At 35.2% G+C, this 72,089-nt stretch overlaps 5 protein-coding genes across 7 annotated transcripts; 2 read left to right on the plus strand and 3 right to left on the minus strand.

Annotated features, from left to right (window-relative positions):
* Window positions 1-8,249: 8,249 nt before the first annotated feature.
* On the plus strand, window positions 8,250-26,193 carry LOC121988676 (vacuolar cation/proton exchanger 3-like). The gene is made up of 12 exons (XM_042542228.1): window positions 8,250-8,502; window positions 9,532-9,792; window positions 10,176-10,243; window positions 10,307-10,335; window positions 10,466-10,662; window positions 10,756-10,968; window positions 17,740-17,871; window positions 23,896-24,012; window positions 24,096-24,149; window positions 24,743-24,859; window positions 25,169-25,262; window positions 25,910-26,193. The coding sequence occupies exons 1-12, from the start codon at window positions 8,500-8,502 to the stop codon at window positions 25,915-25,917; spliced, it is 1,293 nt and encodes a 430-aa protein (XP_042398162.1). The 5' UTR covers window positions 8,250-8,499; the 3' UTR covers window positions 25,918-26,193.
* LOC121988678 (pollen receptor-like kinase 3) lies at window positions 25,948-29,425 on the plus strand. Its single transcript, XM_042542230.1, has 3 exons — window positions 25,948-26,083; window positions 26,813-28,300; window positions 28,481-29,425. The coding sequence occupies exons 2-3, from the start codon at window positions 26,989-26,991 to the stop codon at window positions 29,116-29,118; spliced, it is 1,950 nt and encodes a 649-aa protein (XP_042398164.1). The 5' UTR covers window positions 25,948-26,083; window positions 26,813-26,988; the 3' UTR covers window positions 29,119-29,425.
* Window positions 29,426-30,337: 912 nt separating this feature from the next.
* LOC121988677 lies at window positions 30,338-31,195 on the minus strand. Its single transcript, XM_042542229.1, has 2 exons — window positions 31,040-31,195; window positions 30,338-30,923 (listed from the first exon to the last, which is right to left on the minus strand). The coding sequence occupies exon 2, from the start codon at window positions 30,906-30,908 to the stop codon at window positions 30,483-30,485; it is 426 nt and encodes a 141-aa protein (XP_042398163.1). The 5' UTR covers window positions 30,909-30,923; window positions 31,040-31,195; the 3' UTR covers window positions 30,338-30,482.
* Window positions 31,196-35,036: 3,841 nt separating this feature from the next.
* Window positions 35,037-43,503, minus strand: LOC121988679 (aldehyde dehydrogenase family 7 member A1-like). The gene is made up of 15 exons (XM_042542231.1): window positions 43,259-43,503; window positions 43,080-43,166; window positions 42,213-42,344; window positions 41,656-41,728; window positions 40,895-40,917; window positions 40,735-40,798; window positions 40,192-40,237; window positions 38,697-38,877; window positions 38,109-38,285; window positions 37,845-38,009; window positions 37,030-37,170; window positions 36,789-36,886; window positions 36,031-36,180; window positions 35,229-35,291; window positions 35,037-35,135 (listed from the first exon to the last, which is right to left on the minus strand). The coding sequence occupies exons 1-14, from the start codon at window positions 43,394-43,396 to the stop codon at window positions 35,237-35,239; spliced, it is 1,530 nt and encodes a 509-aa protein (XP_042398165.1). The 5' UTR covers window positions 43,397-43,503; the 3' UTR covers window positions 35,037-35,135; window positions 35,229-35,236.
* A 1,377-nt stretch (window positions 43,504-44,880) lies between these two features.
* LOC121988680 (protein SEMI-ROLLED LEAF 2-like) lies at window positions 44,881-57,204 on the minus strand. Of its 3 annotated transcripts, none has more exons than XM_042542232.1 (20): window positions 56,984-57,204; window positions 56,418-56,610; window positions 55,337-55,411; window positions 54,762-54,877; window positions 52,987-53,101; window positions 52,775-52,903; window positions 51,464-51,511; window positions 50,913-51,112; window positions 50,629-50,825; window positions 50,211-50,500; window positions 49,523-49,672; window positions 49,011-49,436; window positions 48,760-48,909; window positions 47,998-48,079; window positions 47,358-47,485; window positions 46,758-46,958; window positions 46,505-46,636; window positions 46,303-46,425; window positions 45,542-45,757; window positions 44,881-45,181 (listed from the first exon to the last, which is right to left on the minus strand). In XM_042542232.1, the coding sequence occupies exons 2-20, from the start codon at window positions 56,550-56,552 to the stop codon at window positions 45,026-45,028; spliced, it is 3,069 nt and encodes a 1,022-aa protein (XP_042398166.1). In that variant the 5' UTR covers window positions 56,553-56,610; window positions 56,984-57,204; the 3' UTR covers window positions 44,881-45,025. The 3 variants fall into 3 exon arrangements, with proteins under 3 accessions (XP_042398166.1, XP_042398167.1, XP_042398168.1); XM_042542233.1 differs by having other exon boundaries at window positions 57,117-57,194; XM_042542234.1 differs by lacking the exons at window positions 54,762-54,877; window positions 55,337-55,411; window positions 56,418-56,610; window positions 56,984-57,204 and having other exon boundaries at window positions 52,775-52,899.
* Window positions 57,205-72,089: the final 14,885 nt, after the last annotated feature.

Consider the following 72,089-nt stretch of genomic DNA (forward strand, 5'->3'; position numbering starts at 1 on the left):
AAATGAAGTTTGGGATTTAGTGCCACCACCTAAAAATAAAAAGATAATAGAAACAAAATGAGTGTTTAGAAATAAGTTAAGCGAAACTAGGGAAATTACTAGAAACAAAGTCATGCTAGTCGCTAAAGGGTTTAATCAAGTAAAGGGACTTGACTATGATGAAACTTACACCCCAGTAGCAAGATTAGAGTCCATTAGAATGCTACTCAGTTATGCAACCCATAAAGGATTCAGACTTTATCAAATGGATGTCAAATCCATCTTTCTCAATGGACTAATAAAAGAAGAAGTCTATGTAGGACAACCACTTGAATTTGAAAGTTTAGAACACCCCGACTACGTTTTTAAACTAAAAAAGGTGTTATAGGGGCTTAAGCAAACACCCAGGGCATGGTATAAAAGGTTAACCTCTTACCTAATATCCAAAGGGTTCAACCAAGGTCAAATTGACCCAACCTTATTCGTTAAATTAATAAAAGAAGATATCTTCATAGCCCAAATCTATGTAGACGATATAATTTTTGATTCAACTAACTCAGAATTGTTAGAGGAATTTACTAATCTAATGGAACAAGAGTTTGAAATGAGTCTAGTTGGAAAATTAACCTACTTTTTAGGTTTACAAATCAAACAAATAAATGAGGGAAATTATATTTATCAACAAAAAATACACCAAAGAATTCCTTAAAAAATTTGGGATGGAAAACACTAAGGAAATAAAAACATCTATGGCAGTTAACACAATTTTAGATGACGACCCCAATGGAAAACCATGAGTGCTTAGGCCCAAAATGGACAATATCATACAATTGTGGAGATATCTAAACTCTTTTCGATCCAACAATTGATACCATTGTGGGAAACCAGTTGACTTAAAATACTATAGGAGTGTCATAGGTAGCCTACTATACTTAACTACAAGTCGACCCGATATTTTATTTGCAGTTAGTATGTGTGTTATATACCAAACTTGTGCTAAAGAATCTCATTTGACTCAAGTCAAAAGAATCTTTAGATACCTTAAAGGAACGTCAAATGTAGGAATTTGGTATTCTAGAACTAATAATTTTGAGTTAATAGGCTATTCTGACTCAGATTACGCTGGGTGTAAGTTAGACCACAAAAGCACAAGTGGTATCAGAGTGGGTACCGCTCTGAATTGGTGCAATCACCAATCAAGCAAGGGGGGTTCTTTTTAAAGAAAAATAGATATCATTTGTGTTTAAAATAAATCCTTATGCTTTCATTTTTCCCCTCCAAAATCATTTTCGAAAAAGACATTTTCATCTTTTCACCATTCATCAATATTAGCAAAATAAAATAGTGTATTTTTTAAAATTTACAATAATATTTTTTTATTAATATTTTATTTAAAATTTTTTAATTTTTTTTCACATATTTCGTTATCTCCCACATTGCTTACCCCAAGACAAAGTCTTGGAAATTATCTCTTGTCTATTTTTTTTCATATACCAATGTCTATTCAAGAAGGACAGAGCATCTACGAACCACCACCATACGATCAAGAAGATTTCAACTACTGGAGGCGAAGAATGAAATGTTTCTTAGGAAGCCAAGATTTTGATTATTGGTTGATATTGAGAAAACCTTCTTGGGACTTAGAACTAAACAAAAATGTAAGTAAAATTATTTGTAATATTTTATCTAACAATGTTTTATGCAGAGTAGAAAAGTACAAGAATGCACATGAGCTTTGGACCCAGTTGATCAAGCTTCACGAGGAGCTGATGAAACTAGAAGATCAAGTCAAAATCAAATCTGGACTCGAATCAAATCCAATCGAAAAACTTACTGAATTAGGGGTTGCGCTCAAGGTTAGTAATATTTATCAAAATACCCTTGCTAGTAGTAGTTCAAAAAATATGCATAATAATATTTCTGAAAATATACGTGAAAATAGTATATTTGATAATACATGCAAAAATACCCCTAGGATATTATCTGATAAAACAAATCTAATTAGTTTAGAAAATTCAAAAAATCTGAAAATAATTAATAACCCTAAAAATTCAAATGATAACCAAATCAATTTGAATGACTCTACCTCTAAGAAAAATTCAACTAATAATATTAAAAATATTATTGTACACAAAAATTTAAATAAATTAATAAATTCAGAAAAGTTAAATATTAAAAATTCAAATTTAAACTTAAATAAATCTGAAAATTATGATAATGATGACAAGGTCAATATTGATCTAGATAAAATTAATAAATTTCTTAATAAATTATTTAATAATCTAGACAATATAAAAAAATCTTATCCAAACCCAAGATAATTTAATTAACAGGAAATTAAATTTTAAAGACAAGACTAATCTAATAAATTCAACTAACCATATTAACTTAAAAGGTAAAGAAAATATAAGGATAAAATCAAATACCTTGATAAAATCAAAACTAAATCTAACAAACTTAAAATTAAATGTTAAAGATAACATGTTAAACAAAGATAATCTAGAAAATTAAAAATTAAAAATTAATAAAAACTTAAACATTAAATACACTCTTTTAAAGAAGGATAATTTTACCAATTCAATTAATTCAAAATTAAAAACTTAAATTTAAAGTTACAAATTAAACATTAAATTTTAACCAAAACTAAAATCTAAATCAGATTAATAATTCAGGGGAAGCTCCAGAATAGCTGGCACCACCAAAACTAACTTACCCGATAAGGTAACCAAAAACTAACCTACCTAGCAGGGTAATTAGGACTAGTTTAAAGGACAATAGTTTAACTTAACCAACGGTACTGGTGAAGTTTTGGATGATAGTATGTTAGGAAAACATTATCTATGCATGTTTAGGAAGATATGACTTCGACCTGGTGCATTTGGCTTAGTGGAACTAACCGAACCTACCCTTTACGGATCCTAACCAGTTAAACCAAAGTTTTGTATTATGTTTAGTGGATAGAACTATTTGGGAAATCTCAAAGACTTGGTTACTCTAATAGTGTCCAAGTGACTCACCATAACTCAGAAGTTTATCCAAAAAATACCTATTTGTTGAGCTCAAAGCTAAACCTGAATCTAACACAAAGTTAAATCAAACACTAAAACAGAACCTAATTCATCTCACAAAATTATATGATTTCTAATTGAAAATTTACATCGGGTGAGAAGACTAAGGACTTAAATTAAATTAAATTAAAATAAAACTAAAATTAAAATAAAATTAAAATTAAAATTAAAATAAATTAAAATAAATTAAAATTAAAATTAAAATTAAAATTAAAACTAAAATTAAAATTAAAACTAAATTAAAATAAAATTAAAATAAAATTAAAATAAAATTAAATTAAGTTAATTCAAATTAAATTAAATTATTTTATCAAAAAAAATTAACTTAAATTTATTTTAAAAATCTTTTAACTTTAAAAACTATTTTAAAAATTATTTTAAAATATTATTTCAAAAAAAATTATCATAAAAAATATTTAAAAATTATTTTGAAAACTATTTTAAAAATTATTTCAAAAACTATCTTAAAAATTATTTTAAAATATTTTTAAAAATTATTTTAAAATACTTCTAAAAATTCTTTAAAAATTTAATTTAAATTATTTCAAAAATTCTTTTAAAAATGATTTAAAAGTCATTTTAAATCCTTTTAAAAAAAAATTTTAAATTTGTTTTAGATAATTCTTTTAAAAAATAGTTTTTTTTTAAAAAAATATTTTAACTTAAAAATCATTTCAAGTAAACTTAAAGTTAAACTAAATCTAAATCCTAATGAAATTATTAACATTTGGTTAACTTAAAATAAAACTTAAAACTTGAATTAACTTAAAAATGAAACTTAAAACTTAAATTTGAATCTAAAATTAAAGCTTAATTTACAATTTAAAATTGAACTTTAAACTTGAACTTAAGCTTGAAATTTAAAACTCCATTTAAAATTAAACTAGATTAAACTAATTTAAAACTTAAATTTTAACAAACAATTAAAATTTGATTAAATAATTAATAAGTAAATAATTAAAGTAAAAAATTTAAATCATTAACTGTACTCTAATGTACTTAATTAGCCTTACATTAAAATGCTAATTAAAACTTAATTTAACTCAATCTTAATTTCAACATTAATCAAAATCTTAACTTTACTCTAATTAAATCATAATTTATCATAATTAAAGATTGACTCCAATTGAACCTTAGCATTATTTAACTTTGTTTAATAACTCTAACAAATTAAAATTAATTCTAAACTTATCTAATCCTAATTCAACGTAACTTAAGTAAAAAAAAATTGTAACTAATATTTTCAATCAATTAATATAAAATAAATTAATACTAAATAAGTCAAGTAAAATAAAAGTTAATCAATAAACCATTGAAAAATATTAACTATTATTGAGTTAGTATCAAATTACTTACTTAGAATAATTAATTATTGATTAATTTCAATAATCTTATTTTAATCAAACAATTATACCAAGTATATAGAAATACTTATGTTAAAAAAATTATACTTTATAAATATAAGTGTTACTAACTCTAAATCCCCTAAATACTTAGGTAGAAAAATATGTTAAAGTCTTGAACGTTAACATACCCAAATCTTAGTGTTAACTTAAGGGGGGAGAGATAAATTAAGGCAGAGTAATAGATTAAGGGAGTATCAAATTCAGGAGAGGATCAAATTTACTTAAAATATTATTTCCTTAAGTTTTTTATTTAAAAATTTTATGGATTTTTTAAAAAATTCTTTAGAAAATCCTACCTCAACTTTTTAAAAATATATATATATATATACTTTGAAAATCTTACTTTAAATATTTTTAGCAAATATTTTTAAAAGCTTTATTTTAAAATAATGTCAGGTTCAGGGAGGATTAATTCAAATTATTTTAACAAAATTATTTTCTAAAATATTTTGTAAAATTATTTTTTTAAAATGTTTCCTTCAAAATATTTTAAAATTGTTTCTTTTACTTATCTTTGAACATATGATGTTATAAACTTATTTTTGCAAATCTAATTTCATAAACCTATTTTTTAAAACTAACTTTTATAAAAATTAACTTTTTAAATTTGGATATTAAAAAGTTTACTTTTATAAAATTAGATTTTACAAACTTAATTTTAAAAATTGAGCTTATCCACATAGTGTTGAAATTTGAATTCACTTTTGTAAATTTGTATACTTGCAAATTAGCTTTTATAAACCTTACTTTAAAATTAAATTAATTTTACAAAAATTGTCTTTGAAAATTACTCTAATTTTGTAAACTCATTAATAAGTTATCTTTCTAAATTAGCTATTTTTCAAAATTTAACTATTTTACAAAGGTTAAAAGATAATGTTTAAAGCAAAATTTTTAAAATGTTTTCTATGTTTAAACTCCCCCAAGTCACTTTAATTCAAACTCTTAATTACATTTTCTTTTACTTCCTTAATTGTTTATTTTTTCTGTGTTATTTTTGATGAATGTTAAAGGGAGAGGGTTAGGTGGTTTAAGGTAGTTAAAATAAAACAACGAAATACAAAATATAGACTAACTTAAAAACCTTATAATTTCTTGTTTTACTTGTATCTTTTTTACTAACTTAACCCAAGTTGTCATTGCATCAAAAGGGGGAAGATTGTTGGTGCGGTTAGTACTAACGGTCTAACTCAAGTTTTGATGAATGACAAAGTAGACTAAGTTAGTTTCATATTGATTTAACACTTTGACCAAGTGTGAAGGAGAAGCCAAGACGAGTCGACGGGCTGACCTGACGTTTGGCACGAAGTCCAGCTAGGTCGACGAGCTGACCTGATAGCTGGCACGAAGTCCAGATGGGTCGAAGGGCTGACCTGACGTCTGGCACGAAGTCCAGTTAGGTCGACGGGCTGACCTGATAATTGGCACGAAGTTCACACGGGTCGAAGGGCTGATCGGATGTCTAGCACGAAGTCCAGACGGGTTGCAGAGTTGACCAGACGTCTGACAGGTAAGTTAAGATAAGTCACTGGAAGGGAGTGATTGTGAGAACGTATTCCCGTGAAGGGAATATTAGGCGTCAATCCAACTTAGATCCATTTCAGAAATCTAAGTTGAGATTGTCACTAGATTCCGGTCTCGAGGAGACGGAATCTAATTACTGCTTTTATTACTCTTATAACTTAATAGTTTTGCATTTTGCCTCGAACTAATACTTTGTTTTGTAGGGTAGTTTTGTATTTTGCCTCGGACCAATTTTTTTTGTAGATTGCTGAAAAAACAAAGGTTCATGCGCTAGGAATGCAAAAGTTATCCTCGACGTACGACGCCACGTGGAGCACTCTGGTTAGACGAGTTACGTCACACTCCAGGCGCCCGGAAGGGATCCGGGCGCCCGAAGCCTCCTATATAAGGAGGATGCACCCTGGAGCAAAGAACAACGAACAACAAGATCTTCCAACACTTACTCTGCCGTATTGTGCTCCTGCGACGCTGCGAAGCTCCTTCGACAACGCGCTTCTTTTTCATTCATTATTGTTGTCGGTATTTTTCCTTTAAAGCAATTGTACTTTCAATTGTAATATTTCGAATTGCTAGTGGATTGCCTAACGAAAATACTCAACGAGTGTGAGCCTTGGAGTAGGAGTCGACCAAGGCTCCGAACCAAGTAAAAAATTACTTGTGTTAGCGTTGCTTTAATTTTTTTTTTTCTCTGCGTACTCAATCTTCTTTTTGACTTTTTAAATCGATATTTACCCCCCTCTATCAACTTTCACGATCCAACAGTGGGTGCCTAGGGTGACCTAGCGGTTCAGGCGCCTGGACTTGGTCAAGACTCCCGGACCCGAAAAATCATCCATAAGCTGATGTAGAGTGTATCAATTGATCAAGCCACGTGGTCCAAGCACCCGGAGGGGTTCCAGGCACTCGGAATGAACCTATTTAAAGTCCTTCGACCAGGAGCTTCAGAACAACAACTATACAAGTTTCTCTCCTGCTCGGTACTCCGAAAAAGCTCCTCCAACAACCGACAACCGACGACCAAGACTTTTCGTATTTTCTTTGTTGTCGGTAACTTTTATTTTTAGTTTTTGTACTTAACTCTTGTAACACATTTTGCGAACTATTAGTGGATTACCCAATAAAAACATTCGACGAGTACAAGCCTTGAAGTATGAGTTGTCGAAGGCTTTAAACCAAGTAAAACTTGGTTTGTTAGTATTGTTTTATTTTTTTCCGCTGCGTACTTCACTTCGCTCTCGATTTTCGACGATCATTATTTATCCCCCTAGCGTCTTTCCGATCCTACAGGTCCATCAGCTGATTTCGGCAAAATCGTCTGATGGACCTAGAGATCTCGGAATGATATGAACCAGTTCCTATGTGTTCATCTAATTCTCTTGATTATTAAAATGCTATCGAATATGAATTTGACCTAATATATTGAGGGTAGTAATTTTTTGAATACAAATGTGTCTTAAAAATTAATTCATGTTTAAAAAATCACCACTCTCAATACATTGGATCAAATTGATGTTTGATAGTAATTTTACAATCAGCAAAATTGAACGAACATATATGAACTGATTTTATATCATTTCGAGATCTTTTGGTCCATTAACCAATTTTGATTAAAATGGATTGATGAATTTTTTAAATAGAATGAAAAAGATTTGACTGAAAAAAAATCAATCGACTAATTTATTTTTACAGTCCAATTAATTTAAAGACGAGGGTAAAATAAAAAATAAAAAAATAATTTAATAATTTTAAAATTATAATACATTCTTTAAGTATTTTAAAATCTTATCTACCAAATTCTGTAAAAAACTGTCGTAATTAAGCAAATACCTCCACCCAACAGAATCTATTTGACGCATCTACCCAAAGATTCTCACAGTCATTGTTGCATTCCACTCCTTAGAATCTTCTAAGGTCTGACGTGGCACGCCAAGAAAGGGACAACCCGCTGATGACCGTGAAAGGCAACTCGTTGGCAGAAGCACATTTATTTATTTATAATTTTATTATCAAAAATTATACTCTTAAGACTTAGGCCTGCACCGCAACTATCCGCTGTAAATTCTCGTCCACGAAACACACTTTTCACAAATGACCGGGAAATGTAGTTCTTTCCCTCATGTGGTCCCACTTATCCTTGGTGGAGAACACGTCGAGCTTGGGTGAGACAGCGACAGCTGATCTGACGTGGTCAAGATCGGGCCCGAGGCGACTTCTTGGCTCCCCCCGAAGTTTCGCAGAAGCTTCCAGTTGGCGCGTCCTCAAATCTCTGCCGTCCTTGTTCAAGTGGAGCCGAATCCCTAGAATGAAGGCGATGTTCCAAAAAAAAATTCTCCAAATTTGAAGAGAAAAAAGGGCAGAAATCCAGATCAACGGCGGTAGCGGGGAAAGAGATGGGTTTGATTTGATTTGAAGTATTGTAGCAAAGCTTCGTCTTCGTCTCAGTTTATATCGATTTGCTTCTCGCTTCGCTTTGCTGAACCTTCTCTTCGATCTCCTTCGATCGAGAGAGCAAAGAGTGAAAAATGGTAGCTTGGTTTATTTTGTTTCCGATTTCTATCTCCATGCCGTTTGTAGATCTCTGTTGGGCTTGAATTGTTCATTTTTGGCTTTAGAATCATACTCAGTTTTGATATACAACGCTTGCAGACACTGAATTTTACAACTACCAAATGAATGTCCGAAACCTGGCGATAGATATTGAGTTCACGTTGACATTAAGAAGGTGGATCTGTGACTCAATATCTTGTGCCTCAGAAATTTGGTGTAGCAATTAAAAGAATCTTAGATCATGCCGATTGCTGAATCCTCTAGCGCCAACCTACTTTGTTTCCCGGGAGCAACTTCCATGATAAAGAGAAATGATTGAATGGCTTCTTCGCAGTCATCCTTTGATGGCCAAATAAGATTCGTTTAGGAATTGAAGCCTTAACTGTGAGGCTGAGACTTCTTGTTTATAAGAGTTCTCTCCTTTTGCCCAGTTAGTCACTGCCTATGTTAGTTTACAAATGATGTGGACAATCATGTGACCATTGTATTGTTTTTTTCTTTCTTTTTGAATCTTTGGCATCTTCACATAATAGTTGCTTGTTTGATGCCCCTTCCTTCATTGATTAAAACTCAAAATTTATTTTCTTGATTCAATTTTTTAATCTAATACCCCAAGCTAGGTGTCTCGACCAAGAGTTATGATATAGAGCTTTTTCTTAGACTGTAATCAATGATTTATTCCCATCATCAGTATTCCAGATGAGCCTACATCCATTTGATACTGATTCTAGTATGATACAAGTATACATATTGCAACCATTCTTTGCAAATTAAGTTGGTTAGTTCCTTTGTAGTGCATAGATGGGCCCAGAAGATTCTATCCTTATGATATTGTGAACTTTGTAGTGCCTAGTCCGCTATTGGATTTATTTCTTTTCAGCACTACTTCAACCACTTCCATTTCTGAAAGAAAACATTTGGACGTATTTTTTGCAAAAAGAATCTTTACTACTGATTTTTTTTTTAGATTCCAAAATATGATTGTTTTTTATGGATTAATTATACAGATGAGACCTGTGGATGAAAGGGAAGGTTTTGCAATGGAGGTGGAGACAATTGTTAATTCATCATTACCGTCCACAAAGATTATTGCTTCTGAGATACTCCATAGTAGGCCTCTTTCAAATGTTGCTTATTTGAGGACCTTCTGGAGAATACTCATTGGACTTTCTAAGAGCATTAAAGTTGTTATTTTCTCTGCAAAAATTAATATTCTACTACCATTTGGACCTCTGTCGATCATTCTCCACTTTCTCACCAAAAATCACGTAAGTCAAAATTCAGATATTGTTTGTACCTGTCATTTCCGTTTGTTTTTATGATTTTTTTTTGTCCCATAAAAATATCGACAAACTTAAGTTAAACTAGGAAGTTTTTTTAGTCAACTACTTGGTCGCCATGAAAATAAAACAAATGTCATATGGGAGTTGTTTCTGATTAATGATATTAATCAGTGATTTCTGAGTCTGACCATGGTGATTCAATATAGAACAACAATTAATCACCAACTGAAATAACAATTATCAGAACCTAATTGCAAAAAAGCTAATCTTCTCTATTTAAGAAAGGTCAATCATATATCTTATTTTCCACTCCCTGGGATATTATCCTGAAATCATCTCTCTGATTATTCCTTTTCTGCTCATTTCAGGGATTAGTTTTCTTCTTCAGTTTGATAGGTATTATTCCTTTAGCTGAGCGTTTAGGATATGCAACAGAGTAAGTTATTCTGTATTTGCAATATTGTTTTCATCAAATGTACTCAGAATTTCTATTTCACAGGCAGCTTGCTGCTTACACTGGTAATACAGGTAAGCTAGATCTAACTATAACGTATAATTCTGCCATAAAATATCTTTGAGTTTCTTTTTTTTTTAATTTCCTTTTGGGTTAGATGAATATAACATGTTAACTGTTTTTTTGTTTGCTTTGCAATTGCAGTTGGAGGATTGCTAAATGCCACCTTTGGTAATGCAACCGAAATGATAATAGCTATATATGCACTAAAAAGTGGAATGATCCGTGTTGTGCAGCAATCATTATTGGGCTCTATATTATCAAATATGCTATTAGTTCTTGGTTGCGCTTTTTTTGCTGGTGGAATTATTCACAACAAAAAAGATCAAATTTTCGACAAGGTAGTTCTTTTGGTTAACAAATGTTTACATTTTGCAAAATTTAGGATGGTTGTATTATGGTAATTGATATTTATGTAGATTTAATCGTCTTAGGCTGCTGCTGTTGTAAACTCGGGGCTATTGTTGATGGCTGTTATGGGTTTAACATTTCCTGCTGTCCTCCACTTCACCCGATCAGAGGTGCACTATGGAAAGTCAGAGGTTGCCCTTTCGAGGTTTAGCAGTGGTGTTATGCTTGTCGCATACGCAAGTTACCTTTTTTTCCAACTCAGGAGTCAGCAAGACAGCTACCATCCGATTGCAGATGTGAGTAACTAGGCAGATATAATTGGAATTTTGATTACATATATGCTCCTTTGCCCAGCTAACTTATTGTTTCATTTATGTCATATGCTTCCCCTGATCAATATGTAAGATTAGGAATAGCTGATAATTCTGTCATTAAGTCCTTGATTTAGTCATAATTTCAGGAATATTCCACGATCGTTTCCTATGTAAATATAGATTGTAAAAGATATTCAAATAAAAAAAAAAATAGGAAAGTATAATCTGTCAAATATTAGCTTTATTTAGTTTTTTTTCATTAGTTTCCTTTTCTATTGTAAATTCTCTCTATAAAAGGAGAGCCTTGTACTTATTCTAGTTAAGTGGAAATAATTATTTTCCTCGTATTTTCTATCTTGGTATCTGAGGAAAAAGGAAAAAAAATACAACAACAATAAAATTGTAATAGCCATGTCAGAAGTCACGTCCAAAACCACTACAACCCAGCCACCTTCACGGTAAAATCCTCTGAGACCCTGCAACACCATTCCAACTCTCATTCAGTCCAAATCACCACCATCCGCTTGAATGGTGACAACTTCCTCTGGTGGTTGCAATTCGTCCGTATGTATATCCGTGGGTAAGGAAAAATCGGCTATATCACGAGTGACAAGAAGGTTCCTACTGTTAAGGACCCGCTGCATGCCACATGAGACACTGAAAACTCCATGGTTATGACATGGCTAGTCAACTCCATGGAGGAGGCTATAAGTACCAATTACATGTGCTATCCTATGCAAAAGAGTTGTGGGATAATGTTTGTCAACTGTATTCTGACCTTGGTAACCAATTTAAGGTTTTTGAATTGACTTTAAAGATGGGGGATATTCGTCAAGGAGATGATTCCATCACCAAATACTTCAATTCGTTGAAAAGATTGTGGCAGGATCTTGTCCTCTTCAGCACATACGAATGGAAATTTGCTGATGACTGCAACCATCACAAGAAAACTATGGAAGACGGCTGTATTTACAAATTTCTTGTAGGTCTCAACGTCGAATTTGATGAAGTACGAGGAAGGATTATTGGGAGACCTCCTCTCCCATCCATTGGTGAACTATTTACCCAAGTCAGATGAGAAGAACGCCAAAGGAGTGTCATGCTCGGAAAAAGGAGTGCAGTGAGTCAATTGAAAATTTTGCCTTATTTACTGATGCTACCTACAAGGCTGCAACTTACCAGTGCAGGTCTGATGATAAGCCACGGGTTTGGTGCGATTTCTGCAACAAGTCTCGCCATCCACGTGAGACATGTTGGAAAATTCATGGCAAACCTGCCAATTGGAAAAGCAGCAAGCAAGGAGAGAAGAATCGTGGATTCCTACTACCAATGAAGTTGACTTAGGTCTCTTCAACAAAGAGTAGATTGCTCAATTCTTGAAGTTGATAAAATCCAACTTCTTATATGTTATTCATTGGCACAAACAGGTAGCAAGCCTAAAGCTCTCTCTTGTTTAAACTCCTCTCCGTGGATCATAAATTTTAGAGCCTCAGATCACATGTCTAGTTGCGCTCTCTTGTTTGGGAAATGAGAAAATTAGAATTGCTGATGATAGTTTTTCACCTATTGCATAAAAACAACTTATTAAACTAACCAAGAAAATTAATTTCAATTCTGTTCTTCATGTTCCTAAATTAGCCTATAATCTTTTGCTTCCTTAGTAAACTATCTAAAGATTCTAATTGTCGTATTATATTTCTTGAATCACATTGTGAAATTCAAGACTAGAACTTAGGGATGATGATTTGGCATACTGGGATGATTGAAGGTCTTTACTACTTGGATGAAATACTTGTTCGTAATAAAAAAGTTCAGAGCTTTTATAGTATTAGTTCAAACTTGGTTCGAGAAGCACTATAGACTAGGACATCCTAGCTTTCTTTATCTAAAAAACTTATTTTCAGAATTATTTAAAGACATTGATTGTTCTTCTTTATTTTGAAACTTGTATTTTTGCAAAATCTCATTGTTCAACTTATTTGCCAAAGATTTACTAGGACTCCAAACTTTTTTATTTGATTCATAGTGATGTTTGGGGCTCATCTAAAATTACTACTCTTTTTGGAAAAAAATGGTTTGTAACATTTATTGATAACCATACACGTTAATGTTGGATTTATTTGATGAATAAAAAAAAATCTGAAGTGAGTAATTTGTTCAAAAATTTTTATTGATTGAAAATCAATTTCAAACCAAAATTTATATTTTACATCCCGATAATGGAACATAATATTTTAATGAACGCTTTGGTATTTTTTGAATGAAAAAGACATTTTTCATCAATTTACTTGCCAGGATACCCCTCAACAAAATGACATTGCAGAAAAAAAAAAAAACATTTACTTAAAATAGGACGTGCCATAATGTTTTACATGCATGTTCTTAAGTATTTATGGGGTGAAGCAATTTTAACAACCTCTTATTTGATAAATAGGATGTAAAAGTGTTAGAATACAAAACACCTCTTGATTGTCTTAAATTTTTTTTCCTGAAATATGATTGTTTTATGATTTATTTGTCAAAGTTTTTGGATGTATTGTCTATGTTCATATTCTATGTCAATTTCGTTCAAAATTTGAACCGCGTGCTATAAAATGCATATTCTTGGGGTTTCGTTCAACAAAAAGGGGTATAAATGTTTCGATCCTCAAACAAAAAAAAATTATGTGAACATGGATGTCTCACTTTTAGAAACAAAGTCCTATTTGACCAAAAATTCTCTTCAGGGGCGACAAGTGAAGTAAAAGACAATTTTGGGGACATTTCTAAATAGTCACTTACCTCTACTACCTAGTATCAGAGACTCTCGATCAAGGGGAGAAATACTTTAAACTGATCACCAGGATTTGAGTTCTGAGCTTCAGGTTTATACTAGGAAGGGATTTCATATGAGAAATAAAGACTCGAATATCAAGCCTACACAACACCAGTCTGAAAATCCAAGCTGCACCGAATTTCAAGTAACCCTATCCCAAGTCTAGCTTTGATTCCTCCCATTGTGTCTAATTGTTCACCTACTATTCCTGATCGATGTTCCTATAACAATTAGGAAAGGTGTCCGAAATTGCACTAATCATCCTATTGCAAAATATCTTTCCGATCAAATACTGTATAAAAAAAAAACCATAAAGCTTTAACTTCTAGGATTTCACACTTGTTTGTTCCAAGGAATAGATAGGAAGCTTTGGATTATTTGAGTTGGAAATTAACAGTCATTGAAGAGATGAATGTTTTAAGGAGAAGTGACACTTGGGAGATAGTTGATCTACCCAAAGACAAGAAACCAGTTAGGTGTAAATAGGTGTTTACAATAAAATGTAAAGCTGATGGAAGCATTGAAAGGTACAAGGCTAGACTAGTGGCCAAAGGCTTCACTCAGACTTATGAGATTGACTATCAAGAGACTTTTGCTCCCGTTACGAAGATAAACTTTATTAGAGTCTTGTTATCTCTTACAGTAAATTCAAATTGACCTCTACATCAACTTGACATTAAAAACACATTTCTCAATGGTGATGTAGAAGAGGAGGTGTTCATGAACCTACCGTCGGGATTTGAGAAGAGACTTGATCGTGGAAAAGCGTGCAAATTAAACAAGCCATTATATGGACTCAAACAGTCACCAAGAGCGTGGTTTGAACACTTTGGAAAGGTTGTTATCAGTTATGGCTTCTTGCAGAGTCAAGTAGATCACACAATATTTTATAAACACTCAAAACACGGTAAAGTTGCTATTTTTATTGTTTATGTTGATGACGTTATCTTAACTAGCGATGATGAAACAAAATTAGCAGTCCTAAAGAAGAGACTCGCAAAAAAATTTCAAATTAAGGATCTAGGAGTCCTCAAGTATTTTCTCGGAATGAAATTTGCAAGATCCAAGAAAGGTATATTTGTTTATCAAAAAAAAATATATTCTTGATCTCCTTGGAGAAACAAGTTTGCTTGTGTGTAAAATGGTTGAGACTTCGATTGTGCTTAACTTGAAGTTACAAGTTGCTAAGGCTGAAGAAGTGAAGGACAAGGAACTATATTAGAGACTCGTAGGAAAATTGATTTACTTGTCTCATTCATGGCTTAATATCGCTTTTGCAGTTTGCATTAGGGGTATAATCGAGCCGAGCCGAGCCGAGTTCTTGAATATTTGAGTTTGGCTCGTTTATAATCGAGCTGAACTCGAGTTTTATTTAACGAATATATTCATGGCTCACAAGCTTATTCGAGCTTTTATCGAGCCTAAACGAGCTTAATAAATATAAATTATAAATTCAAATATTTATTAAAAACTAAATTATATATTTAGAGAAAATTATAATATTCTTATTAAAATTCACAATTTTATTCTAATAAATAAATTTAATATATTTGTCTATATTTTTCATAAGTAAAGTGTAAAATCTATAAATTCAATATCAAAACTATTATTTTTTTATTTAAAAGTTGATTCATGAGCTTACTAATGAATATGCTCATGGGCTAATGAGCTGAGTATTGTGAAGCTTGAGCTTGGTTTGTTTATCTTAACGAGCCTCATTAAATGAACTCAAACGAGCTTTTATCGAATCGAGCCTCGAATAGCTCATGAGCGGCTTGGTTCATGCACTCACCACAAGAAGAATATTTCAAATTCGTATATAGGATATTGAGATATTTGAAAGGAACTTCAGGGAGAAGTTTATTATTCAAGAAACATGGACATCTTCAAGTCGAAGTCTACACAGATGCAAACTACTGGGAAACATGGACATCTTCAAGTCGAAGCCTACACAGATGAAAACTGGGCAGGGAGTGTTACAAACAGGAGATCAACATCTGGCTACTGTTCCTTTGTTGGTGGGAACCTAGTTACATGGCGAAGTAAAAAACAAAATGTGATAGCCAGAAGTAGTTGCCCATGGAATTTGTGAGGTGATGTAGATCAATGAAGGTTTAGTGTGACAACAAAGCTGTTATTTCCATAGTTAGATAGAAAATATGAGGAAAATAATTATTTTCACTTAACTAGCATTGGTACAAGACTCTCCTTTTATAGAGAGAATTTACAACACAAAAGAAAACTAATGAAAAAGGAAACTAAATAAAGCAAATATTTGACCGATTATATTTTCCATTTTTTCTGATTTGTATATCTTTTACTATATATTTACATAAGAAACGATCCTAGAATATTCCTGAAATTGTGACTAAATCAAGGACTTTAATGACAGAATTTCCAACACTCCCCCTCAAACTGGTTTGAAGACATCTTCCATAGCTAGCTTGCTAGTCAGCTTATCGAATTGTTTGTAGTGTATTCTCTTCGTTAATAGATCAACTAATTGTTTATATGTTAGAAGATACGTCATGCATATTAACAGAAAATATGAGGAAAATAATTATTTCCACTTAACTAGAATAGGTACACGACTCTCCTTTTATAGAGATAATTTACAATAGAAAAGGAAACTAATGAAAAGGAAAATAAATAAAGCTAATATTTGATAAATACTTTCCTATTTTTTCTTATTTGTATTTTAACGATCTATATTTATATAAGAAACGATCCAGGAATATTCCTGTAATTATGACTAAATCAAGGACTTTAATGACAAAATTTCCAACACTCTCCCTCAAGCTGGTTTGAAGATATCTTTCATAGTCAGCTTGGTAGTCAGCTTATTGAATTGTTTCTTGTGTAGTCTCTTTGTTAATACATAAACTAATTGTTTATGAAGATATGCATGCATATTATTCCAGTGTTGATTTTCTCCTCGATGAAATGTTTATCCACTTCTATATGCTTTGTGCAACCATGAAGAACCGAATTATGAGCTATGGAGATGATTCCGACCTCACTAGCCAATCTCAGGTTGTGAGTGACTAGGCAGATGTGAGGAAAATAATTATTTCCACTTAACTAGATAGGGTACAAGGCTCTCATTTTCTTGCAGATGTGAGTGACTAGGCAGATATAATTGGAACTTTGATTATATATATGCTCCTCTGCCCAGCCAACTTATTGTTTCATTTATGTCATATGCTTCCCCTGATCAATATGTAAGATTAGGAATAGCTGATATTTTATGCCAAATTTTAAGTTTATGATATCCCACATATATATCGTATGCTTTCCCTGATTGATATGTAAGATTAGGAATAGCTGTTATCTCACACCAAATTTAAGTTTATGATATCTTGCACCTATTTATATCGTATCCTTTCCCTGACTGTTATATAGGAACAACTGCTATTTGATACTGCAACAGTCATTAATAGCATTAAAGCACACGAGATGGAGCTCAATCCAAATCCAAAATGACAAGTCACTTAGATGTCTCTTGGTATTTATGCATATTTTAAGAACCTTTAATTATAGTTATGAGACTGACCAAATCCTCTCCTCACTACCTACTCTAACAAATAGATTTGACTCTGGCTGCTTTGCTGTCTTGATTTACCATAAATCTCCATAAAAAAATTCTCTCTATACTTGCTGAGCTAGCTCGTTCTTGAGTCAATACCTTTCAGTTAGCCATCAATTGAGAAGTAGCAAAAAATTAAATTCATTTTTATGTCCCCTTTTTGCCCCTTATCGCCTTGCTACTGAAAACCATAATTGTATCTTTGATCCCTTTCTGTGTTTTTTTTATAGCAAAAGGTAAAATGAGAGTTTATTTTACCATCTAAAGGCATATATCTTCTTGTTTGCTTGAATTTTTTTTTTACTTCTTTACTAAATATATTTTAATTATGAAGTAGTGTTACATCTTCTAGGAAGAGGGGCATAGTGAAGATTCTGATGAAGAAGAGCCTCCAGAGTTGAGCCAGTGGGAAGCAATATCATGGCTTGCAGTTTTGACACTTTGGATCTCCATTCTTTCTGAGTACCTTGTTGATGCCATAGAAGTATGTCAATCTTATGTTCATTATATTGAACAATTTTTTTCTTAGAAAGTAGCTTTATCATGCTATTTTTTCTGCAATGATTTGTGTATTGCATCTGTATCTGCACATGCACGTCGTTGAGCAATCCTCATTTGGCTATATAGCTTTCATCTAGATTCACCTTCCCTCTGACAGTGTTTACTTTCCACATTACACTCTCCAGACATAATTTATGGAATCCATGATCTGAGCTTGTGACTCGATGCAATGTTTCACCAGGTGGATTGTTTGAAGAGTGTAATTTTCTCTACAAATGCTGCACACCCTGATGTGTTTCTTATAACAAACTAAGAGCTTTGTTTTGGTAGTCATTTTAATCATATGAGTCAATGGACTTACAATTCTTTAAGAACTATTTGAAAGGCCTAAAGGAATGGCCACTGTCTTAGTATCTCGATTTGGCATTGGATATTGGTGGTAGGCTAAAATGAGATTTGGTGATGACCGACATACTGTATCAGTATGAGAGTTGGTGCTGACCAAGGAAAAGAATACCGTTTTGTGTCGGGCAGCACGGACGGTTTTTACCGTTCTGTCGCCGGGCCGAAATCGGCACCCGACACGCAGTGATTTCGGCGCGTGATACGTGCGGGCGTGGCTCTGTGCTTTCAGCGCGTGATACGCGCGTTGATGCGCGCCAGCACGCGCGACACTCGCGATCGATAAATCGCGCGATAGGAGGAATCGAATCGATTCCTTCTGTCGCTCGCAAAAATCCTATAAAACATACCAGCGAGCGATCGATTAACAACAGCGAGGCGGCAACGGCGAGGCGAGGCGATCAGTGACAGAGGTACGATTTCCCCTATTCGTCGGTGTCTCGTCTCGTACGCATCGCAGGCGGCGTCGAAGGAGTCATCGGATGCCTCCGGCGCCACCGGACCCCTGTGATCCGCTGCTGTTGAGCGGCGTGATTGCGTTGTTGCCGCCTCACGTGTGCCCTAGGTGAGTTTAAGAAAATAAATTATAATTTAAATTTATAATAATTCCTAAGATAAACATGATATTTCAAACAGGCTTTTATAAATCCTAATTAAATTTTCTCAATAAAAATTAAAATATATAAAAAATATATTTAAAAATTAAAATTTTAATTAATATTCTGAAAATTTAATTTTTAATGTTTTAAATTGTATTTAAAAATTTTAAAAAATTATAAGAAATCTGTTTAAAATTTTAAAAAAATTATAAAAATTCAGATATATATTATAATATTTTTTATTATTTAAAATTTAATTTAAAGTTTTTTAAAAAATCATAATAATTCAGATTTATATTCTAATATTCTAAAAAAAATAAAAAATCTTAAAAAAATCTTAAAAAAACTAATAAATTAAATTTATATTTTGATATTTTTATTATTTTATATTTTTACAAATAATAATTAATTAATTAATTTGTATAATTATTATATATAAAGTAACATCTTTATGCTAATTTATATATTTATTATAGATAATATTTTTTTATCTTAGAGTTAATTTAAAATTTGGATCCCTGAATATTAACTTTTGTACTTTTGTAATATGTTTAGAAATATTACAAGTCTTTTATTTTAAAAATTTTGATAAAGGTATGCTGTCATATTTATGATTCCTAATAAAACACTTATAATCTTGTGCAATTCTAATCATTCTAAATTGAGAAAGGTGAATTAATATTTTTAGGAGATTGTTTCAAATTTTAGAAAGCCGCTCTTTATAATTTATATATTTAATTTGTAAATTTACAATGATAAATATATTCTTAACGTTATAAAATGATGATCATTACCTAGAAATGTGTATTATTCTTAATTTTTTTATAATGCATAGACAATGGCACCCAAACAATAATCTCATGATCCAGATTGGAGACACGCACGTCGATTAGAAAATCGATTCCATTGGCAATGTTTGCATTGCGATATGATTGGACGCGGTGGTGGAATCACACGTCTAAAACATCTTGCTGGTGGATATCCGAATGTTTCTAATTGTCCAAAAGTTTCTCAAGAAGTTCGTCGTGCAATGAAAGACGAACTTGATGGCAAAAAGCATTAAAGCATAAACAACAACAACAACGTGAACTTGTTGATAGCCGAAGCTCTAAAGAACCAATCTATGATGAATTTGAAGGTCATGGTGAAGTTCCAAATGATGAAGACTTTTTAGCAACTCTCAGCGCCTCTCGAACTCAATATGACTATGAGCAAAATATGCGACATAGAAGTGGCTCAACTACTGCATCAACATTAGGAAGGAGTGCAAATGTTCGTATTCCTTCAACACAAGGTGGTATTGGTTGTTTTTTTCCTTCTATGGGACGAAGACGTGCAGTCGATATTGCTGATATTGATCCACTAGCATTCCTACACCAAGCTAGCAAACAGATTATGATTGATGATGCATATTCAAAAGAGAAGAAGAAATCAATCGTAAAAGTATTGTTAAATTTTTTTCATTTTAATCATATTCCCCCTAATGTAGCAAACAACACATACTACCGTAGCATAGTGTCCAACATCCAAAAATCTGGTCTTGGTATTCAACCTCCGACTGCATATGAAATTGCCGGTCTATATTTAGATGAATAAGTGGAGGAAATCAAGACTTGGATCCTATCATGCAAGAAGCAATGGAGCTTATATGGGGTTACATTGATGTGTGATGGTTGGACAGGACCTACACGGATGAGCATTATCAACTTTCTACTATATTGCAATAGAAAGGTGATATTTCATAAATCTATTGATGCAACTACAGACTATCATGATGCACTCTACATATATCGTTTAATAGATAGTGTAGTTCAAGAGATAGGTGCAGAACATATAGTGTAGGTGATTACAGATAATGGTGCGAACTTTAAGAGGGCTGGAGAGTTATTGGAGCAACAGTATCAAACATTATTTTGGACACCATGCGCAGCACATTTGATAATGGCAGATATCGATAAGCTTGATATAGTGAAGAAGGTAGTGAAAAAAGGTCAATCTTTAACAAAATTCCTCTATAATCATCATTGGGTTCATGGATTAATGAGGAAATTTATTGATGGGGAGATTCTGCGACCAGGAGCGACTAGGTTTGTTACTCACTTTCTCTTGTTAAAGTCGTTAAATCAGAAAAAAGTCTGATTAAAGGTCATGTTCTCTTCTGAGGATTGGGAGGCCTCTCGATATTCTAACACGGCCGAAGGTAAGGAGGTGCAAAAAATTATTATATCTGTCAGATTTTGGGACTATATCGCAGAGATTCTTATATCAGTAGAATCATTGTATGTTGTTCTACGTAAAGTTGATATAGACAAGAAGCCACAAATGGACAACGTTTATCGCCTAATTCATGAAGCGAAAGAGGAAATTAAGAGGCGTCTACAATCACCAACCAAGTATCAACATTATATTGATATAATCACTACAAGATGGGACAATCAAATGGGAAAATATATTTATTTGGCTGGTACGTATTTTTTAATGATAAAGAATCTTTAATATTATTATTAATAATTATATATGTTTAATTATCGTATGTTATTATCTCAATCCGGCATATCAATACCATTATAATCTTGGCACAAATGATGATTTATTAGTGGCTCTCAGACATGTAATATCAAGACTGCATACAAATAGAAAATCAATTGCTGAGACTATTAATGAAAGTCGATTATTTCGTGAGGCATATGGTTCTTTTAGCGATCCTATTGCAGTGTCATGCAGATATAAAATGGATGCAGGTAAGTATAGTAAAAATTATTACTAATTATTGTCAACAAATATAAATACTATTTTAATTTTGTTCTTATTTATCTTACAGCTGAGTGGTGGCTACAATATGGAGGATCAGCTCCAAATTTGAAAAATATTGCAGTATGAATTCTCTCACAAACAACATCTTCAAGTGGTTGTGAAAAAAATTGGTCAACTTTCTCCCTCATTCATACAAAAGTATGAAATCGTCTTTCTTATCGTCGCTTGGAGAAGATGGTCTACGTTCATTATTATATGCGTCTTCAACTAAGAGCAATAACAGAAGAGAATGAAGAACAAGAGTTTGGTGATGTAGACCCATTTGATATTGGATTTGTCCAAACTGAAAATGATTCAATGATGGATTGGTGGAGCGCTGTTGAGGCTGAGAATCCATTACTTGATGAAGCAGGAGACCCACCACGACCATCTCAATTTCTTACTCAACAAATTGAAAAAATACAAGATAGAGGAGATATCTGTGAGGAAGAAGATAATGATGAAGCATTTGATCAAGAATTTCGATTTTCTGGATCTCGGTCTAGACATTCTCAAACATCCCAACCCTAAATTCAACCAAAGTCCATAGATAAAGGCAAAAGCAAAGGCAAAGTTCCTGCAATTTTTACTAAAAAGAAAGAAAAAGGTAAACCTCCTGCTTTTACAAGAAGGGGACAATTAAGCATTAGAGAAAATCCACTCGATGCAATTGATGAGCAAGAACATGATGACAGTGATGAAACTTCATCACCTTTTGACATTATAGTCTGACAAGAAGTTCGAAATGAGGATAGTGATGTTGATAGCAGTGCAAGTACTCATGGAAGTGATGACAGTGGTGATGCATCTAGTGGTAAAAATTATGTTCCCCCTATTCTAGCACCGGAGCCATGGACATGTGAGATAGATTACACACATGCAACTCAAGATTATGATCATGGAGTTAGAAGTAACGCTATTCAATATCAGCGTTGATATAAGGGTGACAAACAAAAGAAAACTCATAATCAAGATATGCGGGAGAGTTTAGCTGAGATTGATTCTGGTCGAAGTTCATCATACTCGCAACCTTCTTATTATAACTCTGATGCATCTTATGGTGATCCATCGTACCAGAGCTCGGGGACGTATGCTTATCCTTATCCTGTGCTTGTTCCTGTACCCGCTCCTATTTCAGTGGTGCTAGTTCAAATCCAACATCCAGTGATGTATCGAGACACGCTGATAGACATGTGGAGAAATCAATATCAATATTGCATGACATGAGATGATTATTTAATCTGGATGTTGGAGAATTATGGAGTTGATCTAAGTAGAATGTTACAAGAACCAATGCTTCCATCTGATTCACGCCACTCCTTTTAGTATTAGTAAGGTAACATATTATAATGTATCAATTTAATTCAAGTTATTGATAGATCAATTTTTTTAAATAAAATTATATTTAATTATTTTTTCTAACAATATTAAGTTGTTTAATAATTGAGAATTTATATAAAATCAGCATATAATTTATTTTTAAATTATACACAATAAACATATTTATCTAATTATTACTATATATAAATTAAAAAAAATACCGAAACAATATCAGCATGGTACAATACCGAAACTGTATCGTTCCGGTCTGGGACCGAAATCTCGGCACGGTTCGAGATTTTAAATCTTGATGCTGACCAACATTGATCAGGGGATGGGGTGGAGATGGAGTGGAAGAAGTGATGGCAAAGGATGAATGGGAGGACCACGAAGAGGAAGATGGAGAAGGCAACCCATGAGCCCTCTGTAAAAGGTCCTGGGTTTCAAACTTAAAACCTGTGAACCCCAGGGTTTTCCGTTCACACATAGAACGTAGGACCTTCCTTTTTATAACTCTGAGGAGCTGTAATATGATCATCATTGACGGACACTCTCCATTGCAGTTTTGCTGATGCTTCCACTGAGATTCCCATTTTTGAGGCCAATGTTAGTATCAGCACACTGGAGGTGACAATGAGGGCAAAATGGAAGACCTTGAGTGAATAGCTATCTTGTAAACGTTACTGATTTACCTTTTTATGTCAATCCATTGTATCAAGTGAATCCTGGTTTAATGCAGTTCTAATTTATAATATTTGGAGTAAAGTTCTATTTGTTAGCTATCCTTATTTCTAAACATTGTACAATTTGCCAAATTGATTCTGTTGTTGTTCATATGGAAAAAATTATAAATTTTTGGTCGGCTTATCCTCCTGCCTGCTGTTTTTGTTTAGGGAGCTTCTGACGCATTGAACCTTCCACTTGCCTTCATCAGTGTAATTTTGCTTCCTATTGTCGGAAATGCTGCTGAACACGCTAGTGCAATTATGTTTGCCATGAAGGATAAGCTTGTAAGGAATCTGGAGGACATTGATTAATGTTGATTACTTTACACCCATTGCAATCAACTTACCTCTTTTTTTTTCTCTTGTAGGATATTTCTATAGGAGTTGCCATTGGATCATCAACTCAGATATCCATGTTTGTGGTAATGCTTTCATAACCTATCTATTTATACTTATTCCTTTAGGAGTTGTATTACAACAAAGGTATAGCCACCTACCCATATATTGAATTCTCTAGCCAATTGCCCATATATCAAATAATGTGTAATTATTAAATTTATCACCGAATCATCCATGGAATACAATGAAAGGTATATAGAGAGAGAGTAGGAGGCATTCATGAACCTAGAACATGTGTTTTTAAATTCCAGTTCAGATGAAGGAAGAGGTTAAGATTATCTGTTGCTTCCAAGTTTATCTGCTGTAGGCTTTGCAGTAAGCATTAAAAAAGTTTGGATAAGTTTCAAGTCTATTATGTGCAATTTTTTGCATTGTTGGACGCTCCTCTCAAAAGTAAAACACACTTCTAGTTTCACACCAGTAACAGATTGCTAATTAAGCAATTCTGAATCTTTATGCTATATAATTTTGGTGCCTAGTTATATTAACACACTTTTATGAATCATCTTATTGATTACTATTCTGGTGCCTATGGGATTATGAAACATTTTTCAATGTCCATGTTTCCTTCTTTTATATGATGTTACCGATGTGGATTACCATGTTCTTGTTGCAGATTCCTTTCACTGTGGTTGTTGGTTGGCTCATGGAGAAACAGATGGATCTAAATTTTCAGTTGTTTGAGACAGCAACTCTCTTTATTACAGTGTTGGTTGTGGCATTCATGCTACAGGTTGGTTCTCTCTTTTTGTTCTTGGGGGTGAAAGGTTGGTTCTCAAATTGAAGCATGTTTTAGATTGAGGTCCATTAGACATTAGATTTGGACTTCACTGTCTTATAATTGTCATTTATGTTATGCAATCCTTGTACTGATAAAATTTCATACTGTCGCGGATTCATTAGTCAATATATGCATCTTCTCGTACTTTGTTTAAAGCTTTTGAATTCGGTAAAAATTTTCCAGTCTTTTCTGTCACATTTTCAGAATAGGAAGAATATAATACCAATTTTCCGTCAAATAATGATTGTTTTTCTTTTTCAGGAGGGCACTGCAAACTACTTCAAAGGCTTAATGTTGATTCTCTGCTACTTTATTGTTGCTGCAAGCTTCTTTTTTCACACAGACCCCGTCGACAGTGAGTGAAAGGAAACTCTTTGCATATGCTTCATGATTCCAATCTTTCTAGTTATATAACATGATTCAGTTTTTTGTATGAGTTGAAAATATTATAACAAAATATTTCAATACCAAAGGAGAATGTTCCAACTAAACCAAGAATATGAGACTAAATTATTGGAATTACACTCTACCCTAGGTGCGAGTATAGAAGCCATTGATGTATAGGAAAGGAAAAGAAAGTCTCATTGAGTCTAAAAATAAGATCACAGATCTAGACATTGAACTTGTATTCTTAGGGGGAAAAAAAACACTCACCCTATGCATGAATAAAGAAATCAATTGGTTCTAAGGGTATCAGACTAAAACTGGCACATAAATGAACAAAGATCATTTTCATTCTATCTTCCATCCAAATAATCGGATCCTTAAAAGAACATATCTAATAGCTAGTAAAGAGGTGAAAAATACAAGGAAAAAGGATGGATAGAATTATGATATTTCTCCCATAGTTTCCCTTCCATTTATGATTCATTGAAGTAATTGACAGAAACAAGCATCAGCACTATCTGATCTAGTTCCATTTCCATGGAAAAAAAAATTACAAAAACATCAACAAAATCATGATATCAACTCATCAAATTCACATTTGTACTATGTTTTTAGGTGACTAATCCGACAACGAGGAGAAGCTAATCTCATCACACAATCAACCGACTAATAATTACATCACGCTGAAGGCCGAGTCATTTGCCGCTAAGCCCATGATTTTGGTACCGTTTATCAAATATACACACGCCCATAAACTCATTTGATGAAATCAGGGAGCAAAATTTAGAGGTCTGACTTCTCTCTCGTTTTCATTTCTGTTTTTCCCCCCTCTTTAATATCATGTAAGTTCATAGTTGAAGGTGAACATTGTTGTCAAGATAATTGAAATTTTTTTCCAAGTACCTTTTGTATGATTTATATTTTGATTCTGTGGATATGGAAAGATCTTACAGGGACCGACATTTTTGTTTGAGATGATTGAAATTTGTCACATAAATGCAGTTTCAATTTATTCAGATTTTTCCTGGTTCTTGCCTGTAGCAATTTATAAATAATTAGGCTGGTTAATAAGGATTAGTTCTTCCAATTAGTGTTTTTGCCCGAGTTGATTCTCGATTTGTTAAATGATAATTTGTTCAATCAATCCTGTCGATTAGTTTAGTGATTTGAGCTCGTTTTCTATTTTCCATTTATAAATAATGTTTTGTTTTATTTTATTGTATACAAAATAATAAATACTAAAAGTCGCTAAAGCTACGAGTTTTTTTAAAAGATAATTTATTAAAATTTATTATTGTTTTCCTCTTTTAAAAATTATTGTCCTCATACTAAATCTCGTTTGACAATATAATTAAGCAGTTGACGGGTGGACTTTTAATAGTCTCGTAATAAGTATAATTTAACTTCCTTTTTCCTGTTTTTAACAAACAAAAAAAAAAATCCCAAAAGTTATGTAATATTTAACCATTTGCCTATAAATTTGGAATTATTATTTGACCACAACTTTATGTTGACCAGGTCAACGCATGCCAGCCTCGATGTATGTGTCTGTCTAACTATTCTTGTCCTTGTACAACTCTGCTTCCTCCTCCTCCTTCCTCCTTCTCTAGCTCTCACCCATCCGCCATGACCAAGGCCGTGACAAGGCACCGGACACATCGCAAGAATCCAGCGGCCTCCCTCCCTTGGCCGCCATGGTCTTCCTCCACCGCTGCCCCCGGCGCCATTGTGCTCTGCTTCTCCTCGTAGTCTTGCAGGTGCTGACACCGGCGTGCTTCAGCGACGACACGCCGTCGCCGGAGACTGCCGCGCTGCTGCTACTCAAGAACTCCTTCACGAACGCGACGAGCTTGTCTTCGTGGACCAATTCCACCGGCGGCGGCCCCTGCGACAGCCGCTGGGACGGCGTCATTTGCCAGAAAGGCAGCGTCGCCGGCCTCGACCTCGCTGGCGTAGGCCTCTCCGGCGATATCGACGTCGACGCGCTCGCGCAACTCGCTGACCTCCGCACCGTGAGCTTCGCCGATAACTATTTCTCTGGCGGCATTCCGGCCCTCAACCGCCTTCACACCCTCAGGGCCATCTACCTCTCCCGCAACCTCTTCTCCGGCGACATACCCGGCGACTTCTTCGACGACATGACTCGCCTGAAGAAGCTCTGCATCAACGACAACGACTTCACCGGGTTGATTCCTTACTCGCTGTCCAGGGCTTCGGCCATGATGGAGCTCCAGCTGCAGAACAACCACTTCGCCGGGACGATTCCGGCGCTCGTGTTGCCGTCTCTTTCCGCCTTCAACGTGTCGAACAACGAGCTCGAGGGGGTGATCCCGGATGTGTACTCCAAGTTTAACGCGAGCTCGTTCCTCGGCAATGAGAACTTGTGCGGGGAGGCACAGTTCGGCGACCAGCCCTGCAAGGAGGTGGTGGCGAGCAACGGGAAGGTGGCGGCGATCTTTGTGCTCGTCGTCTTCCTCATCTGCTTGGTCGTTTACTTAATCACGACGCGGGAGCAGAAGGGAGAGGAGCCGCTGGATCTCGATGCGATGAATGACGAGAAAGTGATGGAAGCAGCGAAAGAGGTGAGATTCCGGCGAGTTCAGAGTATCGCGAAAGAGGGCGAGGTGGGGCAGTCGCGAAGGATGGGCTCGGCGGAGAACAACGGAGGCGGAGGCGGAGGCGGGGCGGGGGACTTGGTGATGGTGAACGAGGTGAAGGGGGTATTTGGGCTGCCGGAATTGATGAAGGCATCGGCGGAGGTGATGGGCGGCGGGGGGATGGGATCGGCATATAAGGCGGTGATGACGAGCGGCGTCGCGGTGGTGGTGAAGCGGATGCGGGACATGAACCGGATGGGGAAGGAGGCCTTCGACGGCCATCTCCAGCGGCTGGGGAGCCTGGACCACCCCAACGTGCTGCCGCCTCTGGCGTACCATTACCGGAAGGATGAGAAGCTGTTCGTCTACGAGTACATCCCCAAGGGAAGCTTGCTCTACGTCCTCCACGGTGAGAAGCTCTGAGAAATTTTCATTTTACCCCTCGTATTCTATCTAATTTTTGTAAACGGAGAGGAGGAGTACTTTATTCTTATTTTGTAAACTCGGAGGGCAAGATGAAATTTTGTCGTTTATAATTTCTCCGGTGGTTGATTTTGCAATTGATCTCCGGCGATGTATTTGATTTCAGGCGACCGAGGGATCGACCACGCGTCGCTGGATTGGCCGAGGCGAGCAAAGATTGCGAAGGGCGTCGCGCGCGGGCTCGCCTACCTCCACGACCAGTTCCCCTCCGACGAGGCGGAGGCGGCGGCGCCGGCGCCGCACGGCAACCTCAAGTCCGGCAACGTCCTGCTCGCTCCCGACTTCGAGCCGCTCCTCGTCGACTACGGCTTCCTGCCGTTGCTCAACCCCACGGCGATGACCATGCAGGCCCATCGGGCGCCCGAGGTCGCCGCCGGCAGCGGGCCGGCGACGCAACGGTCCGACGTCTTCTGCCTCGGCGTCGTCCTCCTCGAGCTCCTCACCGGGAAGTTCCCGTCGCAGTACCTCGGCGACGGTGCCAAGGCCGGAGGCGGCGGCACCGACGTCGTCCACTGGGCGACGTACGCCGTCGGGGAGGGGCGGGAGGCGGAGATACTGGACCCCACGATCGTCGCCGGGCCCCACGGCGCCGCGTGGGTGCCGGAGATGAAGCGGCTGGTTCGGGTGGGGGTGGACTGCTCCGCGGCGGAGCCCGAGCGGAGAATTGAGCTGCGGGAAGCCGTGGCGCGCATAGAGGAGGTGGCGGCGGGCGGGAGGGATGGTGCTGGGCAGCGGCCGAGCTAAGCCCAATTAACACGTGGAGGGAGACGTCAAACGATGAATTAATTCAAAAGCATTAGAAATGACTCATTAGTATTATTTATTTTCTCAAAACTCATTATTATTTTTTAAGTTTGTAAATAAGTGCTATAGAAATGACTTGTTTATCGACTCAATTACTTGATTAAACTTGTTATATAATGTAACTAACTTTTAAATATTCATACTTTATATAATTTTATATTTAATACATTTAAAATGATTGTAGCAAATGATGAAGATATAAGAGATCGAGTCTACTAGAATAGGAGAATTTTAAAGGCTCTTGTGGTAAATTATTAAAATAAATATATTAATTTATAAACTAGTCCATCCATTTAACTTTGTAATATTTGAATTGTAGTTAATTGAGTAATTAGAGCAAATATTTTTTTCACACTAAATGTAAATTCTTTTGAGACGATCCAAACTTTGTAGTATATTTAATGTACTTCCACATGCTTTACCTTTAATCATATACTAAACCCTAAAGATTGGAATTAGAAGAATTGTAGTTGAACCAAGAATGGTCATAGCATGCCTAGCGCGACTCCTAAGATTATCAACTACTAACAAACCTTATTATGGTATGTCAATGTTGTTAGCGAATCTAACATGTATTACAAGCCTTTGATAACCAAGTTACTCGGGGAGACACAAAAAAAAGGCATCTCCCCTTCGATAATTGTTCCTTTTCTCCCTTGTGAGACACAAAACGAGGCGCACAATTGTGTGAGATTTGCCGACAAAGACAAATAGATGTAACTCATCGAGCCCCCGCAAGCCATCACAAACCCTAGCAAAGGCTAAACACAGCATGAAGGCCTTGACCACATGACAACTTAATAGCCGAAAGCATTGCGAGCAACAGCTGGCTAATTGGATCATTAACTATGGATCTAACCAATCCTTAATGACATGCAAACACCAAACTGAGCAATTCTCTACTCTTCTCCAATCTTGGAAGGGTTTTCCCTCCTTGTTCTCTATAATTGAAGTAATAAATGGAGGCTACCCTAATCTCTAAGTCCAACTTGCTGTCATATGATTTTGAGGTCATGAAATATCTTTTATAAAATATAAGGTAAGACTGGATATTATAGATATAGTTGTTGAGAGAAAATACGGAGAAAAAACTATCAAAACATGTAATTAGCTGAATTTTCTTCTTCTTTTTCTTCTGATCTTGATATTAATCCATTTGTTGATGCAAAAAGGTAGATTAAGAAGCTAAATGCAGGGCTAACAATGGTTAGTTTTATTCTCAATATTAACAAAGGTCGAGAGTAGGATTCTGGTGACTCGCTCTTACGCTTACCGTGTCGATTTCCTCGCGGGGGAGGGGGGCTTCAGCGGGCCGCAGTGGAGAGGTAGCTGCTCGGCCTCGCAAGTGATCTGCGGGCGGCGGTGCCGCCGGCCTCTCCGGCGTCCTCCTCCACACTTCGGCGAGTGCTGCTTGCCGTAGCCCTCGGCGAGTCGAGGCTCCGGCGGAGAAGCTGCCGCATGGCGGCGATCATGGGCTCCACTGTGTCGACGGGCGGCCCGGCGGCGCGGAAGCGCTCGGAGAAGCTCGTGTGGCGGCTGAGCGCCTCGTCGATGGAGATCCACCGCCCGGCGCGGCCGATCTCGTCTTCGATGGCCTCGCCGCAGAGGCCGCACACCCACCGGCCGCCGAACTGCTCCCGGACCGACTCGATGTACTCCGGCGTGCAGTCCTCCGTCAGCCCGCAGCACGCGCACGCCGCCGAGATGACCTCCGGCGCCTTGTCCGACATCCCCCAAAATCGGACCTTTGAGCACGAATCGAGAACCCCAGGACAAGATAAATCAGCGATTTGAATCGGAAAACCCAGGGGGAAGCAGACAAAGGTGGAAACTTTATAGGAGGACGAAGCAGATAAGAAACCTTAGATTGCGTCTCTACGCTTCATCGAGCGGGGGTGGTGGTAATGCGCGGACGAGTGGCCTCCGATGGCGGCGCGGCCTCGCCGGGAGGAGACCTAATTGGAATCCGGAGGCGGGGATTGCAGTGTATTTATTAGGCGAAAGGAATTGGAGTTTTTTAATCGTTAAAGAAAATTTCATTCTGGTCCTACATTTTGATTAGTTTTATATGAACTAAGGAAATTACATTTTACACTATATTATTTTTAAAAAAAAAATCATTTTATCAAGTCAATGGCAAAATTAATCGATAACAATTTAGACGAAAGTTTGAATTTCATATAATATAAATCATGCGAAGGATATTATATATGGCATACACTTATTATCAATCACTCTTTATATTTCATGCATCTTTATTTATTTTATATTTATATTCTACCTTCATACCAAGTGTCATTAGAGGGATCAACATGCGAGTTGTAAGTAGTGCGAGGGACAAAATAAAGTGATTTTAAAATAATAGTTTAAAGTGCCACATTTTGAAGATTAGAGAAGGGGCAAAATACAAGTTTTCCATATTTGTTAAACAGTTATACGTCGGAACGGGAGGAGAGAGAGAGAGGCGAATGATTGAGGGGGGAATGCAAGGGTCCCACGCGGTTCCATGTACACGTCAGCTGCTCATCTAGCTGGACCAATCTGTACGGATCCCACATGGCAGCAACTTGCTCAGTTTATTCATTTACATTATTCATTTGTGAAAGAGAGAATATTATTATAAAACTCCAATTAGAAAGTGATAATATCGTTTAACAGCCCATTTATAATTAGCAAAGTCATTATTTTGTGCCCTGGCTGTAGCGGCGAAGTATCTGCTCAATTTCTTAAATAGGATCGAATTTAAATTTTACAAATTAAGATAAATTTCTTTTAATGAATAGTTGATTAACAAATACATTTTGTTAGTGGAGAATTAATCTAAAAATGCTTGGCTGATGAAGTACTGTGAGAACTTCCTAATTTAACCTACTAAAAAAATTTCTATGTAATCATATCAATCATCCTTAAAATTAATCGGTATAAATTAAATATCTAATACTAACTTTAAAAAATCACTATTTCGTGATAAAGTTTTTTTAAAAAGTAAATATTATTTCTGACAAAATATTTGAATAAATCAAATTTTGAGAGCATATTGGGCAACTAATTAAACGTGGCAAAAATAATAAAGATCAGCCGCTCAATATCATTAACCCTCCACTAAATATAGGTAACTAAATAACTAATGACTTTATCTAATAATAGTAATGCATATAGGGGAGTGAGATAACCCATAAGACTTCTGCACCCGTTGAAATCGACCCTACACTTATTTGAAGTGTATAAACCATCTAACTAATTAATTATTCACATTTTAAGAGATCAACACTTTCTCAATAGAAGATCATGTACTCTTATTATATCTAGGTTCTCAATAAAGAGATAAAATTGGGAATAATAATAATAATAATAATAATAATAATAATAATAATAAAAGGCTACCATAGAAGGGATTAGCCACGGTAGCAATGACAAACAATCGAAAATGAAATTTGATATTCTGTATAAAATATTATAAAAAATGATGAAATATTGAGAAGGAAAACAAAAGTTTCATGCCTAACGATTCCCACCTATAGTTCCCATCACAAATGAGCATTATTAGATCACAAAGTCGATAAATGTCGGGCTACGTAGTTATCAACTATCTAAGTGCCCATTGCTTTCTATCTTAAATAATGCAGCTTTTGATTTTTCATGTCAAATTTGAATTGACAACGTCACAAACATGATTCCATCTTCAAATACATTTTTAATGCAATCGAATGGAATTCAGATCGAATCCCTATTATTAGTTTATGAAGAAAAAACAAAACTTAATTTCTTCTGATCAATAAGAATCTAATGAAGTGCCCAATCTCATATAAAATAATTTTATGCATAATTATTTACAGATTTTGTTGTAAAAATTGATCCTCTCTTCTATTTGAAATAGAAAGATTATAACCCTATATTTGGATGGGATGAGTAAAGATTCATTAAAGAAAGGTAAAGGAGGGGAAGGAAGGGGAAGTAAAGTATTTATATTTTCCTTATTTGGGAGGGAAGGTTTATTAACATAACAAATATTACCGTATTTGGGAGGAAAGTAAGGGTAATGAAGGTTAAATATATAAAGTTACAAAATTATCCTCACTTTTGTTAAAAACTTACACATTTAAGAACCTATCTCATTTATTGGTTAAGACTTGCGCATTTAAACATTTGTAGCTCATTTGTTAAAATCTACGTCAACGTCAATGTCAATATCAAATTTGGTGTCAGTGTCAAAGTCGGCGTCGGCATCGAAAATGGTGTCGAAATCGGTGTCAACATCAAAGTCGATGTCGGCGTCAACATCGACGTCAATGAAGTGTGAGCGTCTGACGGTACAAGTATTTTTCGTCACGACGCAAAGAATATCTAAAATAATAATTTTTGAAATTAATATAATAAAACAAGGATAAAATTAGAACACAAATTTTTTTAATCCCCATACCCTTCCTTACACTTCAAATCGGGGTATAAAAAATTCTTTCATTTCATAGATAAAGAAGGTTAAAACTTACCCTTCCTTATTTTTCCTTTCCCTAGCTCACTTCCTCTCAAACAGAGTTTTAAGTTTCTCTTCCCCTTCTTTATCCTTCCCTCACTTCCTCCCAAACAGTGCGTAATATGAAGAAGAAACAAGGAAATTTTGTTGATGCTTTTCAAAGGAATATAAGTTCTAAACAAACAATCCTTAAGTGAAGCATATGATCAATTTATTACAAAATAGAAAAGATATATACACATGAAATTAAAAAAAAATCAACAAATATGTTATTTTTAAAATAATAATAATAATAATAAAATATTAGTAATCATCCCTGCCAACTAGCTAACTCATGGATTCCATTGGGTGGTGCATGAATATGGCCATTATGTCCAACTCATGCCCATCATCTCAAGTCACTGAAAGTTGAACTCAAGGAGGAAGATAGCAGCCAGTGAGATAGATTTGGCCTTGTTGCCACTAAATTGTGGCAACATTTTGTCTTTCCAAAAAAACAAAAAGGAAAGAGAGAGAGAGTGGACAATTAGTTTTCTATTTGATGTGATTAGCATAAACTATGTAGTTGATATGACAATTGCGTTGTCCACCAAAGGTAGTTTTCTATTTAAAAGAAAATTAAAAACAGAAAAAGAGTGAACAAATGATTGGGAATATATCAAGTTGAAGCGCAGGCTAGTTGACCATGACGACATCTTTCATCATTAAGTCAGATCTTATGAATATAACGAAATTAGTCAGATCTTTCATCACCAGTCACCTAATGGAGGAGTCTTCGATCAACTAGGGTTGTGGATGAAGGGAAGATGCATTGCCATGGTCGAAAAGCTGATCTTTAGAAGATTAAGGTGTGAATCATCCAAAGCGAAAGATCATATGTGAACCTCTTGAAATGTTCTTATTTTAGCCCAAAGTCATCTATGAGTGTACATTGGATTGCGACCTCCTTAAGTTGGCCTTGGACCTCAACTTCACACCTCGATTAGCCGTACCATAAAATCCATGGCCACGACTAAATGAGGCCTCGCACAATTTAAATGGGATCTTCACAATCACAGCCTATGTCGTCAAGTGGTAGTCGCAATGACAACAGCGAGTATAGCTAAAACATGCTAGCTACAAGCAATTATCTAGACATCATGTGGTATACAAGCAAGCTTATGGTGACATCATTAAAGGTCATGCTCAGCAAAGTCTGCTAGCCACATTGGACCAAGCACGACCCAACTTCAGGCCATCGAGGCACAAAAACGGCACATTGGCACCATTACTCTGCTAAAGTTCACCCTATTTATGTGGTCGTGCGGATGTTACCGTGAGAAGTTTATGTGAATACTATCGTTCCAAGATTGAAATTTTGGAAACAATAAAGCAACACAGCTTATGATCATCGGAAAGATTTTATTTATATAAAAAGTCAGCTAACATAATCTCTCCATAATTTAAACATCTTTCCTTATCAAGTAAATGGCTGGATCCATATCTGTTAATAGAGAACCAATAAGTATTTAGGGGGTTAGAAACAACCATCTGTGCATATGCTGCAAGAACAAAAAATGGGGAGAATAAAAAGTACCAGCAATTTCAGCCAAAGTTTATTCCCTGAGCGAGAGGTAGTTCACTGCCATAGTTGATTGTGCTGCAAAAGTGATTGATTGATCAATACAAAGATGAGTTCAAGGTAAATAAATAAATATCAAGATTCAACATGATAACAATGCCATGCTTCTAGCTAGGATAAGAACTAATTTCATGAGAATTTATTATCACCCTCACAAAATACTAGAACTATTTCGATGATCTTAAAACTCTAGGAGGCATTTTGAAAATAGAGTAAACTTCAAGAAGGGGATCGAGATGAAATATTATCTCCATTTAGCATGCCACTCCCATGAAAATTGAGGAACAGAGCAATCTAACTGTTTATTAAGCAATTAGGAAAAGGATTAAATTTGGTTAGGCTGCTGCTCTAATATCATGCTAAGATTGATAAGATTATCATTAGGTGTCCCAAAAATTAAGACTATTTAGGAAGGGTTCAATCTATATTTGCATATTCTTAAAACTCGAAAAAAATTCCAAACTATTTCAGCTAGATACAATTTAAAAATTTAAGACAATAATAATGAATATCGACGATGATAAGAGTTTGTATAAGTTCAATGTAAATATCGATACAAGCAAAACAAAGAGGTCATTTAAGTGACCTAATTGTTTACCCTGAGCCTTTTCTTCATTTAGTGAGCAATACCAGATGATGTTTTATCGACAGCAAAGAGAAACAAAGACGAAGATGATAACCAGTAATGTGTTTGATCAGTTGGACAAATTAGACTAGAAATAAGAAAACATACAACTGAAATTGAATCATAGTTTACCAGGTTGCTCGCCGCATGTATTGCTTCCATGAGTCACTTCCTGCTTCTCGACCTCCTCCAGTGGCCTTTTCACCACCAAAAGCTCCACCAATTTCAGCACCATTGGTAGGTATGTTTACGTTGACAATACCACAGTCACTGCCATGAGGTCTGTATCATACGGATACACCATTTAGTATGAAAGACAGAAAATAACTATGTATATTGACAAAAGGGAGGAAAAACACGAGAGCAGAATTAAACAGGAGTATCCTGAAGAGATAAAAATGTAGCTTCTCTGATACAAAATGATCAAGTTTTTAAGATATTAGATTAAAAGAAGCCCCAGTTATAATTTAATAACAGCACATTTTTGACACCGCATGTTACCTTGCACGAGGCAAAAAAAACGATTAACTTAAGCTGTGTCAAGGACAAGCACAAGATTGGGTAAGTCTAGCTTGTCAGCACAGATAATATATTTCATCAAGCTAGTGTCGCAAAATACAAGAAAATGGAGAATGGTGTAAGGAATTTTCTAAAGAAATACCTAGAGACTGGTGGTGAGAATTTTTCTTTTTTGAAAAAAAAAAGTGGAGCTGTTTCCAAGGGAAACCACATGCACAGGCCTAGAGGCAGTAACGTCACAAAGATAACTTACAAGCTTTAGATCCTTATCAAGAAGTACAAATAAACTGTTTAAAACAAACATCTAGTCCTAAAACATCCAAATTTGGAGATTTTCAAATACACCCAATAAGTTTGAGGATGATTCTTACCCAATCCACTTGAAGATAATCTCAGGCTTGCGAGTGAATATAGAACTGCTCAGTCCTTGTGGCACCGAATTGTTTATTTCAATTGCCTCATTTAAAGTCTGTATAAGAAACAGGAACAGGTTATAACTGTAGAGTTGAGTAGCAAGACCAAAATATCAGGGCTTGATCATTTATCCTTAAATAAAAGGATGACAATGAAATTAAGAAACCAACTAAATTACACGCTGGTTTCAAGAACTACCTGAAATTTCATTACGTATAAGACAGGACCAAATAATTCTTCTTTAACTACTTGTGCACTAGGTGCAATCTCAACAATGGTAGGTTGCACAAAGTTTCCTTCGGAGTCAATACCAGACCCTCCAAAGAGGATTTTCCCACCCTGCATGATTAAAATATGGTGAAACAAAAAAGAAAAAGTAAAAAAGAGGCATTGTACACAATTTCCAGGAGAAACCAGTCTTCTTCCCTCTCTTAGAAAGTTGTATCGACCTTGGTTATCTAGGCAGATAAAAGAAACATTTAACCTCAAACATGCTGATATTAGCCACTTCAAAGTTAAAGGGTAGCATCAACAAGTCCATGACAGATTCTAGAGTTTGCGCTAATACCATGTTAAAAGTAGAAACCTCAATTGGAAAAATAATATTGAACATGACCCTCTATAGATATAAGAGGGGAGAGAGAGAGAGAGAGAGAGAGAGCAGTGGAAAAGACTGCAAATGTTAATACGTTGCTCTTATAATAGACTTCTTGATATAACAAGCAACACTCTGTGTTGTTCGACAAACTGTATTCAAGAATATTACTGACTGAGTCAATCTATCTATTTCTACAAAGATGCAGACAAAATTGATTTGATTGTTCATTAGAACAAACCATTTTTCCCTTCATTCAATGAGCAGAATCCTGGAAGCAAACAACACATGAAAAAATGGAGGTACAAGTATTTGGAAATCACTAAATTAAGGTGATAATGCCAAATATTCAATTAAAGGAGTAAGCAGATGAACTATTAGAACAAATGTAGGAGTAAACAAAAGGGGGCAAACTAACCTGTGATTTAATGACTTCAATACCTTTCACAAAGTTCTCCTTTGAAGTAGGTGTATGTAATGGCCCTAATAAGGTTCCCTTCTCCAATGGATCCCCAATTTTGACTTGCTTATAGACTTCAATCAATTGTTCAACAAAAGTTTGGTAAACACTTTCATGAAGAAGCTACAGATAAAACCCAGGTAAATCACTCAGTTGGGCATTGATCAATCTAGGTCCTCAGATGAGGATCAAAACAGCATATAGAAAGTAAATTGTGATTACTAGTCTACGGCATGTTGTGCAACGTTGTCCAGCTGTACCAACAGCAGCAAAGAGAACAGACCGCACAGCTAGCTGAATGTCAGCATCATCCATGACTATGATAGCATTATTTCCACTGAGCTCAAGCAGGCATTTGCCATATCTTTTATGGGCATTCTGCTGAACCAAGAGACCAACCTGCATTCAACACCAATAAGCTATTGCTATTTCGCAGCAGAAAGTGAATGATACAGTTCCTGGCTTGTGCAAAAAATAGTATGCGCCAAGTGAAAAGACCTTCACCATTACCAAGGATTGAACATGACAAATATAGTTAACTCCATTACTTTAAGATAAGAAACAGGTCCAGGTAATTAGGAACCGGGTGAGTAAAAGCCAAATCATCAACGTTCAAGTTTAAACATAGAATAAAACATGTCTGCTTAAATAAAGTGACTTTTGTAATGAGCAATGACAATCTTAATCAATTCATACCACCAATATAAGAACTAGTCAGAATAACAAAATAAATGGCATCATATAAAGATAACCTGCCAGATATCTTTTAGTTAAAGAAAAAGGACAAGAAATTTTAGCACGCAGGAACACCTTGGAGCTTCCAGTGAATGAGACCAGAGGAATCCTTGTGTCACGAGCTATTGCTTCACCAATTTCAGCCCCTCCACAAAATGAAGTGAAAATTGCTGCTGGCAAATTGTTCTTCTCTAGAACTTGTGCAACAATCTCAGTCATTGCAATAGTGATCAATGGTGTTGTAGGAGCACCTTTCCTAGAAAGCGAAACAAAAAATTTATATCAAAGTATAATTAACAAAGCAATTAGACTTTCCTAGTTGATTTCAAGCGAATCAATAAGCTTTTTTATTTTGATAATCCAGGTATCTAGTTCTTATGGCCCGACTAATCCTAGAGGTAACCGATCCAGCCCCATAGAAATTTTCCACCGGCTACCAAGGTAAATCGGAAAGCGCAGATAGGTCCTAGTGGACGGCCCAGCGTCACAAGTTTTTCAAACTCCCTAGGTGTAATGTGCACGGGGTGAAATTTGAACCCTTGTTGCCTAGGGAATCCGTCCCACCTCTTACCATCGCACCATAGCCCCGGAGGCATCAATAAGCTATTTTTGGTCCTTATAGACAGTGAAATAACCACTAGAATGTAACTATCAAAAAATATGTGATCCAATCTTTCATAATAAAATATTTTCTAGGTAATTGTCTGAATGAAAAGAAGCCTCTTGGTTCATCGTTAATGCTATACCCCAACTGTTGTTTCATGATATGAATTTTATCTGTTGAATAACTCAATACAAACACTGCAAATGCACACTTGGTATAAAGGAACAAGATTTTGTAAAGCAGTTTTATGATGATTTTGCAGGGATTTCCTGAGAAAAAAACCCAGATATTTTCTTATGCTGTGGGGGGAATATTTATAGCCAAAGAACTGCTTTCTGTTCTGATGACAGTGGTGAAGTATTTACTTGTATGCTGCTTGGAAAGGATCGTTTATAAGAAGACCCTTCGCCAGCACATCCTTTATTTCTTCATATTTTAGCTTTTGAATCCATGAAATGTTGTAGATAAAAAGACTGTCTTGTTTTTTATAAGATGCTTACTTTTTCACGAGCATCCATCCATATTGAAAGATCCTGATCTACTAATCTGTGAACCTTTTATCCAGTTTTCCACACTCTTAAAAGAAATAAATAAGCAATACTTGACTGCACAGGCAATGACAATCAAGTCTTTTATTAGAAAAGAAAGTTGGTGAAAGAGGAACTTAGACAAATGTTTTGTGACAGTCAAAAGAGCATCCTAGTTACCGGTTAGAGAACATAAAATTTCCAATGGCTGAAAAGATTGTCACCATGATCCTAGCATGAATCTCAGAAAGTATGTCCTTAATCTATCCATACGAAGAGTTTATCAAAGAATATAAAGATACTAGAGAAAATCAAAATCCATGATTTTGTCATAGGTTCCACCATTCCTATTTGATTGTATCTACAAGCATCCATACTTAAAAATGAAATGTACAAGAGTAAATTTGCAAACAGGTAAGGAAAGCATAAAAGTACTCACCAAACCACACAGTTTCCGCAGACTAGTGCGATGCAAGCATTCCATCCTACAGTATTGGGGTATAGTAACTTTAGGTGCAAATCTTATGAAAAACCAATGTCAACCTTAGAATTTAAACAGACACCAAAACATGGGAAGGATGACAGACAATATTAAAGGTTTTTAATTTTTTATCCCAGAAAACAACTACCAAAACATGGCGGCAACAATAAACAAAGTTTTTGTTTTTTATCCCAGAAACAAACAAGTATTACTTATTTCACAATACAAGTTGATCAAGTTACAGGGTCCTGAAAGTTATTAATAGCGTTGTTCCATCAAATAGAAAGGTGTTTCAACTAAGGAATAGAAAATTTCATGGTCAATGACTATTGCGTTTTCCATTTGTCTCAGATTATAAAACATGCTTCTAGTTCTACTTATTATTCTTTTATGTTATGTTTCAGCGGTAATGGTTCCTTTCTGTGATCTTTGCCAAATCTACTCAAATTGCTCGCTTAAGAGGCCAAAGTGATAAATGAAAAGGATATTAGAGGAACTCACCAAGCACAGCACATGGAAAATTGAAAGCTGTAATGACGCCCACTACTCCAAGAGGATTCCACACCTGAATTACATGAAGCATGGATATGAGATCCACCAACTTCCGTTATATATTTAACATCAAATTAGAGGAACTTAATTAATAGCACAGTTTTAATACCTCCAGCATCATATGATTTGGACCTGGAAACACAAAAAAAAAAGGGAAGTTCAGTTAAACAAATAAAAATTACAAATTAAAATCATGCGATAAGCTGTGAAACAATTGATCATATTTGCACTTCTCATTGGTCGAATATGGAGTTCAATTGACACACTATAAAAAGCTGATGCACTATGCACGTTTTGGGGGTTGAACTCTCTGTGGACTCACTGGGTGTGAAAGAGCCAGCACTCCCCTGCTAGGGAACCCAGATAGCCTCTAGTTCAGTTGACCCGACCTAAAACATGCTCACCCAATCAGGAACTAGTGGACTCAACATTTTATTAACCAAACATCTTTACTAGGTGTTCACTCGATCCATTCTAGTGCTATTCTTTATGTGCATTGTTGACCTGACTTAGTGTTCCGACACTGATCTTGCAATTGCAGGTCTTATACATGGCATGTGACATGATAGTCATAGATGAAATGAATATGTAAACCTATATGCCACTTGCATAAGCTTTATGAAACATTGATAGGATTACTATCATGATGATGCTATCTTTGGGATGCTTATGTGCATATAGTTAACTATTCTAACTTTTCTTGCAAGTGGATGACAATAGAAAATATAGAGGTGCACTGACTAAATTGTATAAAGACAAAGTAATGGTATGCGAACATCATCATCTATGATCAAACCTTCTCATTGAAAAGATTACTCAAAATAGGGCAAAAGTTAAGAAAATTGAAAGCAAGTAGAGTGAGGATTTAACGTTCAGATGGTATGATAGATCCATTTAGCTGGCGGCTCAACCCAACAGCATAGTCACACATGTCAATGATTTCCTGTATAAAGATTCAAACATCATGTAAATATGAAAAATACAATTCTATCAGTGAATCTAATCAGATGTATGGATAAAATTACTCACAGCTACTTTATAGTTATGAGAATGGTAGCATATTTATCTATTCCATGAACTAAAAATTACATTTCAATGAAAATAAAAATAAGGACGGTTATGGAACCTTAACATCGAATTGAAGTACCTGGAAACAACTTAAACAATTTCTGACAATGATACTATAAATCCACGTGGTGACTATGTTACAGGTCCGTGACTCACAAGAAATTTGCTCAATTGTTTCCACATTGCATGTATTGTAAAATGGAGGAAGACCCTAGAACTATGTCAGATAATCAGTTAACAGAAAATCTTAAGTGAACCCAGCTTTAAACTATGATAGAACGTCATTGATCCCTATAATGGGGTGTGACTGTATGAATGATGTGATCATAAATATAGCACTGTAACAGAATGTGTCTTACTTGAACTTCACCGATCCCTTCTGGAAGTATCTTCCCCATCTCAAGGGAGACAAGTCTACCAAGGTATTGCAGTTTTGTTCTTAGAGCTTCGCCAATCTGTCTAACAATCTCTCCTCTTTTAGGAGCTGGAATCTGGTTAGACATTGTAAACCGAGTACTTCAGCCCAAACAAAGAACAAGGTAATAGCTGAGAACTGAGACAAGTACCACAAAAGATTGATAAAAAAAGGTAAATACCATCTGCAAACAATTATATGTTGCAGTAAATCAACACAATTTAACAAATCCTATGCATCAAGAAAAAAAAATCCTTGCTTTTGAGATAACTTGTAGCTCAAAAATGTGCACTTGCAATCAGCCCCCCACAATACTTCTCTAAACGCAGCTATCTGCTATCTTTATAACCACCGACACTATGATATGATTACAAAGATACAGTAGCTCAGGCAGTCCCATCGCTCATACAGACAATATTAATTAGCGAGTGAGCAAATACCTAAATCTGCACAATTTATCATGTCCCAATTCCCAAAATAGATAACTAAAAATCCTAGCTCAGACGGACACCGTTCTCTAAGTGCAGGCCAGTAAATTCGAGTAACTGAACAATTAACAAATTATATGAACCGACAAAGTAAGAATGTCCTTGCTTTTGAGAGCATTTGCAACTAGAAATCGTGCAAAACGTTCATTACGGAAAAACTTTTCTCTCCAAATCTATCTTTCTAACTACCAACCATTTTAATACGAATTGAAAAAAAACAACCTCGAAAACAGGAGCATTTTAGTCAATCTCAACTCTCATGCAAACACGATTAGCAAACGAGAACCTTAATCGATCACATCCGTCACTAAGTGGCCCCTAACCTGCATCCAGATCTTAGCTGCATCAGCGCAAGCCCGTAGGCCCTCCTCGTAGTCCTCAATGGACGCCTCGATCACCTCCGCAATGACCTGAATCAAGAATCCCAAATCACATGAACAAAGAAGACAAATCGGGGGAAAACATAGCCCACTTTCAAGATCGAAGGGAAGAAGGAACTCGCCTGGTTGTTGGTGGGGTTGAGGGAGGCGACGACGGGGCCGCTGCCGCTCCAGGCGCCGTTCACGAAGCATCCTGGATTGCGGGGCCCGAGGCCGAGCTCGGAGAGGAACTCGTACTCCTTCCTCGCGAATCCGCCCATGTATTCGATTGATCGATCGCTATCTCTGAGGAGCGATTGGATGGATCGGAGAAGGAATATCGGAAGGGATTCGACGGAAAGTGGAGGTGTGCGAAAATGAACTTCATCGATATGATTTATATAATGCAAGTTTGGCAGTGGACACGTGGATATCCAGCGACAAATTGTTTGTAATGTAAAGGTGATTACGCTAATCCAAATTAGCGCCCAAATTATACGAAAGGAATAAAAGCTGAGTTTACAGCCGACCGTCAATTAATCAGAGAATTAATCTATATGATCTATATTTTATTATAATAAATCTGTCATTTTTAATCCGATCATATCTTCCAAATAAATCCTGCACCATCATCAGATCATCATGATATTAAATTCTTACTATTCATAAAATAATATATATAAAGAATAATATGTTTTTACTTTATGAGTCCAGCTAAAGAAGAGTGGCCCACGTAGATAGATCGGCCCCTTAGATCCATCATTGATAAAATTATAACTCAATCTGGCTAAGTTATATTATTTAATGGGACAAATCAATCCAAGAAATTTAATGGATCCTTAAAAAATTAAAAAAAAAAAACTACCGGCAATAAAAATAAGAGCAGTGACATGCTCAAGAAAAAAATCTCGATGAAAAATTCAAGATAAATATATATTTATGATCTATCATTTCACTTTCTTGTATGTCTCATTATTTATTTATGTATTTATCCTTGAATTTTTCATTGAGATTTTTTTCTTGAGCATATCATTTTTTTAAAAATAATTATTTTATTTTCTATTAATTTATGGAAATAAATTACTAAGGAAATAAAAAAATAGAGCCATTTTTTTTTTATTCTTTCAATTTCGAAATTGAAAGGAAGAAGAATTTTATTTTTTATTTCCATTTTTTATAACGATTAAATGGGCGCTGACCTGTCACACTTAAAATTTCTTAATCAATTTGCCAACAACATAAATTAAATAGAAAATTATATTTCATCCTTGGAGTTAATTTTTTTATAGAGGCACCCAGTAGATTTAAAATTATCAAAATAGCCCTCTTAAGCGACAGTATGATAGGTCGAGAAGTAAGATGATTATTGTACGCAGGCAGGATTTACCATCAAACAGGTATAATTCGATTCCATACAAATATTATTTTAGATTATTATATCCTTATGTCTACTAAGACCATTCGACTGAGACTAGATAAACTCCCATAACTTATTCCCTTATATATTGGACCGTCCTCAAAGGGCTGCTAAAATAGCGGCTTCACCTTTTGCCGTGAAGTAAGATGATTATCCCACCTACGGGATTATGGAAAAGTAAAGTCAAGTCTAAGGAGTGAATTGAAATTTTCCCCTAAATGATTATATGAAAAAAATGTTTTAAATGAAAAGAATAATGATGGTTGTTGAAGGGTGCACACCTCTCACAAAACACACAATTCTCATACGCATACACAACTTAGAGGACAATAATCACAATGCTCGACATGAACAATTTTAGGAACTCACTTCACTGAAACCATCTCTTTGTTTCTTGGATTTTTTTTTCTTTCTCCAAATAAAACACAACAAAAGAATGTAGAGGAGAAGATACAAAGACTAATGCTCATTACGACAAGTAAGAATTGTTCCTTCAGCACCCGGCAGCCTTTAGGAAGTTATCGTAGGGGCTTGATGCAGGAAGCCTGTACATTTGGGGCTGGCAATGGAGCTCCGTGCCGCAAAAGTATGAGGTAGGGGCTTGGTAGGGATATGAAATGAAGTTTTGCTCGACAAATGGATTTCCAACCTGCACATAAGGTAAATCAGGTAATATTCGCAATGTTTCTGGTTGAGTCTCAAGCATAATGATCATGTAAAGTTAGCTTATGTAGGCTTAAACCGCAAAGATTGCCAGCTCCTAGAAAAAAAAAACAAAGAAAAAGGACAAAGAAAGTTCAATTAGAATCTTTCCAAAGAAGGAAAGCCAAGGTGAACCATCATTTATTAGTATGCAAATTATGTGCGAACGGAAGGGTTTCGAGGGCAAGTAATGAATTATGGAATCTTGATTGAGAACATATGAAAATGTTAGTATAGACCACATGTAGAAAGTTTGTAAATATGTAAGAACAAGCACACAAGAATTAAATATCCTAACGTTACATACCCATTGGGATGGTTGAGCAGACGGTATTTTCACATCATTCTGGTCTAGAGAGTTGCCGGTCAAGATGTCCTGTTTGAGTTGGGGACCCATGAAGACAGACAACTTTTGCTGCTTTCCTGACAGAAGAGCCTCACAATTGCTAGTCATTTCCTTGAATGGCACATTGGAGTTGCTCGATGCTGATAATCTTTCGACTTGGCATGCTGTCTCAAGAACCTATACCATTTTTAAGCCATCATCTCTACAGATAGTATGAAAGCCCATCTAGTAAACTGAAGGTAACAATGGAGTTAAAGTCGGTAAAATGTTCTTCAGTATAATACTATTTTTTTCTTATATTTTCCAGAAACATTGGGCATTGACATATCCAATTGTCTATGCCTTAACATGAAGACACTAATTGAAACTTAGAGATGATGTAACTTAATATGGTTCAAAGAACATAAGATCACAATTTCATATTTCTGAACTCAGTCTCTGAGTAATTTTTGTGAACTTTTTAAAAGTGCATGAGGAAGACCATTTGCACTTGAAGTTTCAATCGGGCCCCTTCGTTGAGGTACTTTTGTGAAATAAATAACCGATCAAATACGATGGCAAATATGACATATTATACTATGAATTTCCTATTAAATATACTTTAAAAGGATAGAAACTCATTCTAATTCATTACTGAATATGATCTACCTGTAACTATAATATGTACATGTTTAGAAAGATTTAGAACTATGCTAAAGACATCAATAGGATTGCAAACGTACTGATTCAAGTATCTGATTGACACTGAGAAGATTGGACTCCATCAGCTGTCGTGATCCAGTTTCTGGTGGGTTATCGAATAATTCGATTAAGTCATCATCTATTGTAAAAGCAGCATTTGTGGCCTACATAAAAAGAAAAAAAATATCTATCACAGCTTCATTTTTTTAATGCGAACCACCTGCAATATTTGATTTTAAGTACCTCCTGTTCAGAGTCGTTATTTGTGGACATTGGAGCAAAACTAGGAAAGTCAATAAACTGGGACTCCAGTGGACAAATATCATCTGGAGAAAATTCACTGAGTAGCTGCTGTCTTAGAGTCGATATCTCTGACTGAAAAAACCCAAAAAAATCAGTAATAACAGTTGTAGCCAAAAAACAATTTGAAAACTACTGAACGAGAAAAGGAAGAAATCTAGTAAGTTGAAACCAAAATCAGACTATCAGTACTTACATCAGGTAAATCTCCCAAACTGTTGACGATCATGGAAACCATAGCCTCAATTGTCTGGCTTTCTTCTGCTGATATTGATGAAAGAGATTCCAATGAAGCACTATCATGCTCTTGTGATCCATAACCCTTTCTTTGGTGATCAGGAACATCTTTTGAAACCTGAAGTTTACTGTCCTCGACCAATTGGAGGAATGGATCAACCTAACGAACACATCAAGTTATGAAAGTTAATATTTATCATGGAACATATGTAAGCATCAAATGACAGGAAAAAAAAGTGCTAGCAGTGTATGCTACCATGACACGGTTCTAAACTGAGTCATGGTGACTGCAACAAAATAACATATAGTATGAGAATTAGTTGGAAGACTTATTTATCTTTCTGGAGCAGAGAAGAAATACTATTTCAACAAAAAAAAAAGAAGAAGAAGAAGAGTAGACCATTTTAGTTCTATATAACAATAGTCAGTCTATCCAATCTGGTTTCTGCTGAAATATCAAGGTAAATCAAGCCTCATGAGACAAATCTACTCAAGTATTTATATCAAAGAATCTGCACAAATACAAACTAAGTTATCAATGTAACAAAAAGTTGCTTACCATTGTTTCAGTAAGAGATGACTTGGCAGTTGGAATGAGAGGCGAAATATTGAAAGCTTTTGAGGAAAAGATAATCATCGCTGTTGCCAATGTGAAAAGAGAGCGGCAGCGTGATGGTGAAAGTGGGCCTATAAAGCATCAAGAATCATTAGCCAATGTGACTTTTTAGGGGATGAAGTGATTTTCTATTTTAAACCATTTTCAGGAAAATTGTATGTTTGGGTAAAAAGAACTATGAGAAATTGCCAGCTAAGTCATATAAATGAATTGAGGGCCATGCTGCCATTTGATCAAATCAAAATTACCTTTACAACAAGCTAGGAACTGATAACCATATGACATATGAATAACAGTTCCAATCCTAAAGTTGGGGTCATTAAGTGAAGGAAAAAATCAAAAGGGCACTCCATAATCCTTATTATCAGTTTCGTCAAAAGGGCGCCCCTTTTTCAAATAAAAAAAGGTGCCCTTTTGACAAAAAGGGTAATAAGGGGTGGCCTTTTGATTTTTTTCCCCAAGTGAAAAGTTGTCTCCTTAGGAGTTTTAAGTTGTATTGAATGTTTTCTTTTAACACATCATGCTATAAGACAAATATATATTATATTTGATGTAAAAAATATTGTAGTACTTTGAAATGTACCTCCTCTTGTAAGCGAAAGGCTTCTCAATGAAAAGGCAAGCTGAAAGCTAAGAGTCAAAACCTCATTAACTGAAGTCTGCATCTGAAAAGTTTAAGGAAAAAAAATAAGCATAGCCAATGAGAAACCAATTTGTATGCAAATGCAATCCAAATAGTAATATGTTTGAATTAATTGAACTTCGAAGGTAAGCAAATTACAGCAACCGTTGCTGTGCTGAAAAAAGAACATTGAAACAGAATGAACCGCTGGAAGATACTGAATGAGGTAGTCAGCAAAATTTTCAACCAAAGTATTTTGCCAAATGAGTTGTAAGAGTGGGCATCAAGAACCTAAAACTGATAAATCAAACCTAACCAAACTTAAAAAATTTATTGGTTTAGTTTTGATTTGAAAAGTAGGAAATTTTAAGCTGGAAAGAGAGAGAGAAAACCACCTGTATGGAAATAAACCAGATAAGAAAGAAACAAGAACAAATTAAACCGAGGTCATCATGCTCTAATCAGAGTCTAGGTTTTTTCACTTTATAGCATCTGCAATAGGAAAAGACAACTCCCAAGATCATGTTATATCTCTTTCAACTAAATTAATCCTATAATGAGATGATTTGAATATATTTTCCAATTTACAGTGTATGTACAATAGGATTACAAGTTGTAGCTACATCTTTTCCAGCTAACATAATCCTATAATGAGAAGATTTGGATTCATTTTAAGAATGAGCTTCTTCTTGCAAAATATAAATTGAAATATCAAAATGTAACCTTATCCCGAGAAAAAAGAAGTATCAAACTGTAAGTGTGAGCAATAGCTTCATAGTTTTCTGGAGTATTCTCAGGTGACATTGCTTGAGCCCAGATGGATGAAAGCATAAGCATAATCTGTTGGCTGCTCAAATCAAGGGAAGTTTGTTCCTGCAATCAGTTTGAAATACGAGTCAAATGTTCATCTACATACCACTGAAGCAATGAATCTGACAACATTGATCTAACTTAATATAATGGACCGAACATACCATTTCTCCAGTAGAATTATTAGAAAGATTTGGGTCTGTGTTGGAAGGGGGAGGATTGACTGTGCTACGTAGTCGGCTTAGAGTTGATTGCAGCTTCTGCATACGAGAGTCATTATTGCTAACTGCTTGTCCATCACCATTGAGAGAAACTCTGTTTACATTGTCTTGAAGTCCAGTCTGATTGAATGAGTACTTCTCTCTTCTGAGTTTGCCAAATAGAGCAGCTGAAGATGAAAACACAGAGACAGTTCTTGACAGAGACCTTTGAAGGTCAGCTGACATTGGTGCTTCAGTGCCAGAGGATCGGGGACGAACAGAAGATGGAACTAGAACAACAGAGAAGATGCGATGCGCGTCAACATGTGTTAGACGATCTGGGTGAACCATTGCCAGGAGTAATTGATGAAACAAGGTTTCAGGGAATATCTATATCATAGGCAAGAGGAAACTATTATTACAAGATATTAAAAAAAAAACTTCAAAACTTAAGAGGCACTAAACTGGGATCTTACCTTATTCTGGTAAGACATGGTTGGTATTGATGCAATTATCCGAGCCATACGATAAACTGAAGAAATTGTGGATCTTGCTGCTGATATAGATGCTGAGATATTCTCCAACATCATGGCCATTATATCAAAAATAGGACCTGCATCGCCAACCTACGACAACAAGAAGAAAAAGCTGTTAATCGCAATACATGGATATAATCCACCATTTGGTTGTACTCTATAAGGCTATATTGCTAGTGATATCTAAATCATTAAATCACTTTTATTGATGTTGATAGAAATTTCTTTGGCCCCATATCCCTTGCACTCTGAAGGATCAATTTAACTTGTCTCTATAAAATAAATTAGTCATCTCTGAAGATGACCATACCATTTTTATCCAATGTTATCATCCGTTAAGTCATATCTAATTGCTCCTAAATCATAGTATCATGTTTAGTTTTATCTTGTAAGAACATAGACATTCATCTTAGCATTCTCATGTTATTGAACCTAAACAATGAAAAGGAGAAAATCTTGTTCTTACATATAGCAGGTGTTGCTAAGAATACGGTGAACTTCAATCTGCATGCATCTGTATGCAAACAACAAAGCTATGCATTCCTTACAATGATATTGCAGAAATATAGATAAATGTTCCTTCAGAAATAAAATATAATAGAAACTATAGGAATCATAAAAAGCTCACCTTTTTGGACAACTGAGTGAGGCATTGATCAATAGAACTTTGAAATCTTATATTCAATTTGATCATAGCATCCCCCTTTTCTGACATGCCAACTGAATTCTGCATGCTTTTACGCAAATGTCTAGCAAGATCACTTATTGCACCTATTACAGATACAGACTTTGTTTGTGAATTTTCAGCAAGGCGTGTAGTAACATCAATGATGTTGAGCTGCATTTCTGGTTGTTTGATGACAGTTTTGTGCTCCAAATGCTTAATTAATATTGATAACAAAAGGTGTGCATTTTGACCTGGAAGGGCAAATAACAGAACAGAATAAGAATTGCCTGGTCACTGTAATCTCCATAAAATTCCTCAAACCATTTAGCTGCTTTCTATAGTGCATATCATAAAAGACAGTAGCAGAGAATCACCATACCAGAGTTTTCCATTACTTCTTGCATTTCCAGCAGCACACAGAGAGCAAGCCCCTTATCAGGGGACCACAAGTTGTTATCATCAAAATATCGGAATAAAGATTCTAGAACACGTCGGACTGTTGTTGCTTCTTTGGCTAACCTTGCCATGTTATGCAAACACACCCTAGACCAGAAGATGGAGCTCTTGCTCTCTTCCCTATTTAGCAACAAGAGATGGTAAATATATGTGAAATAAATGGATGTTTACAAATGAATAGCCATGTATCCATGGATAATGCCTTACATGGTCAAGTTTAGTCCACCCCGCGAATTAACAATGCTTTTCCAAGAAGGAACCCTAGTCATTGCCGAAGAAGGATTTGGTTGACCTTCAGTATTAGCAACTTCCTGTACCCATCTATGATCAGAGTCCTGGTTGTCGTTGTTGGGTTTGTCAGATTTTTTATTAAAGTTCTCATAAGTCTCCAATACTACTGAAACAACCTGCATCATGATTAGAGATAAAGATTACTACTGTGATGGAAGTATAATATCTCAGTGTATTCACTTTACAAGCATAACGTGTCTCACATGGACAAATTAAAAGAAATGTTTCAGGGTTTCGACATTATAAACTAAAGTAGAAAACTAAATATAAAAAATATTATACATACAAATAATTGCACAAGCCTCTTAATAAATCCTATCTATGAATTAAAAATAGTTCCAAATTATCTCAATTGAAGAAATAAGTATCATCTTACTATTTCTCCAAGAAGATCACGCTTTTGAAGTGTCATAAAGTAAGCACAAGTCTACTTATTTGGAAACTGGAAAAGACAAAGAACTACTCACATTATCAAATTCTGAAGAAATGTGAGAGTATTCACCCATAAACCAAATCTGCAACACTCCAAAAATATCAAGCAGTCTATATCAATATCCAGCTATGGAAAAAGTTAAGAAGAAACATAAGCTGATGAAGCATAAAACTGTGGATAGGTATGGAAAAGAAATGTTGCTTCAGTTATTAACTCATAGTTTACCATCTATTTATCAATTGGTATGTCTTCCTAGAGTATGGTCATGAATCAAATGTTTCGAGGAAATAATTAAAATGAAGCTCTGAAACTTGTGGCAAAACAGTAAAGAAACATAGCCATATTAGATTAAAAGAATATGAAGTATCTCTATCTAAAGTTGAATGTCAACTATGATAATGATCTTATTTCAGGAGTAACTTTGATGTGAAATATTGATAGAAGAGGAAAGTTAGGTAAATGCTGGAGGGCACAATTAGCTCAATCTAGCAATTGTACCAGGATAATTGTCATCATCATCCAACCACCTAGGACTGCTCCATGGATCTTATCCCTCTATAGAACTCTATGCAAACTACATTGCCAGTAATATTTAAAATCAATTAGATCATTTTTATTGAATTGTTCAGTAATTGTACAAAATCTACACCTTAAAATAGTACATATGCATAAGTAATGGGGTATCCAAAGTTCTCCCACCTCAAGTCTCACACCTACAATCTACATAGGAAGCATCATTGTTATAGTCTTGACAAAGAAGTAGAAAATATGATCTATGGCCACATTGCCCATCAAACATATCAATCAAAGCTTTCTCATTCCATCTAATGATGTTCCATGCTAGATGCTATACACAACCAAACAATCATGAACCATCTTCAGTACAACAAAAGTGCCCATCAAAGTGGTACTACAACTTGTACTGCTTCTGGCCATAAAAAATTAGCAAAAATTTTAAATTGTTCAATTTCTTTTTCATCTTAAGGGGACAGATCACATTCAAAATAATTAACATTATACTGCAAATAGCTGATAAAATGTATCTTGGAAAGAGATATACATCTTTCTAGTCTCTTTTTTTCCTTTTATTTCTGCTCCAGAATTACACCAACTTTCTTATCTTTAGAACAAAACATATCACTTCTGTTGGCATGCAACACAGAATGAAGCTACAATGGTGTCAAACTAGTGATTGGCCATTTGGCTAGAGCCCTGATGTTGTCAGAATTTCAAACTTTGTTTAACACATTCTTTAGTAATTACAGCAGATCAGGAACATGTTAGGCATTTTCTAAAGCTGCACTTCAGTAGTACGAAATTATGGTTTTCAAATTTATAGACTTACCATTGAAGAAAGTGCTTGAAATCCTGCCGCATTCATAGTTTTTATCGTCTCATCCTCCCCGATTTCCTGAGAAATCTGGCAAAGCTTTGGAACTAAGCCTTCCAAATTGAACATATAAGTGCCATCTGTCTGAGACGAACACAGAATAATGCTAATTTTGGTCAAGTATTCCCTTACTAAACTGCAGCAAATATAATGAAGAAATGGCTAACCTGACTATTTACAAAGTCAAAAATGGTATAACAGCCAATAATACACATTTCATCCTGTCTTTTTTGTTCAAGAAGTGTGCAGATAATGGTAAGTAAGCTACTAGCGAACAGTGGCCTGCACAAGGTAAATTTTAATATCTAAAATTCAAATTTAAGGACTAATTGACTGATTTTATCATTTAAAGAACAAAAAGAGATTCCTGTTTAGCATCACCCTAGAGCAACTCAACAAACTGTTAGTTTAGCATTGCATATTACAGTAGGATGCAAAAAATGTTTGCAGATATGAATGTATATAGAAGAGACAGTTGGGTTTTGCTTTCATTTTTTAAAAATATATGTTAAGAATATCAATCTACAGATTGCATTCTTTCCAAAATGCTTAAGATTTGAACATTCAGTCAAACTTTACATGGTATTGACACACGATATTTTTTCTGATACTACAAGTAAATTGAAAGGAAAAATAACTACAGTTGAGTTTCTAGGCATGTTTTAGGCTTGAACCTGTATGGTCTAGTTCACTCATGCACAAAATATAGATTTGGCTATTTCATATCTATTTAGTTTTTGAAAAAGACTATATTAGCAACAATAAAGCATGATAAAATTTATTTAAATATAAATGATGATATAATAGGGGATAGAGCCTAATGGCATAAAAGGGTCTATATAGCCGACCCAGTGGGATAAAGCTTGGTTGTTGTTGTTGTTAGTTTTTGAATTATCATTAATGGAATTTCAGGAAGTACGAAGAAAGTTAAATTATATGTAAACATTTGTTGAGAGATTGGGCATGTATTATTATGGTATGAAAAGGATTACAACTTGTGTATACATTTCCTCTTGGTCTAATTAATTGCTAGCTATAAAACTAAGTCTATTTTTTCTTTGTATTTCTAACACACCTAGATATTGGAGCATTGATATTTATCTAGCTCAGCTTGTTGCATAAGGGAATAATGAAAGAAACATACACAATATGTTCTTCGGAAGAAGCATATAATGTGCTTATCTTCTTGGAAATGATATATCTGAAGTGGTAGAAAATTTCAATATATTTAATGTGCTCATGAAACATTGGATTGTATACGTTTTAGATGGCCATAAAATTGAACTCAAACTTAATCCCCATTATTATATATGTCACTGCAGTATATTTTGCTTAGTACTTTTGAGCAACAATGTTTTGTTTTTTGCTTCTCATGTTACTAGATTGCATCCAACATTTGTTCAAAATTCTAAAATGGAATCCCTATCAATTCCAGACCCAAAACTAATTCAGATTCAGATTCGTTTGCTTTTTTATTGAAAGCACTCCCTGAATATTCTTTAATAAATTGCAAAATTCTACCATTTATTTCTAATGGCACTGCCAATGCCTACCACATTAACGTCTGACTTAAGATCAACCTTCATGAATTACAAGTTTATTATTATTATTACATAGATTTTAGGTTTATTCCTTATCAATATCAAGGGTGCACATTGTGTAAACAAAGAGCATGATCTTTTATCATTTGCCATTTAGATTTTTTTTTAGATATTATTTCGATGAATTCAAACTAATCAAGAAAATTTCAAATAATGTGATGATTACATATGAGAAGTGTGCATATAATCCAACTAAGTATTGCTTGTATGATGAATAAGAAAGATGAATACATACTGGCAAAAGCTAGAGAGAAAGACAAAAAAAATGCCTTATTTAAAGAAACCAAAATAAGACTTGGACACATAAAGCGTACAATTGATCCATAAGAATAAAAACTCACATCTGCTCCTTACAAGAGAGTAATAATTTTCGATAAATGGCCAAGACAACTTTAACTGAGCCAAAGTGTTCCAGCCTCAATTCCTTGTAACATCTCTGCTCCAAGTAAGTTGTTATCTGTTGAAAATTTTCACATGCGAAGATATAATTGCCTCTACAAAAGCAAAAAAAGAAAGAAAGAAACTAAGGAGCAAAGCCTCAGATAGCCTACATCAAAGCCATTTTATATAGTTGGGCAAACATTTGGAAAATGAATCGTAACCAGGATCCAAGACCAACTTTAAATTCTTAAAATGAAGAAATTAGCACTACAATATAGTATCTTAAAAAGATCAACCTAGTAGTTCACAGTATGCAGATGGAAAAACTTTAGAAGCCCAGTATAACAAGAAGGTATATTTAATTAGTTTGAACAAGAAATATTTCCATAGTCATACTGTGCCAAAAGAATCAGTTAGTTCAGGAATCAATTAACTCAAGAAGCACAAGTAAAGCATAACCAATCTACTTGATGCACGCTAATTGTGAAAAAGTCAATACTCACCAGGAACTTAGCAGAAAAGCAGTAGAAATTACCTTTGGAATTCGCAATGGATTCCTAGATGCATATTCACAAAGTTTGCTAATTTGCCGATCATTTGGCTCCTCCTCCTGTAAAACTCACATGAATGAATCTATTACTCTACACGAATCAAAGAATTGTGGAATAAAGAGCTATCTTGATACATAGAAGTCATATAAAGCAAAATGGGCATGTTTTTTTTTTCTTCATTTCTCCTTTTTTCCAAAGGAGATTCAAGTTGGCGAGGTTTAGAGAAAATGAAATCTTCTATTGCTAAAATCCATAAGCCCCACTTCTATTGGAACCACACATGATGCCATCAGAGCTCAGGTGTCCATGTTGAGTATGAGGAAAGGGGACCAAAGGGGCAACAACAAAGAAGGGAAGGGAGAGAACATGTTTTTTGAAGGGACCCAAGAAATGGTGTTTTATGTTTCCCTCTGGTGTTGAGAAATAGATATTCTGGTAGGTGTTGTTTAGGTTTTTGCAGTTGTATGGTTGGATGTAACACTTTGAGGATGTTGATCAGCAATTGTATCATGCTTGAGTGGGCAGAATATACCTCTCTGTAGTGTCAGGGTGCTAGGGAAAGCTACTAGTTCTGTGCTATGATCTATTTCATGAGATGGACGGTGACAAGCTAGCACAGTCTTGCATACCCCTAAAGCATTTGGGTGTATGATGCGCTAGCACCATATTGCATTGTTACATTGTTATAGCCAAGGATACTATTGCAGTATTACATTGATACATTGAGTTAGCATCAATGATATATTATGCCAGTGTTGCATAGGTGCATAACGTGAGTGCTTTCCCAATCCAGTTTTGCACAAAAGTAGTGTCGCATTAATTGCATCACTTAGTGGAGAGGGATGAGTTCATCTGTGTTATGCTGACATTGTGTCCTGAGGTTGCTAATAAAATGCTTATTTCATTTCCTAGTGCAACAATTTGAGAATGATTGGATCATGTTATTTCTAAATTACTTAAAAACAATAAAGTAAAAATTATTAACATTACCAGATTTGCTGAGTTAATATCCATTACCACCACATGCAGAAGAAACAACGAGGGAGAACAAAACATTAAACCAACCTGTGATCGAGGGAAAATATCGGCCAGTAGCTTCTTGTATCTCTTCACTGGCTGTCGAGACCTTGCTCGCAAAGCAGGACAAAAGAAGCAAAGACTTCCACAAGCAGGAAGAACCTTCCTTGATATCACACCCATCTTTCTAAGTGATCACTACGATATCAACTGAAAAAAATCTGGAATTTCGGTGCTAAACCTATGAAGAGATAACAAGAATTAGCAAATATACTCGAATCATAAAGGCTTACGATCAAAATATTCTATCTGCAATACAAATCTGTAAGAGACAACTCCAGATGACATCTTACATAGCCAAGAAAGATGTACACACTAAAATTTTCATTTTTTTATGCCCAATGATTACCACCGAAAGTATTCAAACAAATAAAATAAAGAATTTCCGGTTTCATCGCAATCGATACAAAGACCGCAAACATCACATTTCCGTAACCGCGCTCCAATTCAACATACAAACAAACTAACACATGGAATTGAACCGCGGCAAGAACAAAATAAGGCAATGAAGACGCGGAAGGAAAAAAAAACGAAGGATTTTACGACGAACTCACTAGTTATTGAAGGAGAGAGAGGGATCCGATCCGGCTCGGCACTATTCTTTCTCGATGATCAAATGTAGGGAAAAAAACTAAAAAAGGGGAGAAGGAAGAGCATAGAGGAAGGAAAGACCGGAATCGCTCCAACCTTTCTCCTCTCCTCCTCCTCTTGCGAAGCAGCGGGCGACGCGGAGGCAAAGAGACCTAAAGAAAGCAGCAGAGGGACGAAGACGTGGCCGGCGCATGCATCTTAATAACGGTCGTTTCGAGAGCGTAACACTGTTACAAACCATATATCTGGCCCAATATCCAAGTTACAAAATAGTGAAAAATATGAGATACCTCGCTACACCTATTCCGAGTTTACCCTAGTACCAACTGCTCTATCAGTAGCTGCGCGGCCATTAAAAATGTGGGACCCATTAGCACGTGATAAGGGTGTGCAATTGGGGCTAAGGGAGGGGTCCAAGGAGGACATGCGGCCCATATGGCATACGTGTGGGGCCAGTATTAGTTGTTCAACTCCCAACGGCTTTTTGATATCAGCATTCTCTCTTTCTTTAACCTACCCGATAAATTTACTGGTTTGTGTATGCGGGAATAAGGCGAACGGTTGAGCGATGCCTCTGTGGAGACGGATTGATTGGTTGGGTACTTTGTTGGGTAAGATTCCAAGTCTGCGGTGAAGTATAAATCTGTTAATTTGGTAACGATGCTTAAAAATTATGGTGAAGTATCGTTTTCCTGAAATGTGTTTAATAAATATCTGTGCATCTACTCTAGGTCTCGAGAAACTTTTCAAATAAGTATTTTATATTTCAAAATTATGAAATACGCTTAAAAATTTTAAAATCTTATCATTTTACTCCATAATTATTACATTACTAATTCATCTAAATGAGTGTAACATATCACACATGGTGTCATATGATTTTTCTATTGCGTAAATAATAAGTTTTAAAATTAGAAAAGTACGATGTTTATAAAATATTTTTTTATAAGGATTAAAGTTTGATTTAAATTTAATAATGCAAAGAATGTTTACTCATTTTCGTTCCCTACCCCCTTCCCATTGCTCTTCTTCTCTGTTTTTTTTTTTCCTTTCTTTCTTTGGCACTCTTGTCTTAGTCTAACTTCATTAGTTGTGTTTGATAATTAACTAGAGCCCTTTGGCCATGCCCCATATTTACTTGACTAGTGTTTTTTATTATTATTATTGGTGTAAATGTTATCACGATTTTACATCAATTGACTAGTCTCTCTAAGAGAAAGAGATGAAATCGAGGTATATGAGTCAAGTAGGCAAGATAATTTAAATATTATAATTTGGACACTAACTAGGCAAGAGAAGTTAGTTAGCCTAGTTGTGACAATCATATTTGATGGATTCAATGAGCCAACATTGGGCTGAAAGAGCTAAGTGGCTCAAACCGTCTAGGTAGGTCTTATTGGTTAATCAAGTTGATTGTATGAAACAAATTAAGTAGATTGTTTAGTTTAAGTATATTGGGTGGCTAGGTTAATCCAACATGTCGATTGGGTTAGTCAAGTATTAAGATAACCAAGTGAGTGACTTGGTTAGTTAGGGTGAATTGTTGACTTGGTCCCACTAATTTGATAAGGTGGACTAATTGATTTGATCTAAATTTATTAGCTAATTAGACCGATCAATTGGGGTATTAATTAAGCGAGCCAAGTTAAATCAATTTACCTATCAATACAAGCGGACTAATTAGGCTAGGGACAATCGGTGGATTAATTGGGACTTTGTTTGATCCTTAGGCTTCTATGTATGATGTCTAATTTTCTTGATTCAGATATGGGAACTCACACTTCCTTATTCGATGTCAATATTATAGTTTTTATGCACAATTAACTGTTAAATCTTCTGGTAGTCCAGACTCTAATACACTACAAAAAAAATACTATTATTACCGACTGAATATTCCGTCGGTATTTCGTCGGTATTTGACATTACCAACGGAATACTGACGAAATTCATGGTATCAGGAGTAATTTGGTCGGAATTCACTTTACCGACGAAATAGTATATCCGTCGGTAATTTTCGACGGAATTATATTTTTCGTCGGTATATTACCGACTGAATATTTTCCCCGTCGGTAAAAAACCAAACGGTAGGTAACGGAGATTCCCGACGGAATCCCTGATTCCGTCGGGAATAGGCCGACGGGATCACTGATTCCGTCAGCAATATATCGCAGACTTTTACTGTTCTTTCGATATTTTACCTGTTGGTTGCTACTCGAAAAACCTAATGGTTCCACTGTACAAAAATTTTATACAAAGGTCTGAACCTTTTTCCTAGCTACCATGTGTTCTTTTAAATTAAACTTGGATCGCCTGCGGAACTTAACACGTTTGATCCAAAGTTTAATTTATTTGTTCTTTTAGGTTTAGACTTGGATCTCCTGCGGAACTTAACACTTTCGATCCAAATCACCTAAGTTATTAATTCTATTAAATATTAATTTCCAAAATTGGCTTCCAGTACTGACGTGGCGAGGCACATGACCTTCTTGGATATGGGAGCAACCACCACCGACTAGACAAAGTCTTTTAAGGAAAACTAATATTTAATTTCCTTAAATAACTTTAGGTCAACCAAAAAGAACAATCAAATCACAAGGAAAAAAAACAAAACAAAAGAACACAACATCGAAAATAAATTCGAAATACTAGAATCGCATGCCTCTTGTATTTGGTATTATTTCCAAAAATAACTAGTATGATGTGGAAAGGAAAAATACTAGTTATACCTTTTAGAAATACCTCTTGATCTTCTACCGTATTCCTCTTTTAACCTCGGACGTTGTGTGGGCAACGATCTTCCGAGATGAGAAACCACCAATGCACCTTCTTCTCCTTTCTTCAAGTTTCGGCCAAGCACAATGCTTCCAAAAGATGAAGATCTTTTTCCACCAACCAAGCTCCAAGGGATGCATGAAACAAGACTCCTTTCTCTCCTTTTCTTCAAGCTAGATCCGGCCACTTCTATGCCTCCAAGAGATGATGAAGTCTCGGCCACAAGAAGGAGAAGAGAGAAGGAGAAGGGGAACCTCTAGGGGCAGGCCACACCAAGGAAGAAAAGAGAGGAAGAAAAAGAATAGAGTCGTTCTCCATGAAGCCTCCTCTACCCTCTCTTTTATAATACTTGGTCTTGGCAAATAAGGAAATTTAAATAAAAACTTCCTTAATTCTTTTGCCATGAAAAGGAAAATTTATTTAATTAAAAATAATTTTCTCTTCTCCAATTTATTTGGCCGGCCACCTCTTTCCCCAAAACAAAGAGTTTTAATTAAAACAAAAATTAAAACTTCCTAATTTGTTTCTAGAAATTTATAAAAATTTCTCCAATAATTTTAATCCCTTCATGATTGGTTAATAAAAAAAATTTATAAATTAAAATCTTTCTTTTAAACATGTGGATAATTTCCAAAAAAGAAAGTTATCTCTAAAAATTAAAATCTCCTTTCAATTTATAAATAAGGAAAGATATTAAATCTTTTCTTAATCTTTTATAGAAACTAAGAGAATTTTTAATTTTTAAACTTTCTTTTAAATCATGAACATAATTAAAAGAAAATTTTTACCAAAATTAAAATCAACCTTTTAATCTACAAATAAGGAAAGAGATTTAGCTCTTCTCTTAATCTTTTGTAGAATCTTATAAAAGAAAAGATTTAAAATTTTAAACTCTCTTTTAAATCATGTTATCCACATAAGAAAAATTTAAAAAAATAAAAATACTTTTATTTTAATTTGGGCCGGCCACACCAAGCTTGAACCCAAGCTAGGGCCGGCCGCCTTAAAGCACCCATGAACAAAAATTTGGCCGGCCCTAGGTTGGTCTCCAAGCTAGCTTGGCCGACCCCTATGGGATGGGTAAGAAGGTGGGTATAGGTGGGTATAGTACTCTATAATTAAGAGGCTACGATAGGGACCGAGAGGAGGAATTGGTTTTGGTCTCCCGATAAAATTAAGCATCCCGTGTTCGCCCCGAACACACAACTTAATTTTATCAATAATAATTCATTCCACTAGAGAACTATTATTGAACTACCGCACCAATCCCAAATTACATTTTGGGCTCCTTCTTATTATGAGTGTGTTAGTCTCCCTGTGTTTAAGATAACAAATGTCCACTAATTAAGTAAGTTACTGACAACTCACTTAATTAATATCTAGCTCCAAGAGTAGTACCACTCAACTTCATCGTCATGTCGGACTAAGTCCACCTGCAGGGTTTAACATGACAATCCTTATGAGCTCCTCTTGGGGACATTCTCAACCTAGATTACTAGGACACAGTTTCCTTCTATAATCAACAACACACACTATAAGTGATATCATTTCCCAACTTATCGGGCTTATTGATTCATCGAACTAAATCTCACCCATTGATAAATTAAAGAAATAAATATCAAATATATGTGCTTGTTATTATATTAGGATTAAGAGCACACACTTCCATAACAACTGAGGTCTTTGTTTCTTTATAAAGTCAGTATAAAAAAAATGACCTCTAATGGTCCTACTCAATACACTCTAAGTGTACTAGTGTAATTATATAGTTAAGATAAACTAATACCTAATTACACTACGACCTTCCAATGGTTTGTTCCTTTCCATTATGGTCGTGAGTTACTGTTTATAATTTATAAGGTACTGATAACATGATCCTCTGTGTGTGACACCACACACCATGTTATCTACAATATAAATTAATTGAACAACTACATTTATCATAAATGTAAACATTTGACCAATGAGATTCTTATTTCTAGATAAATGTTTATACCAAAAGCTAGGCTTTTAGTATACATTCTAACATTACCGACGGAAACTATAATTCCGTCGGTAAAAAACTGAAAAAATTTTAAAACCCAGCACCTGTTTTGCTCATTTCCCATATACAATTTTAATACAAATACAAACAATCACAAGCGATGGCATCACAAACATAATTTATACATATATCACAATCCACACAATATATTAACAACATACAACAACAAGATCACAATATAAATCAATCCACAATCTCCAAAATACAACATACAACAAATACATAAACATAACTGAACGACAAATAGAAAATCTCCAAAATATAATAAAATCTAAGTATCAAGTGCTCACAATCATAAGTATCTAAAAGTATATAAGTGAACGACAAATACAAAATATTCAAAATACATACCATGATACATCACCTATACATATATCCGAATATAATCCTGTAAAAGTCAAATACAATAGATTATGATTAGAATAAATCGATGCAAATGTAATATAACTCAAACATTGTTATATATAACTAATTTTACTTGTAAAAAAAATACTTGGATTATATTTTGGATAACCAATAATAGTGGTGATGGTGAATGTATCAGTATGAACTCCTGAAAAATGTAAAACACTTTAAGATAAACATCTAATAATATCCCAATAGAATAAATATATTTGACTTAATGAATTTCTAAGAAATTCTAAAAAAAATCAAGTTATAGTTAAACATACCTCAAAAAAATCTAATCATCAGCGGGGTCTGATGGGTCTCGGGTCTCCTCTGACTGGGGCTGCTGTGATGGGTCCCATCGTGCAATGATTACTTGCATCTGGGCCAATGCCTGCTCCTGTGCAGCCCACTTCTTCTCCCACCTCTGATCCATGGTAGTCATCTGAGTCTTCAATTCTTGGTTTTCTTTTCTTAATGACTCCACCTCAGAAGAAGAAGAAGAGGAACTCACACGACCCTTAGGAGTCCTCAAGCGATCAAATACCACCTTGGCCTGGGAGCCAAGGCCATAGAGGGAGGAGTTCTTTATCCTTCCACCCACAATATCATAATAAATTTTGTTTATTTCCTGGGTGGATAGATCCTGTGACTCCCCTCCCTCTACTGGTGGCTGAGATGCCTGAGCAACCCTGCTTGTCATTTCCTCCTGTGTAGAAAAAATATACAATTTATATCTTATACACAATTATTAAAGCTAATTAATCATTATTAAAGATTAAATATAAATTGCAAGTTAATAATTCAAACCCCAATGTTCTTTGATCGATCATCAACATATGTGTCATCCTTTCTCTGGTGAGTCTTGAGAAAGATCTCCAAGCAAGTGGGTTGTCTTTCTAAAGAACGCTCCTGCATGCACAAATAAGTTTGGCTAAAATTATACAAGTTTATTAATAAATAAAAATTTAATTTATATAACTTTAAATTAAAATCACCAGATCCATAGCGTGCTCAACAATGGATTGAGATCCTGATGTATGCCGAGCAGATCCGGTACTCGGGTCACCTGGCTCTGTATTCCTATTCGCTCGAGCTTTTAGAGCCTTTGTCTGCCATCTTTCTGCAGACCAAGTGACCGTCCATGCACTCCAAATCTCGTCGGATACATAAGCAGGTCGTGTGTCATCCTTTCTCACATAGTATAATAGGTATTTGTACAACTTGACACAATAAATATTCCAAGTTTTTGCAAATTCTACCTCGTGCCCCTCCTCCCATGTATATTTTTTCTGCAATTAAAAAATAAAATTTTAGTATATTAAAGGATAAATATAATGTACATATTCAATTTACTTACCACAAATTCTTGATAATAAAAATCCTTAGTTGTAGCATCTACATGTCTTCATGTAGTCTCATATATGCAGACTCTTTCCTTAAATTTCTGTGTGATATATGTGGATATTCGATGGTCGTCGGGAGTAAACCTACATATAAACAATATTAAGACATAAGATATATGTTATAAATAAAGAACTTGAATTACTAATAATAAAAAAATACTTATGACTCTCTAACAATCCTAAGGACGGTGGATCCACGGAGTGGTACTGGAAGATCTGTCATGATACCTTATATCTACAAAAACATATTACAGCACATCATAATAAGTCTTTAATAACATGATAAATAAGCAACAAAACATGATTGAAGCATAACTTACTAGATGAATAATAATGCTAAAATTTAATCAATGCTAGACTCTAGAAGCATTTCTACTCAACATTAACAGTTTGTAAGTCGTCGTCGCTAGACTCTGTTAGTTCAACAAAATCCTCACTGTTGGATTTCTCTCCATCATCTATCTCCTCGTCAGTGGCATTACCATCTACAAGTAATTGTGATGTAGATTGGAGTTATGAATCAACCGAATGTCTCTCTACTTCGTCATTCTGAAATGCATCATGATTTTGAGCAGTAATGGTGTTCGACATTTCTATGGTAGAACGAGACTTCAATCGACAAACAGACAACCATTCACTAGCTCTTCTTCTCTTCGTAGGATATTCAAGAAAAACAACTTGACCCGCTTGTATTGCAAAAATGAAAGGTTCAAACTTATTGAACCTTCTGTTTGCATTAACCTCTACTAAATTATAATTTGGATGTATTCTGGTACATGTTCTTGGGGTCGGATCATACCATGAACATTTGAACAACACACACCTTTTTATCGGTAATGCAGTATACTCAACCTCTATAATTTCCTCAAGTCTATCATAGTAATCAAACTCAGTGTTATTGGTGTCGATAGATCCTTTAACGCAGACACCAGAATTAAAAGTTAATCTCTACGAATCTCGTTGTCTCACATGGAATTTGAGACCATTAACATAGTAACCCGAATAGACCATTATTTGGCGTAGGGGTCCAGATGCAAGATTCAATATTCTATCATCTTGTACATTAGATATTATTCGGTCTTTCACCTATCAAAATAGTAATAAGAAAAATTAGGACCGAACTTATTTTAATAAAGAATTATGAAAATTTCTCTAACTCACATATATTTGAAACCATAATGCAAATTCAGTCTCTAACTTTTCAGCAACCTCACTTGCAGTCATTGATGGATTTTGAAGATATAATTGTTGCTCATACAAGCTTTGAAAGAAGGTAATTAGAAGAAAATTAGGATATCAAGCAAATAATTAAGTACAACGAAATAAAAGATTAATTAGAGAAGTTAACTTACTTTATGTAGGGTTTGACCTCATCACAGTTTAAGAGTATGTATGTTCTTGCAGCATGGTATTCTTGCTGAGTTAACCATCTAGAAACAGACGCACCCATTGGTTTACCAGAAAATTTGAAAATAGAAAGCATCGATGGATCTATATTCTGAGTATCATCGGAATTTCTAGGATATTTGCGATGTCTGGTTTTAACATTATTAGCAAAATAATAAGAGCAGAAAGAAAATGTTTCCTCCACCAGATAAGTATTACATATTGACCCTTCAACTCTTGCTTTATTACAAAAATTATTTTTTAATTTTCTCAAAAACCTTTTAAATGGGTACATCCATTTGTACTGCACAGGACTAGCTATTCGTGTCTCATATGGTAAATGTACCGGTAGATGTTCCATTGAATCAAAAAAATTTGGTGGAAATATGCGCTCCAACTTACAAAGTATAAGAGGAATGTCAGTCTCTAGCTGAATCATATCAACCGTCATAATACACCTCGCTGTCAAATCTCTGAAAAAAAGACTCAACTCTGTAAGTGCTTGCCAAACATTATTGGGAAGTAAATCATGAAAAACTATTGGAATAAGTCTTTGCATGAACACATGACAGTCATGACTCTTCATTCCAAACATCTTTAATTTGTTCATGTCAACGCATCGAGCCATATTTGAAGCATATCCATCTGAAAATTTGATTTCTTTTAACCAACTACATAAAGCTTGTTTACCATATTTGTCCAATGTATAACAAGCTTTTGGAAATTTATTGGTTGTTTCATTCTGATACAACTCTGGTCTGTTGACTAGTTCTTTTAATTCCTCACGTGATTTTACAGTGTCCTTAGTTCTTCCAAGTACATTCATCACAGTGTTGAAGATATTATCAAAGAAATTTTTCTCAACATGCATCACATCTATATTATGTCGAATGAGTAGATACTTCCAATAAGTCAGCTCCCAGAATATGCTCCTTTTCTTCCAACCACACTTGCACATCCTCACAAGATATTTATTTATCTCATCAGAATTAGGCTGAGATACTGGGAGAAATCCATAACTATCTATTTGTTCAATGATTTCTTCACCTGAAGCATGGACTACTGGGGGAGGTTTTCTGACTACAACATTCTTTAGAAAATTTTTCTTATTTCGACTAAAAGGGTGATCCAGTGGTAGAAATTTACGATGATTATCAAACCAAGATACCTTCCCACTGCAAGACAATGAAAATGCATCGGACTCTGTCATGCAATGTGGGCATGCTAATTTACCAGTCGTGCTCCATCCCGACAACATTGAGTATGCTGGAAAATCACTGATCGTCCATAATAAGGTCGCATGCAATGTAAAATTAGTTTTACTTGCAATATCATAAGTAACCGACCCTACATTTCATAATTCATTAAGCTCGACAATTAGAGGTTGCAAGAAAACATCTATCTTATCTTTTGGATTAACTGGATCAAGAATAAGCACGGTAAGGAACATAAATTCATCTTTCATGCACATCCATGGTGGTAAATTGTACGGTGTTAATATAACTGGCCAAGATGAATATTGTTGTCCCGACTGACCAAATGGTTGAAATCCATCTGCAGAAAGTCTCAATCTCACATTTCGTGGTTTCATTGCAAAGGAGGGAAACACAATATCAAGATGTTTTCATGCAGGAGAATCACAAGGATGACACATTATACCTCCTTCGTGCTCATGCTCATGCTCATGCTCATGATGCCACAACATGTGGCCAGCTGTAGCTGCAGATGCATACAAGCGTTGAAGTCTAGCAGTTAACGGAAAATAATACATCACTTTCCAAGCAATATTTTTCCTCTTCTTCCCTAGTATGCGAGTACGATGCTTAAAACGAGGGTGAGTACAGATTTTACATTCATTCAAATCACTGTCTTCATTCCAAAATATCATGCAGTTGTTTATACAACAATCAATCTTCTCTACAGGCAAACCTAAACCTCTGATCAATTTCTTTGTTTCATAGAAGTTATCAGTCATTATGTTATCAGTAGGGAGCAACTCTGACATCAATTGACAAATGTCATCGTAACATCTTTCTGAGAAATGATGTTCTGCTTTTATATTGAATAACTTTGTTGTAGCTGATAGTTGTGAATAACCAGAAGGAATGTCTTCCCACACTTCTCTTTCACTAGCCTTTAACATTTCATATAGTTGTGGATATTTAGGGGTTGGTATTTCATCTATATTCGAATAATCAACTGCATTCATCGCATCTTGAACCATTGATTGCATTGAAATATCAATATTATTTGATGCTTCAGGAGCGGTAACAGTAGTCCCAGAATACGAACCACCAGATGACCCAATTGGTTCATATAAATAAGGCTCTCTATGACAATACCAATTATAGTAATTTGGCACAAAACCATTTCTATATATGTGCATTTTTACAGTATCCTCATTGTTGGAGTGTATACTGAAAGCCTAAGCTTTGTAAACATTCATTATGTATAAAGAATCACATTTGGTCAAATTGTCTACATTTGTTTGTAGTTGTTCATTTAATTTATATTGTAGATAACATAGTATGTGGTGTCACATGCAGAAGATGATGTTATCAGTACCTTATAAATTATAAACAGTAGCTCACGACCAAAATGGAAAGGAACAAATCATTAGAAGGTCGTAGTGTAATTAGGTATTAGTTTATCTTGACTATATAATTACACTAGTACACTCAGAGTGTATTGAGTAGGACCATTTGAGGTCGTTTCTTTTATACTGACTTTATAAAGGAACAAAGACCTCGGTTATTATGGAAGTGTGTACTCTTAATCCTAATATAATAACAAGCATATATATTTGATATTTATTTCTTTAATTTATCAATGGGTGAGATTTAGTTCGATGAATCAATAAGCCCGATAAGTTGGGAAATGATATCACTTATAGTGTGTGTTGTTGATTATAGAAGGAAACTGTCCTAGAGATACTAGGTTGATAATGTCCTCAAGAGGAGCTCATAAGGATTGTCATGTTAAACCCTGCAGGTGGACCTAGTCCGACATGACAATAAGGTTGAGTGGTACTACTCTTGGATTTAGATATTAATTAAATGAGTTGTCAGTAACTCACTTAATTAGTGGACATTCGATATCTTAAACACAGGGAGACTAACACACTCATAATAAGAAGGAGCCCAAAAATGTAATTTGGGATTGGTGCGGTAGTTCAATAATAGTTCTCTAGTGGAATGAATTATTATTGATAAAATTAAGTTGTGTGTTCGGGGCGAACACGGGATGCTTAATTTTATCGGGAGACCAAAACCAATTTCTCCTCTCGGTCCCTATCGTAGCCTCTTATTTATAGAGTACTATACCCACCTATATCCACCTTCTATACCCACCAATAGGGGGCCGGCCAAGCTAGCTTGGGAACCAAGCTAGGGCCGGCCTAGGTATAAGATTGGGTGGCCGGCCCTAGCTTGAACCCAAGCTAGTGGGGGCCGGCCAAATTAAATTAAAAAAGAAATTTAATTTTAATTTTTATTATGTGGAAGATATAATTTATTAAAGAGATTTAAAATTAAAATATCTCTCTTGTAAAAGATCTACAATAGATTAAAATACCTAGCTTTATATGCCAAAGATATAATTGGTTCATTTCCGAAGGTTGCTTTCTCTTAAAATTTAGAAGATGTGTTACTAATTTCCATTTGTTGCATCGTGGGAGTTATTGGATTATAAATTGTCAACCATCATACCAGAATAGATAACTTTCCTATTTTTCTTGATAACAACTTTGTTATCAAAATAGACACAATATCTATAATAGTTTAGAAACTGAAATCAGGTTCTTTCTAAACTTGGTACGTAAAGATAATTTCTTAAAATCCATATTTTATTCTTATCAAAGGGTAAACATCTCCCACTGCAACAGCTACCACTTTTACAGTAGTGCCCATGTGGACTGTGATTTACCTTTCATTTAGTTGTCGGGTTTCCTGGAACCCTGCAATGAATTGCAGACATGATTAATGGCATCTTGTATCTACACTCCAGGTTCTGGTAGATAACACCACTGGACATGTTTCAACTAATGAATTAAATACATCTAAATTGTTCTTAGTTCTAAGAAGACAGTCTACCTTAATGTCCAAGTCCTATTTCCAATCATTACAATTGGGACTAATAAGTCTTTTTCTATAGTATGACTACTAGGGATTGACAAACATCCTAAGAATCACAAAAATATTTGGTCAAGATCAACTCCTTAAAATCTCCATGAATTTTGTGTATACAAAATCGAAGAGGAGATTTTATTCATTAATTTTATTATCTCGTCAACTTTACTTTATGACGTAATAAAATTAATAGTTGATCTGTCTTTGATCAAATATTTGGTCAAAACTCTTTGAATTTAAAATAAAATATTGATTCCTCAAACAATATTATTTAAATTCACCAACACCTCAAACACCGTGAATTTTGCATGCCACGTTAGTGTGGACGTATACAAATTCAACATTTGTAAAAGGAGGGTTTTACCGATTAACTATCTTGTCAACGTATCTTTATGACAAATAAAATTATCTCAAACACCGTTAATTTTGTATGCCACGTTAGTGTGGACGTATACAAAATCAATCATTTGTAAGAGGGGTTTAACCCTTTAATTTTATTATCTTGTCAACCTAGTTTTATGACAAATTAATAGTTGGTTTCATTTGGTCACACAAATAATAGCAGTGACTCCGATGGGAGGATACTATTAGATGTGTCTAAGTGTATACCATTACTTGACACTAAGTCCATTAATAAGATTATGCCTCTTCCGTTGGGGAAGATCACACGCTCTTAATTAACTTCCTATAGTCATCCAAAAATGGAAGTCTGTTCTAGTGATCCACAAACAAGCTCATCCGTTATGGAGGAAGGCACTCAGAGCCAACGCGCAAGCTTGTTTGCATCACTTACAAACCAGTAATGGAGACCATGGGATTTATTTAAAAATCCCTCTCCCACTTAGTTATTTATAAACGAGGAATTTTAACTATGCTAGCCTACTAGTCATGTATACTAACATGCACACACAGCACAATATAAAAGCAATAAATAGAAAATCTAATTTTCAACTATTATGGCTTTTATCTCTAGTTGTCCTCCGTGTGTTGTCATCCCAAGCTGCTGCCATATTTGGCCACCGCCACCGGGTCTAGCATCCATCTTGCTACTAGTTCCGCTGCGCCTCTGGTCCTTAGAAGGTTCCACGCTTTGCAAGATTCGATCCGCGACATAAATAGAATTTTACATTTTGATCTTATATTCCATAAAAGGAATGTACATGTATCTAGATCAAAAATAAAATCCTAATAAAACTAAATACAGCTCCTGCTGTATTTTAATACAATCATGCACACACAGATAAATGCCCTTGACATGTCCAAGGGTCCAATCACACACATAATAACTAAAAGCCATAATAGTTGGATCCTGCATCCACAAAGTTAGCACATCCTACAATTAACCTGCCTAAATTATGTATGACATGTGCATAATTAAACTAATACCAAATACACAGAGGCAAAACCCTAGCTCTGATACCAATTCCTGGTTGCTACTCGGAAAACTTATAGGTTCCACTGTACAAAAATTTTGTACAAAGGTCTGAACCTTTTCCTAGCTACCATGTGTTCTTTTAAATTAAATTTTGGATCGCCTGCGGAACTTAACACGTTTGATCCAAAACTTAATCTATTTGTTCTTTTAGGTTTTGACTTGGATCTCCTGCGGAACTTAACACGTTCGACCCAAGTCTCCTTAAGTTATTAATTCCATTAAATATTAATTTCCATAAAAGGTTCCCAGTACTGACGTGGCGAGGCACATGGCCTTCTTGGATATGGGAGCAACCACCACCGACTAGACAAAACCTTTAATAGAAAGCTAATATTTAATTTCCTAAAATAACTTTAGGTTAACCAAAGAGAACAATCAAATCACAAGGAAAAGAAAGAAACAAAAGAACACAACTTCGAAAAAACATATTCGAAATTCTAGAACGTAAGCCTCTTGTATTTGGTATTATTTCCATAAATAACTAGCATGATGCGGAAATAGAAATTACTAGTTATACCTTGTAGAAAAACCTCTTGATCTTCTACCGTATTCCTCTTCTAACCTCGGACGTTGTGTGAGCAACGATCTACCAAGATGAGAAACCACCAACCACCTTCTTCTTCTCCAAGCAAGGTTCGGCCACAAAGGAAGAACTTTACCAAAGAAGAAAATCAAAATACTAACCAAGCTCCAAGAGATGCTAGCTTTCTCTCCTTCTTCTTCTTCTTCTCCAAGTAGTATCCGGCCACCACAAGAACTCCAAGAGAGATGAAGTATTCGGCCACCACAAGAGGAAGAGAGGGAGAGGGTAATGGCCGGCCACAACACCAAGGAGAAAGGGAGAAACAATAGAGGTTGTGTCTTGTGAAGGCACCCTCACCCCTTCTTTTATATTCCTTGGCCTAGGCAAATTAGGAAATTTAATTACAATAAAATTTCCTTAATTTCCTTGACATGATTTATTTGAGAAAAATAAAATAAAATTTCCCAAATAAACTCTAATGGCCGGCCACATCAAGAGGAAGCAAATTGGACAAGTTTTAATCAACAATTAAAACTTTCCTTATTTGTTTCCGGAAATTTTAAAAAATAAAATTTCTCTTTAAAAATCTCTTCATGGTTAATAAAACGAAATATCTATAATTTTAATTTTATTAACATGTGAATAATTTTAAAGAGAAAATAAAAAAAAAAAACTCTCCAATCTACAAATAAGGAAAGAGATCTAATCTCTTTCTTTAATCTTTTGTAAATCTTTTACAAGAGAGATATTTTAATTTTAATTCTCTTTAAATTATATCTTCCACATAATAATAAAATCTAAAATTAAATTTCTTTTTTATTTAATTATGGCCGGCCCTACTAGCTTGGGTTCAAGCTAGGGCCGACCACCTTAAACCCAAGCTTAGGCCGGCCCTAGCTTGGTTCCCAAGCTAGCTTGGCCGGCCCCCTTTAGGTGGGTATAGAAGGTGGGTATATGTGGGTATAGTACTCTATAAATAAGAGGCTACG

The sequence above is a fragment of the Zingiber officinale genome, chromosome 6B (assembly GCF_018446385.1).
Source record: "Zingiber officinale cultivar Zhangliang chromosome 6B, Zo_v1.1, whole genome shotgun sequence".
In the NCBI taxonomy this organism is placed as follows: Eukaryota; Viridiplantae; Streptophyta; class Magnoliopsida; order Zingiberales; family Zingiberaceae; genus Zingiber; species Zingiber officinale.

Bases quoted from the DNA above. Each gene is read 5' to 3' on its own strand.
- LOC121988680 (XM_042542232.1), bottom strand. From the start codon at position 56,552: ATGGGTGTGATATCAAGGAAGGTTCTTCCTGCTTGTGGAAGTCTTTGC. The intron at 47,486-47,997 runs GTACATTTCAAA...GATGCTTTATAG, and splicing joins CCTTTCGCTTACAAGAGGAG to GCCCACTTTCACCATCACGC. The intron at 46,959-47,357 runs GTAAGCAACTTT...TGTGTTCGTTAG, and splicing joins CATCTCTTACTGAAACAATG to GTTGATCCATTCCTCCAATT.
- LOC121988677 (XM_042542229.1), bottom strand. From the start codon at position 30,908: ATGTCGGACAAGGCGCCGGAGGTCATCTCGGCGGCGTGCGCGTGCTGC.
- LOC121988679 (XM_042542231.1), bottom strand. From the start codon at position 43,396: ATGGGCGGATTCGCGAGGAAGGAGTACGAGTTCCTCTCCGAGCTCGGC. The intron at 40,918-41,655 runs GTTAAATCCTCA...TTGTGTTTCCAG, and splicing joins ATCTATCATACCATCTGAAC to GTCCAAATCATATGATGCTG. The intron at 38,010-38,108 runs GTAATCACAATT...TTTTATCTGTAG, and splicing joins GCACAACATGCCGTAGACTA to CTTCTTCATGAAAGTGTTTA.
- LOC121988676 (XM_042542228.1), top strand. The intron at 10,336-10,465 runs GTAAGCTAGATC...TTGCAATTGCAG, and splicing joins TGCTTACACTGGTAATACAG to TTGGAGGATTGCTAAATGCC. The intron at 10,969-17,739 runs GTGAGTAACTAG...TACATCTTCTAG, and splicing joins GCTACCATCCGATTGCAGAT to GAAGAGGGGCATAGTGAAGA.
- LOC121988678 (XM_042542230.1), top strand. From the start codon at position 26,989: ATGGTCTTCCTCCACCGCTGCCCCCGGCGCCATTGTGCTCTGCTTCTC. The intron at 28,301-28,480 runs GTGAGAAGCTCT...ATTTGATTTCAG, and splicing joins CTTGCTCTACGTCCTCCACG to GCGACCGAGGGATCGACCAC.